Below are 72,089 nucleotides of genomic sequence, written 5' to 3'. Positions count from 1 at the left end.
TTTGTGCGCAAGAGCATGGACTTCAAAGGGCGCCTCCCCTCCACCATCGTAATATATACTTCCTAACCGTCATCGACGAGTACTCCCGCTTCCCCTTCGCAGTCCCCTGCCCCAACATGACCTCGGCCACTGTGATAAAGAAACTGCACAGCATCTTCACACTGTTCGGTTTCCCTGCTTATGTCCATAGCGACCGGGGCACATCGTTCATGAGCGATGAGCTGCGTCAGTACCTGCTCAGTAAAGGCATTGCCTCAAGCACGACTACGAGCTATAACCCGCAGGGAAATGGGCAGGTGGAGAGGGAGAATGCGACGGTATGGAAGCCGTCCTTCTGGCCCTCCGGTCAAGAAGTCTCCCAACCCCCCGCTGGCAGGAGGTCCTCCCCGTAGCCCTCCACTCCATTAGATTACTCCTCTGCACAGCCACAAACAAGACCCCTCACGACCGTTTGTTTCTCTTCCCTAGGAAGTCCACCTCCGGGGTCTCACTTCCATCTTGGCTGACATGTCTGGGACCTGTCCTTCTCCGGAGGCACATGAGGAACCATAAGACTGACCCCCTGGTCGAGAGGGTCTCGCTGCTGCACGCCAACCCCCAGTACGCCTACATCGCGCACCAGGACAGACGGCACGATACGGTCTCCCTACGAGATGCAGCGCCAGCTGGTTCCCCTGCGCCCCCCTCCCTGCTGCCTACAGCCACCCCCTGTGTCCCTTGTGCCCCCCTGGGTCTCCTGTCTTGGCCCGCGCCGGCACTGCCACCACCCGCCACCCCCTTGCCTACCCCCACCCCCCAACCACCTCCAACACGCTGGACTGAGGCTCAAGCTCCAGACACGACGCCCCTGGAGTCACCATCTGCAACGACCGTGCCTGCCGCATCGCCAGAGCTGAGGAAGTCTAAAAGATCGATCCGGCCTCCAGACGGACTGAATCTCAAAGGACCCCAAGTCACCCCCGCTGGATTTGATTTTTTTCAACAGGGGGCAAATGTGGTGAATATATTTCACCTAATGCATGAGCTGTCTGTACTGCCTGTATAATAATGTGACCCATGACCTGGAAGTGATGACACGAGTTACTTCCAGGTACTGTACTGGAACCCCGGTGGGCTCCACCTCTGGCTCCGCCCTCACCAGGGCCAGATATAGTCTGGCCACCTGTGGGTGGCACTCATTTGTTCAGCCGACTGGCAGGCGAGTTCATGGATATTAAAGCCTAATGTTCACTCGTTCTCACGGACTCACAGTGAATTAATGGTATCACACTTTAGTTCTGACTTTTTTTGTAACTTTTAGTATTATCTGTTGGTGCACTCTTAGTTTTGTACACTCTGTCCTGCTCTGATCATCATTTCACTTATTCCTACCTTGCTCATTTGCCTTGTCTTCTCTATTTAATTTCTCACATCTTCCCAAACTTGATGCCCCCAGTACTTAATATTAATTCCACTCTACTGCCCTAATTATACGATTCGCTAGAACACTTGTTCCAGTGCAGTGTAGGTGAAGACTGTCCCAACGTTACAGATTTTCCTTTCCCCAGTATTGATGTCAGTGCCCCATAAATTGAAACTATTTCTCCCACATCTTTGAGCCCACAATTAACTCTCTAATCCGATTTGCGTACCCCACACTCACCTGCGGAGAACAGTGTCTATCCCGCTGACTATGCTGTCCTCTATTATCACTACATCCCTATTAACTCCCCCGTCCCAACTTTAATAGTTCCATGTACCATGAAGCCATGGTCAGTTTGCAGATCCACCCTGCAGCCACCACTTTCATTCATACAGGCTGCAAGAAACTGCAACCTGTTGGATAATTGCAATGGCAGAGGCTCCTCCATTTCTGACTTCTTGCCCCCCCATACCAGCCTCACTCACAGTCACGCCCCCCCCCCCCCCCCCCCTCCCTGACGATTGACCAAATGAGAAGAAGACTTTCTCCAATGGGGTGTGACTGCCTCCTGGTGCAAAGTGCCTAGGTACCGTGCCCCTCCCTGATACAGTGCACTGTCTACAGCTCAGCCTCCAGCTCAACGAATCTGAGCTGAAGCTCTCCTCAAGTCGCAGACACTGCAGACGTACTTGCCTGGATCACCTGGGCATCCAGGCTTGTCCATATTCTGCACTTACAACACATCACCTGCCCTTTTCATCTTTATTATGTGTTAATTAATTTATTCCTCATTGATTTCTAATTAATAAACACTTCTACTCCCCCAGTAACATTTATTTCTCCAATAAATCTTACTATATCTAATAAAGCCTTACAATTACTTTTAAAAAAAAATTTAGAGTACCTAATTATTTTTTCCAATTAAGGGGCAATTTAGCGTGGCCAATCCACCCACCCTGCACATCTTTTGGGTTGTGGGGGTGAAACCCACGCAGACACGGTGAGAATGTGCAAACTCCACACGGACAGTGACCCAGGGCCGGGATTCGAACCCGGGTCCTCAGCGCCGTAGGCAAAAATGCTAACCACTGTGCCACCGTGTTGCCCCAAGCCCCAAAATTACTAATAAATTCCACAAGTTTTGTTTATAAACTAGAAAATATTCACCAACCAATCACTTATCTGTTTTCCTATGATGTCACACTTTGATTCTCTCAGAATGCAGCCGCTTTTCTCTGAAGCCACACATTCGACTGGATTGGTTTAGATTGGATTAGATTGGATTGGTCTGGACTGGACTGGACTGGATTGGACTGAACTGGACTGAACTGGACTGGATTGAATTGGACTGGACTGGACTGGACTGGACGAGGCTGGATTAGATTAGGATTGGATTAGATTAGGCTGCCTTGGATTGGACTGGACTAGGCTGGATTAGATTGGATTGGACTGAACTGGACTGGATTGGATTGGACTGGATTGGATTGGATTAGATTGGACTGGACTGGACTAGGCTGGATTGGATTGGATTGGATTAGATTGGACTGGATTGGACTGGACTGGACTAGGCTGGATTGGATTGGACTGAATTGGATTAGATTGGATTGGATAACTCTTCTTGGTTACTGCCTCCTGGTTCCTTTTTCACCTGCTCTTCTAGTTGATAGTTATTGCTCTGGAACCCCTTCTCGATTTTTCCCCCAAAAATATACTTTATTCACAAAGTGCTGGATTCTCCGATTCTGGGGCTATGCCCCCACGCAGGCATGGGAACAATGATGATTTATGCCAGAACAACTGACGCAAAAAGGCCACCCATTCCCTGTTTTGCTGGGGGCTAGCAGGATGGCAGCGGAGAAACACCAGCTCTAGCTACCAATTCGCCCCAGAGAATTTCCAGGTCCGTGGCCATGCATGCGCATTGTGGTGGCATGCAGTGGCCGCGTCATGCTAAATGGCGGTGGCCGCTATCGGACCCGGCTCGCACACTCCGGCCCACCTCCCCACAGTGCCCCCAGCCCCAAATAATTCCCCCCCTGCTTACGGATCGGCCATCCCCCAACTGTGGCGGTACTGGACTGAGTCCACAGCTGCGATGTCGAGTTCCCGACGGATGAGACCACATGTGTCCCACGCAGTTGGGAACTCGGCTGATAGGGGGCGGACATCGGGGGGGGGGGGGGGGGCCTCAGGCAATGTCCTGAGGTCGTCGGTATGTGACGCCGTGTACTCCTAGAGGGGGCGGAGCATCGCGCAGGCGGTGGCACCCGTGATTTGGTCGGGAACTTTGATTCCCCGACCGTTCGCCGAAAGCAATTTCGCCGTTGGCAACCGGAGAATCCAGCACAAAATATCAGAAAGAACATGACAAAAATATTACAAAATGGCTGTCATAGAAAGTACAGTGATATTAAAATTTTCAATGTAGATCATGCTGCCCCTGAGGTGCTTCAACACAATCAAAAGAACATCGAAAATATTTCAAAATGGTCCATATAGAACATGCTGCACTCTGAGGTACTCCAAAACAATTTTGATACATGTAATATTTACTGTATACATCCAATATGAGTCATACAGCCCAAGGGGTTCTATATAATTCGAGCCCCTGGGTGCACTGTGGCTGAAAGGTGATCTTTTGGCGGCATGGTGGCACAATGGTTAGCACTGCTACCTCACAGCTCCAGGGACCCGGGTTAAATTCTGGCCTCGGGTGACTGTAGAGTTTTCACTTTCTCCCCATGTCTGTGTGAGTTTCCTCCAGGTGCTTCAGTTTCCTCCCACAGTCCAAAGATGTACAGGTTAGGTGGATTGGCCATGTTCAATTGCTCCTTAATGTCCAAAAAGGTAAGGTCAGGTTATTGGGTTTACGGGGATAGGGTGGAAACATGGGCTTAAGTAGGGTGCTCTTTCCGAGGGCCGGTGCTGACTCAATGGCTTAAATGGCCTCCTTCTGCACCGTAAATTCTATGATTCTATGACAGTGATCTTTTCCCATTGCATCTCTGCAGCAGCGCCCCAAGCTTTAGTGCATCACTTGGTGCATAGTCTAGGGCTTTATGTGCCAGTCTGCAACACTCAGTCGAGGACAATTCTTTGACCTGGAAGACCAACACTTTCAGCCAGACAATGGAGCGTCTTTCACCGAGTTGCTGATCCTCCAACAACAGCTGATGTTTATCTCAGTGTGCGTTCTGCGAACAGCCCGTAGCGCACAGAGTCCTGCATCACAGAACTGCTCGCAATGAACGTTTACAAAACCACTGCACCTCTTTTCAGACCATCTTTGCAAAGGCATATTCCACAAAGAGGTGACAAGTCTCTTCCATCCACACTCACCTCGAGGGCAGTGTGCGGATGGAGTGAGACACTCAGATTATAGAAAGGACCTTACGCTGAGGGCCTTTCTCACCGCCAGCCAAGCTACGTCTTGGTGCTTGTTTAGATAGTTCTGGCTATGAGCCATTCTGCTAAATGACTTTGACAGTCTGCTCAGGGAACCAATTGCCCAGAATCCACCATCTCCTTTTCCCAAAAGGCCTGTGGGATGTTACGTGCAGACCACTGCATGATGGACTGTGGCCAATGGCGCTGCCCTGCATACATGTTTCCAAGAGGGACAGGTGGTACGTCACAGTCCAATTACGCTCTTCGAGATGGTGGTTCCTGCCTTGAGGCCCTCTTTTAGCCCTCTCTTCTCTTTGGTGATTATTGCCTCCGGGTCCTCTTTTCACTCAGTCTGAAGTGAGTGGTAAAGTCATGAACAAAAGCAGAGGGGTTGCTCTTTATTTATGCATTTCAGATCCCAGTCACATCATCGGGACCCAATTTTAAATCAGGTATGACCAAGGAAGCCACTCAGCTCAGCAGCTTGAAGCAGGATGTAAGGGATCAACCCTAGAAGCAGTTGAAAAATGTGCATGTTTTCCTCTGGTGGATACAGGAGAAGCAGAAGTACTCTTCCAGCCTCCACGAGCATCTCCATCCGGAAAACCCTCCTTTATGAACACAAAACGTCAGTGACACTGCCCGAAAACCAATCCCATCTATGTTCCCATGCAAAAAGTCAGGCAGTGGGTTAAAATAGCTTAGATCTCATTTCTCCCACAGCAGATGAGATTCCAGCACCCTATGCCCAGAATTAAACAATGAAACAAACTCAGACCAAGGAGTTTAATTTCACACTGAAATTATATTTTATTCTGCCTATGCATTGATATACTACTTGAATGTATTTTAGCAGTAGTCAATGTATGAAGCTTGAACACTGCTGGTTGCTGGAAAGAGAATTGCAGAGTTCAATGGCATTAGATTTAGACATGGAGGGCGGGATTCCCTCAGCCCTGTGCCGGGCCGGAGAATCCCCGTGACCGGGCCACGCCGCCCCGACGCTGGCACGCGATTCTCCACTCTATGTGGCCAGCCCGCCGATTCTTGGGCCGGGATGGGCCGAGCAGCCGAAGTGGAAACGCTGTGTCCCACCGGCACCGTCCACACCTGCTCTCAGCTGGCGGGAACTCGGCGTGGAAGGGTTGGATGGCGGCCTGTGTGTGTGGGGGGAGGGGGGGGGGGGGGGGCTCCAACTCCAGGGGGGCCTCCGATGTGGCCTGGCCTGCGATTGTTTTATCTAATTGGCTGGTAAAATGAACGCAGTACCATTTAAGAATTATGGTGTCCCATAATGCACTTTTGGCTCTGGTGTAATGTCAAGATTGTCGATGTTCGGTTCTATGAAGCTACCCTGTAAGTTATTATCAGCAATAATGAGGCAGCCGACAATCCCGGCTCACCGATCGGCGGGCCGGCCTCTCTGGCTGAGGGACTCATTACCTATGCGCCGGCCCTTGTAGTCCTGTGCCATGTTGCGTTGGCGCATTGAAGGAAGCCACTGTACGTGTGCGGATCCTGCACTTGCGCCGGGATCGGTGGCGGGAGCGACGTGAACCGCTCCAGCGCAGTGCTGGCCCCCTGTAGGGGCCAGAATTAGTCCTGGGAGCGGCCCGTTCACGCCGTCGTAAAATGCGACGGCATTTACAACGACGTGGACACTCTGCCACGGGATGAAATAATCCCGCCCGGAGTTTTCCTTTCCTGCCTCCAACTACCATTGAGATTTTCACTGACACTAATGACATTTAGCTCTCTTTCGTGGGTAAGAAAATGGACAAGTTGCGGAGACTTTGTTTAATTCTAAACCTTAAAGATTAGCATGATTTACATTGGTGGCATTTATACCACTGCCAGAGCAATGATATAAGCCATGCAACAAGGCTGCCTCATTATTGCTGATAATAACTTACAGGGTAGCTTCATAGAACCGAACATCGACAATCTTGACATTACACCAGAGCCAAAAGTGCATTATGGGACACCATAATTCTTAAATGGTACTGCGTTCATTTTACCAGCCAATTAGATAAAACAGAGACGCCACGCGTGTTCTAACCCATTGTATTAAAAGTAATGTGTCTTTTGTTGATTTCTGCAGACAGGATTAATCTGTCCAGCCATATCAATTACATGGTCATTAATTTGCTCAACATATGGCAAGGACTCCTCCTGCCTCTCAGTTTCCCCATCTCCATGCTTGATCTGTCCCGTTCTAAAATCCCCCTCCCCCCACTGACTGCACTTTTCCAACATTGTTCCTTGATTTACAATGGACAGCTGTTAATTGCAGACAAAACAGCACTTTACCAATTATTTTATTATAAATGAATCGCATAGTATTAGCAAACCTAGCTGGCTTCAGCAATTGTTCCTGATCTAGTTGATTTTGCAACAGAACCTTGGAAACAAAACTCAAAGTGCAGTTTCTCACTAGTCCATTAACTTGTTCCTGGGGAAATCTGCTTCAAGGATACCTGTTTCCAGAACATGCCAGAATTCTATGGTTGACAATTTTGTACAGTATTGCTCTGTGAAACGTTCCACCTCTCGGATAACATTAGTCAGCTCCCTCTACACCCTGTTTGGTGCATTTTTTGTTTACTCAGGAAATAAAATCATTTGGAACTGTACTAAATACTCCTGGGCCCCAGGGATGCATTTCATCAACAAAAACAGCTGTTTTCAGAAACGAATTCCTTGCAATAACAAATTCCTAATAAGGTCACTCCTACTCACTCCCTGAAATTGTCTCAATTAAAGGGATGTAACTAGAAATACTGTATCAGGGCATGTTTCTTCCTGCAGTAATGCTGTCTCCTTGTGCTATGATATTAACATATGATTATATTTCTGTAAATAAATTCTCAGTGCATCATTCCCATTGTAATGTTTACCCTGATATCCCAATATCTGCAGATTTGAAAGTTGAGGCTCATTAAAGAATTCTGTTTTACAGTAACAAGCCAGAGTTTGGATAAACACATTTCTGGGCAGTGAACCATGTGAGTAGGTTGTGGTGGAATTTGTGTGGTAAGTATAATAAGTACACACGTCCTTACATGTACTGTCTGCTCAGTAAAAAATGAAAGCAACAATTTTTTTTAAATCAGTAGGCTGAAAATTATACATACTTTCTTACAAAGCCTGACATTGATCTTGTAATGGTTTATTCATGTGAAGTACATGTTTTATCAAGATGGCACAGATTTTGAATCAGAATACTAGGCTTCCTGAACAACCGTTCTAATGCAATATACTCCTTTAAGTACTACTCTGTTTAGTAAGTGTTTTTTGTAGGCTCTCAACTCAATTTTCCTGGACTCGGGTAAATGTGTAACAAAAAGGAACATTCCATTTCAATAGCTTCACAGCTGATACACACTGCTCTGCTGATTACAAGATCAATCGTCTTTGCAAATGCTAAATTAATTGTCCTTCTCCCCATGAACAATAGTTTTCCAAATGTGAATATCATAGCTGGGTTAACTCCTCAACCTTTTCAAAATCCAAACATCCAAATTTCAACTGAACCTTCCCTTGTTGATGTCACTGGTGAGCAATGAGCATTGTGTAAAATTGACACTACGCCCAATCCTGTGGGTTTTCAACCTGGTGAATTAGGTCAAAGTTGCAGCGGGCAATATCTGTTCTATAGTTCTTCAAAGTGAAAGTTTTTAGTTTGCCAGGAGTCTCATAGGTTTTACTTCATTTGTGCCTTTGCCTCCTTCTATACTCGACATGTGATGGTTCTGTTGTACAGAGCAAGATCACAGGCCAAATCCTGTTTTGTTTTGAGTTAATGACTGTCATCCAGTGCAGCAGTAGGAATAGGAACATGGAGGAAAAAATAATCTAGCACAAAGCTCCTGATCAATGAGTATAAAATCGTAGCACTTCAAAATTGTTTCAGGAGAGAAAGCAACGTTAGCAAAACGTTGATTTAATGGCACAACACATTTGTGTATCAACATGCTCAGCAGTAGACCATACATTCCTTGCATTTCTTTCTTGTTTGCCTGTATAGGAGTGGGCCAGGCTTAGTTATGTTAAGCTATTACTTGATCTAATTATTCATGTTGCACAAGGGAAAATGACGAGTGTGGTTGGATTCTTCATGATGTGCAATAATGAAAATTTGAAAAACAAACACTGGAGAGAGGAAGAGAGGAGGAGCCAGAGACAGCAGCACCTAAAAGAGTGGGAGAGAGGAGGACCCAGAAGCTGAGAACAACCGAGGAGGACTGCAGGGACCGTCCTCCATTTTAAAAATAGGGATAGAATCTCCATTTTACATGTCTATGGCCAGAATCGTACCATGACATGAATCATGCCACGCTTGTGGTGGCCTGCCACTGATTTCCTTGGCCCAGGACAACTTAATCCCCGCAATCAGTGATGAGATCCATGTAAATCCATGTAGATCCATGTTAGGGCAGCACGGTAGCATGGTGGTTAGCATAAATGCTTCACAGCTCCAGGGTCCCAGGTTCGGTTCCCGGCTGGGTCACTGTCTGTGCGGAGTCTGCACGTCCTCCCCGTGTGTGCGTGGGTTTCCTCCGGGTGCTCCGGTTTCCTCCCACAGTCCAAAGATGTGCGGGTTAGGTGGATTGGCGATGCTAAATTGCCCGTAGTATTCTAAAAAGTAAGGTTAAGGGGGGGTTGTTGGGTTACGGGTATAGGGTGGATACGTGGGTTTGAGTAGGGTGATCATTGCTCGGCACAACATCGAGGGCCGAAGGGCCTGTTCTGTGCTGTACTGTTCTATTCTATTCTAAACGCCTCCCAGCACTGGTTCCAGATCCATTTGGAGGGATGGCTGCCAGGAATCCAGCGTACAGTGATTTCCCACAGAGGGATAGTTACGCAGAAGTCAGAAGAGGTTTTATTTCTTTTATTTTTTTCTCAATAGATATTAGTGTAACCCTGGCGGAACCATCCAAAGTTAGCAATTTAAATTGCTTTTTCGGATGATCCACTGTGCAGTACAAATGCCCAGAGGAATATTTGCATGTCTGGGTTATTCCCACACAAATGCTCACCGAGGAACTCCCGGGAGGGATTCCCCAGCTCATCTTTAAAGTAAAACCCAAATCCAACACTGGGGAGCCCAGACGTTATGGCCCCATGATCTAACTGCCATTATGGAAACATGGCTGCAGGGTGACCAAGGGAGTTCAACATTTAGGATTGATAGGCAAAAAGAAAAAGGAGCAGGTGTAGCGCCGTTAATAAAGGATGGGATCGGTATATTATTGAGGGAGAATCTCAAAGGAACCTCTAAGGAGGCATGAGATTATTATGAAAGAAATTTACAAGGCAGCATGGTGGCGCAGTGGTAGCACTGCAGTCTCATGGCGCCGCGGTCCCAGGTTCGATCCCGGCTCTGGATCACTGTCAGCGTAGAGTTTGCACATTCTCCCCATGTTTGCGTGGGTTTAGGCCCCACAAACCAAAGATGCACGTGGTAGGTGGATTGAAGACGCTAAATTGCCCCTTAATTGGAAAAAATGAATTGGGTAATCTAAATTTATTTTTTAAAATGAAAGAAATTCACATCGCGTTTGAAAATTATGTAGTTCAATCCAAATCTTAAATCAAAAACAAAGGAAATTACAAAGATATGAGAGGCAAATTAGCTGTGATAGATTGGGAAACAGCATTAAAAGGTATGAGAGTTGATATGTCACGTCTGAACCTTCCTTTGTCAGAGTGAACATCAAGGAAGCCGCTTATGCTACGCCAAGAGCATAACAAGACAGAGCGTAACAAGACAGACAGGAGAATCTTTAATGGGTATTAAGGAAATTTCAGAGTTGACAGGGAAATCATATTTGACAAACCTGTTGGAGCTTTTTAAGGATGTAACAGGCAGAATAGATAATGGGAAACCAGTAGATGTGGTGTATTTGGCTTTTCAGAAGGCTTTCATAAAATCCCTACAGTGCAGAAGGAGGCCATTCGGCCCATCAGGTCTGCACCGATCCAATCAAACCTGGGCCCCTGGCGGTGTGAGGCAGCAGTGCTAAACCACTGTGCTACCATGCCGCCTCGATGTTGTCCCGACAACAGGAGCCAAGTAAGCAAAATTAGAATCATGGGATTTGGGGTCAAATATTGGCATGGATTGAGAATTGGTTAACAGACAGAAAACAGAGAGTAGGAATAAACAGGTCATTCTCAAGTTGGTAGACTGTGACTAGTGTGGTATGGCACGGATCAGTGCTTGGATGCCAGCTATTTACAATCTATACCAATGATTTGGATTTGGGATCAAAAGTAATGTATCCAAGTTTGCTGATGACACAAAATTAAGTGGGAAATTGAGTTGCATGGAGCATGAAAAGAGGTTCCACGGCATTCTTTTCTCTCAGAGGGTTTTGAATTTTTGGAACTCCTTTTCTGAAAAGTTAGTGGAAGCAGAGTCTTTGAATGAACATATTTAAGGCAGCGATACCTAGATTCTCGGTAGACAAGGCAGTGATAAGTTATCAAGGGAGGTGAGATACAGATTTGAGGTTGTAATCAGAACAACCATGATCTTATAATGTGGTGGAGCAGGCTCAAGGGGCTAAATGGCGTACTCCTTCTCGTTGTTTGTCTGTTTGTATTATATACAGTTTGGGGCTTCTTACGGAAGGGAGGACATACTTGCCAGGGAGTGCAACACAGGTTCACCAGACTGATCTATGGGGTGGTAGGATTGTCCTATGAGACGGGGGGTTTCAAGGCTGGTATAGGACAGGCATTAGAAGGATGCCTTTTAGAAGGGACTTTCCCTAGCTTGAAGGCGCTGGAGGAGAAGTTTGGCATGGCCCCAGGAAATGCTTTCAGATACCTCCAGGTCCGGGACTTTCTCAAAAAACAGGTTGGGACATTTCCGTTGCTACTTCCTCAAAGGATACAGGACAGGGTAGTGTCTGGCATCTGGGTAGGAGAGGGGAAGGTGTTGGACATATATCAGGAGCTGCAGGAAGCAGAGGAAGCCTCAGTGAAGGAGTTGAAGGGCAAGTGGGAGAAGGAACTAGGCGAGGTGCTAGATGAGGGTTTGTGGGGCTTGATGCACGATCAATTACATAGAATTTACAGTGCAGAAGGAGGCCATTCAGCCCATCGAGTCTGCACCGGCTCTTGGAAAGAGCACCCTACCCCCTATCCAAGGTCAACACCTCCACCCTATCCCCATTACCCAGTAACCCCACCCAACACTAAGGGCAATTTTGGACACTAAGGGCAATTTATCATGGCCAATCCACCTAACCCGCACATCTTTGGACTGTGGGAGGAAAACGGAGCACCCGGAGGAAACCCACGCACACACGGGGAGGATGTGCAGACTCCGCACAGACAGTGACCCAAGCCGGAATCGAACCTGGGACCCTGGAGCTGTGAAGCGATTGTGCTATCCACAAGGCTACCGTGCTGCCCAATTGTATGATACAACTGTGGCTTTATTGCAGTAAGATGTGTGGCCTCCCACAGCAACTGGCGAAACCTGTAGTACAGGTCCTACCTTACATCACCTAATACAGGTGTATCAGTAGTTTACCACATTCACCCCCTGTTAAAAATGAGTCCGGCGGGGGTGGTGGAGAACTATATACAGTAGTGAATTTATGTACAGTGTTTTCTCAGGGAAAATAAATGTCCTTTGAAAGTCCGGTGCCAGTTAGAGATTCAACCGGTCTGGTCCCTTGATGTTCCGCTGGGAGCGACGTAGCGGTGGCGGTGATGTCGATGTTGGCCTGATGTTGGATGACTCCGGGACTGTGCCGAAATCATCTTCATCCTCTGGCGTGGGCAGGGGAAGGAGGGATGGTCCTGGTGGGGTTAATGTTGGGAGCGCCAGGGGAGGGGAGGGTGGCGCCGGGCTGGAGAAGTGTGTATGGGTGGAACTTGCTGGTACCAGGTCCCTGAGGGAGACAGTATCTTGGCGGCCATCAAGGTAGGCCACATAGGCATACTGGGGGTTGGCATGGACCCTAACCACCAATGGGTCCGCCTTGTGGACTCGGACGTGCTTACGGAGCAGGACCGGTCCTGGAGCTGCGAGCGAAGTCGGGAGTGACACCCCGGATGTGGACATCCGGGGAAGGCAAAAAGACGTTCATGGGGTGTGTTATTCATAGCAACGGAATGCAATCCGAAGGCCAGGGAGATTCTTTGATTGGCGGGGTGGACCGCGAGGGAGCATCGCCTTACTGTATCCGGGTGGACAAAACTTTCGGTGCTCCCGGAGTCCAGCAGGCAAGAGGTCACGTGGCCATTGTTTCTCACACTGGTCGAAGCGGTGGCCAGGTTGTGCGGACGTGACTGGTCGATCGTCACTGAGGCAATCGTCACTGCGGTTGGTCGTCGCTGACGTCAGAAGATGGGGGGGGGGGGGGGGGGGGGGCCCAGGTCGTGGAATGCTGTCGGCGTCCATGCCCCGTGGAGAAGACAAGATGGCGATGCCTGAAGATCCTGCAGGGGACAGAATGGTGGCGCCGTTGGGCCGCACGTTGCAGGGGCTGGACAAGATGGCGACGCCCACGGGCCGCACGTTGACTGAGGGGGGGAGATGACGGCGCGCACTGGCCGCGCGTGGCCCCGGGAGGTGAAGATGGCGGTGCCCACTGGCTGTGCGTGGTCCGGGGAGGTGAAGATGGCAGCGTCACTGGCCGCGCGTGGTCCGGGACGAAGATGGCGGCGCCCATTGTGTGTAGATCGGGGGGAGGAGGGCGATAGCGGCAACTGCGTGGGCCTGGCACACCGTGGTAAAGTGCCCCTTTTTGCCGCAAGCCTTGCAAATGGCAGTGCGGGCCGGGCAGCATTGGCAGGGGTGCTTCTGCTGGCCGCAGAAGTAACATCGGGGACCTCCGGGGTGCGCGGGTTAGCGTGTGGTGCAGGCATACTGGCTGGGTAAAGCCCCGCTGGGGCAGCCATCTGTGGGGTCGGCGAGGGGGGGTGGGCCGCGCGGCCGGAGGGGTAAGCCTGAGCATTACATGAGGCGACCATCATGGAGGGTGCTAGCTAGCTTTTTAGTCTCAGCTAGGTCGACCGTGGTCCCTTCCAGCTGTCTTTGGCGTATGACGTCCGACCCAATACCCATTACAAATGCATCGCGCATAAGAAGGTTGGAATGTTCAGTGGCTGTAACGGCCTGACAGTCACAATTCAGGACGAGTAGGATTAGGGCCCGCCAGAAGTCTTCTATGGACTCACCAGGGAGTTGTGAGCGAGTGGTGAGTATATGCCTGGCGAAGAGTGTGTTCGTTTTCTGTGCATAGTTTTCTTTGAGGAGCGCCATGGCTTCGGCGTAGGTCGGGGCGTCCTGGATCAGCGGAAACATGTTGGAGCTCAACCTTGAGTACAGAATCTGTATCTTCTGAGTCTCCGTTGGAGGGGTGGTCGCTGAGTTGATATAGACCTCCAAGCAAGCTAGCCAGTGATTAAAGTCCTTTTTGGCGTCGCTTGATTGCAGATCCAGCTGCAAGCGATGTGGTTTGATTCGGAGGTCCATCTTTTAGAAAATCTTACTGCAATAAATTGATGCATGAGGGGGGAAGGGGGGGGGGGGGGGAGGGGGGCTTCAGGTAGGTGAATTGTCTATTTAATGTATATTTGAGTTTTGTATAATGATGACAGCCACCTAGTTTTGTTAAATATTTTTCGTTTATTTTTCTGTTATGTAAAAATTCTGGTTGAAAAAAGCTTTAATAAAAACAATTTTTTTTTAAAAAGAAAAAAAAAGGCTGGCTAAAATGCTCCCCTAATCACAGAAGAAGAGAGTTGTGTGGTTGCATTTTGTTGCAGCAGGGTGTTTTGAGCTGGACGCTCAACCAATAAATTAGTTTTTCCAATGCAGGTGACTTTAATGGCAGCATCAGAGGATAATGAAAGTTACACATAATTATGTCTTTAAGGACTGATTAAGGTAAGCAGAAAAAAGGAAGCATGTTCAAAGTATCAGAAGAGCTAGTAATTGTGTGGTTTAGATTTTCTTGAACATCTACCAATTTCCATCAGTTGCCAGACCGAGAGGCAATACTCTGGGCGGCATTTCCTGGTCTCTGGTGCTAAAATTGTGTTCGGCCATCGGCCATAGAATTAATGTTGGCGCTGAAATCGGGGATGGACTGCTTTTACGATGCTCTGCCCCCTCCATAACGGCGTACTCCAGGAGTACGCGCATGCCGTATGGATGGCCTCAGGACATTATCTGAGGCCCCCCCCCCCCCCCCCCCCCCCCCCCAAATCCTGCGCACCGCGGTCGGCCGGAGCGCGCCTGCACACCGTGGTCGGCCGGATCGAGCCTGCGCACCGCGGTCGGCCGGAGCGCGCCTGCACACCGTGGTCGGCCGGATCGAGCCTGCGCACTGCGGTCGGCCGCAGCGCGCCTGCGCACCGCGGTCGGGTGGAGCGCGCCTGCGCACCGCGGTCGGGTGGAGCGCGCCTGCGCACCGCGGTCGGGTGGAGCGCGCCTGCGCACCGCGGTCGGGTGGAGCGCGCCTGCGCACCGCGGTCGGGTGGAGCGTGCCTGCGCACCGCGGTCGGGTGGAGCGCGCCTGCGCACCGCGGTCGGGTGGAGCGCGCCTGCGCACCACAGTCGCCGTTGGTGAAGAGGCGGCTTTGCACTCGGCGGCTGGAGAGGGAACAGAAAGGGCGCGAATTCTCCAGAATCGACGGCAATGCCACCATGGGTGAGTTTTAGAACATAGAACATAGAACAGTACAGCACAGAACAGGCCCTTCGGCCCTCGATGTTGTGCTGAGCAATGATCACCCTACTTAAACCCACGTAACCCGTATACCCGTAACCCAACAATCCCCCCATTAACCTTACACTACGGGCAATTTAGCATGGCCAATCCACCTAACCTGCACATCTTTGGACTGTGGGAGGAAACCGGAGCACCCGGAGGAAACCCACGCACACACGGGGAGGACGTGCAGACTCCACACAGACAGTGACCCAGCCGGGAATCGAACCTGGGACCCTGGAGCTGTGAAGCATTGATGCTAACCACCATGCTACCGTGAGGCCCCAAATTTATTCTTTATTTATTCTGTATCTTTATCTTTTGATCTATTTTAAAACTCTTCTCTGCACCCTCTCTGTAGCTGTCAACTTACTAAACTGTCGTGCCCAGAATTTGACATTTGGGCCAGGGGCACCCATTTGGGACAGAACCAGTATTTTATAAAGATTCATCATGGCCTCTTAACTTTTGCCCTCTTACCCTTTATACTTAAAGCCCAGGGTCCTATAAATGGGAGATTCTCAGAGACTTGACTGCAAGCTGCTGGAGCTCGGATCTTGAACAGAGCTTTTATATCTGGATTTTGGGACCCTTTATGCACTGGCATAGTGCAAAAACAGGCCCCACATGACCAGGGTTTTGTGCAGAAGAAGGGATCTGGAAATGTGTTGACTGTGAAAATTATATTTGTGGAAATTGGGTGAAGTAATGCCGGTGTTTGATGAGACTTGGTGCTAAAGCTTTAGAGAAATTAAGATGGAATTTGATTTGAAGAAGTTCAACGTTTTGAAGGATATTGTGGCTGAAATGAAAGCGATATGTGCTGAATGAGCTGACCGAAATGTGTGAGATATGTCTTTGTATCTGCTATGTGTAATTTATCGGCCATATTATTGCAATTTTCCTGTTAATTCATGTTTAATTTACGTTGATTTTGGTGTGATTGCTAATATAAAAGTGAAGTCTTGTATATTGGTCTTAGTTGGGTTGTTTGTGGTTGTTTCCACAAGGGTCATAACAGTATTTCCATGACGTTGCTGCTCTTATCCTTCTCCATGGGGGTTGCAGAGGAGGGAGGCACAACTTTTGAGACATAACATCTCACCCATTGCTGCAAAGCAAAATGACTGAAGAAGAGAACAATATCCCTAGAATCCCAGCGCTAAGGGGAAATTGACTAACTTACAGCGCAATTTAACCTCAGGCAGCTTTATTAAATTTTTGGTACTCAGTTTTATCATCAGTGGAGAAAGTCTCAAAACGTTTGCAGGATCCGAAAATGGGGTTCCATGAAGCTTCTTGTGATCTGAGAGGACTTATTCATATCTTGAATTTGAAGAATGACGAAATTATCCACAATGCAATAGATTTAGCCAATGAATATTGTCAAAATTGGGGAATACCAATTGCACGAACAAGGAGAAGAAGAATAATGCCTGGAGAGTCAGCAAGAGATAGTGGACTGACGGCACAAGAAGAAATTAATAGAGTAATGGTAGAGATTGTGAACAGATTAAAAACTGAAATTGAAGACCGCAGTGTCCGTCTTCAAAGACTCAGTGACCGATTTTCTTTTCTTCTGAACTTGAATTCAGGAATGATTGAAGATGAACAAGAAAGAAAGAAATTAAAAAAGGAATGTTCAGACTTTGCAAATTATTATGACAATGATGTGGTTGTAATTCAGTTATATGACGAAATTATTGATTTTGTGATGCTCCTTCGAGCTGGAGGGAATAGAGTTCCCCCTGATCCTAAAGATGCTCTGGAGTCTTTACTGCAGTATGGGAGGGATGTCTTTCCGACGCTGTGTGTTTCATACAGATTACTGCTTACAATCACATTTTCAGTCGCAAGCTGTGAAAGGTCATTTTCAAAACTGAAATTAATAAAAACATATCTGAGGTCTTCTATGTCACAGGAGCGACTGACCAACCTGGCTTTAATAAGCATTGAAAAGAATTTCTCACAGCTGATGTAAAAAGTGAAGTAGTTCAGGTGTTTTGTGACAGGAGGTATCATTTGGGGAAAATAACTTAATAAATTTGATTGATTTATATTAAAATCGAATAAAGCGTTTATTTCATGTTTCATCTGTGTTTATATATTCAAAATGTTTTCCTTTCTCATAATATTTCTCAGTATATTAGGCCTTATACTTGAGTCTTTGGGGCATATAATCAAGATTTGCCCCGGGCATCACCAGACCTCTGCACGCCGCTGCTGGTCGGCTGAGCTTCTGTCAGGGCCGGGGGAGTAGCGGGGGCCGGTGGGGGGGGGGGGGGGGGGGGGGGGTTTGGGGTGCCGAGGAGATGGGCTGTGGTGTCGGAGTGAACGGGCATGGGACACCATTGTCGCAGCCTGAAAGGCAACCATGCAGCTGCGCACACCACTGACCGCCGACTGTAAACTTAGGGTCGCGGGTCATATGGGTGTCCCCCAGGCCACCCCCCTAGGTTTCTTCTGGCCCCAGCCAACCCATCGGCTGTACGGACGAGCTCCAGCATAACCCGTGCCATCTTGTTGGCTGGGATGAGTGCGGATTGTAAAGTGCATATGTGGCTGCAGCTTGTCAGACTCCTGAGTGTCAATGACAGACTCGCTGAATCCCGCACCATTTTTCATTGTAATTGATTGTGTTCCATGTGTCTCCAGTGTCTGAACCGATCCAGGTTCAGTGCCAGTTTTGCGATCAATGAAAGTCCACGAATCCTGCGCCGGCGTCAACACATGGGGCGGAATTCTCCGCTCCCGCGCGGCATCGGGAATGCCATCGTGAACTCGGCCGAGTTTCGCGACGGCCTCAGAGGCCGTTCCTCGCACTCTATTCACCCCCCCCCCCCCCCACCCCCCCCCACCCCCCCAGGGGGCTAGGAGTGGAGTTCCGTAAATCTCGGGCGCCGGGCCTTGACACTTGCGTCAAGGCGGCGCGCCGAGAATGACGCGTCGGCGGCGCCTAAGTGACGTCAGCCGCGCATGCGCAGGTTGGCCGGCTCCAACCCGCGCATGCGCGGTTGATGTCTTCCCCTGCGCTGCCCCGCAAAACGTGGCAGCTTGATCATGCGGGGCGGCGGAGGGGAAAGAGTGCGTCCCTTGGAGACGCCGGCCCGACGATCGGTGGGCACCGATCACGGGCCAGTCCCCTCCTGAGCACGGCCGTGGTGCTCACTCCCCTCTCCGCCCCCCACAAGCCACAAACAAAGCTTTGGCGCCATGTTCACGACGGCAGCGACCAGGTGTGGTTGCCGCCGGCGTGAACAGGTCAGGAACGTCAGGCCGCTCGGCCCATCCGGGCTGGAGAATTGCCGGTCGCCGTGAAAAACGGCGAGCGGCGATTCTCCGTGCGGGGGGTGGGAGAATTGCGGGGGTTGCCAGGGCGGCGTGTCATGTGTCGCCCGGCCCTCCCGCGATTCTCCCACCCGGCGTGGGGAGCGGAGAATCGGGCCCATTGTCTCAGAAACAGAGAATCTCGCCCTGCATTTGGTGCAGGCCTGATAATGTTGAGGGTGAGGTGTTATATTGTCTGGAGTGAAGGTCTGGAGGATGTGGAGCTGTTTCTGTAGATGTAATGGCTTCTACTGTCAAATTGCCAGACCTTGTTTTATCAGGTGAGTTTAGTAGGTGGAACCAGGTTTACAGGGAGAAGGTTCCTTACTTATGTTCTGCAGATGCCTTTCTCATACTTTCCCTGGGTTGAAACTTCTTCAAGATGGTTCTCTGTGTTGTAGGTAGTTCCTGCGGTGAATTATAAACCTAGTAATTCACACGTGTTCTATTATATGTATTGTGTCCTTGTGGGCTCTGTATATGTGCCGTTGCGCGGCTCTGCCCATAGGGGGAGATGAGGAGTTTGTACTGGGCTCCACCCTTGGCTCCGCCCATGGCTCCTCCCACTAACCGGAAGTATAAAGCTCTGCAGTCGTGAGCCTGCTGCCAGTTCATCCCGTCGCAGGCAGGCTCTGTTGTAAGACTATTAAAACCACTGTTCACTTCCAATCACGTGTCTTGTGAATTGTTGGTCTCATCAATTTAATAGTCTTAGGAAACTTGAAGAAAACTACTATGGAATCAGCTCTCAAACCTGACCGACTAGAACTCGATCCGCAGGCTGCAGAGGCTAAATAAATCTTTCTACGCTGGCTCCGATGTTTCAAGGCCTACCTGGCTGAATCAAGCACTTCAGAAACTACGGAGGAGCAGAAACTCAGCCTACTACACTGCAAGGGTGAGCCACCGTGTCTCTACTCAACTTAACAGTACTATCTCGTATACGGAGGCCCTGGGCTCTGTATACGAGACGTTGCGCGGCTCTGCCCATAGAGGGAGATGAGGAGTTTGTACTGGGCTCCGCCCATGGCTCCTCCCACTAACCGTATAAAGCTCTGCAGTCGTGAGCCTGCTGCCAGTTCATCTCGTCGCAGGCAGGCTCTGTTGTAAGACAATTAAAACCACTGTTCACTTCCAATCACGTGTCTTGTGAATTGATGGTCTCATCAGTTCCCAGCCCTTTTTAAGACTGTGTCTGCTGCCATTGTGGTACATGCACAGTTGTACCACTAATACAGCTTCACCCTATTACACCATTGCAAATGATGGAGATCAGAATACTATCATTCCCTCAAACTCAGCACGATACTTTTTTCTTTTTTTTTAATAATCATTTTATTGAGGTATTTTTGGTATTGCAACAACAAAATAAACAATGTACATGAAACTATAAACATAATGCAAAACCGTCTCCCTTCCTTACAGGTCCCACCTTTATTAACCCCCTACTCTAAGCTAAACTAATCCCCCCCACCCCTTCTGCTGACGATTAATTTTCTGCAAAGAAGTCGACGAATGGTTGCCACCTCCGGGCGAACCCTAACAGTGACCCTCTCAAGGCAAACTTGATTTTCTCCAAACAGAGAAAGCTAGCCATGTCCGATAGTCAGGTCTCCGACTTCGGGGGATTTGAGTCCCTCCAAGCTAATAGTATCCGTCTCCGGGCTACCAGGGAAGCAAAGGCCAGAATGGCTGCCTCTTTCTCCTCCTGGATTCCCGGGTCTTCTGACACCCCGAAAATCGCCACCTCTGGACTCAGCACCACCCTTGATTTTAACACCATGGACATGATATCTGCAAACCCTTGCCAAAGTCCCCTCAGCTTTGTACATGCCCAAAACATGTGGACATGGTTCGCTGGTCCTCCCGCACATTTTGCACACCTGTCTTCCACCCCAAAGAATCTACTCATCCGGGCCACTGTCATGTAAGCCCGGAGAACGACCTTAAATTGTATCAGGCTGAGCCCGGCACATATTGCGGACGCGTTAACTCTACTCAATGCGTCCGCCCATAGACCATCTTCGATCTCTCCTCCCAGCTCCTCCTCCCACTTACGCTTTGGCACCTCGGTCTGCATCTCCTCTGACCCCAGAAGTTCTTTGTAAATGTCACAGACGCTCCCTTCTCCGACCCATCCTCTGGAAACTAACCTGTCCTGAATCCCCCTCAGCGGTAGGAAAGGGAAAGTTGACACTTGTAGGAAGTCCCGCACCTGCAGATACCTGAATTTGTTTCCCCTCGCCAAACCAAACTTCTCCTCCAGCGCCCTCATACTCAGAATGCTCCCCTCTATCAACATATCCCCCATCCTCTCGATCCCTGCTCTCCGCCATATCCGGAACCCCATCCATACTTCCCGGGGCAAACTGGTATTTATTACAGATTGGGGACCAGACCAATGCTCCCTCTGCTCCCACATGTCTCCTCCATTGCCCCCAGACTCTCAGGGCCACCCCCACCACGGGGCTGGTGGAGTACCGTGCCGGCGGGAATGGCAGAGGCGCAGTTACCAACGCCCCCAGACTGGTGCCCTTGCATGAGCACCCTCCATAAGCCCCCATGCCGACCCCTCCCCCACCACCCACTTCCTCATCATGGCGATATTCGCCACCCAGTAATAGTTACTAAAATTTGGCAGCACCAGCCCGCCCTCTCCCCAACTCCGCTCAAGCACTAACTTCCTTACTTGCCCGCCCAAACGAAGCCAGTGATCACTTTGTTGACCCGTTTAAAAAAGGATCACAGAATAAAGATGGGGAGACACTGAAATACTAACCGGAATCTCGGGAGGACCGTCATCTTCACCGTCTGCACCCTCCCAGCCAGTGACAACGGAAGTGAGTCCCATCTCCGAAAATTGTCCTTCATTGGTCTACTAGTCGGGCCAGATTTAATTTATGCAGCAGGTCCCATTCCCACGCCACTTGAATGCCTAGGTACCTAAAGCTTCCCCCTACTAATCTAAACGGCAGCTCCCCCAATCGCCTCTCCTGTCCCCTCGCCTGGACCGCAAACATCTCACTTTTCCCCATATTTAGCTTATACCCCGAAAACCGGCCAAATTCCCCTAGAATCCTCATGATTTCTTCCATCCTCTCTATTGGGTCCGATACATACAGAAGCAGGCCGTCTGCATAGAGCGAGACTCTGTGCTCCAACCCCCACCCTGGACCAGCCCCTTCCAGCCCCTTGAGGCTCTCAGAGCAATTGCCAACGGCTCTATAGCTAGCGTGAACAACAGTGGGGAGAGGGGGCATCCCTGTCTCGTCCCCCGGTGCAGTCAATAGTCCGATGTTGTCCTATTCGTCCATATGCTTGCCACAGGAGCCTGATACCGCAACCAGACCCAGTCAACAAAGCCCCGCCCAAATCCAAACCATCCCAGTACCTCCCACAGATAATCCCATTCTACCCGATCAAAAGCCTTTTCTGCATCCATTGCGATCACTACCTCCACCTCCCTACCTTCTGGAGGCATCATGATCATGTTTAACAACCTTCGTACATTGGCCACCAACTATCTACCCTTAACAAACCCCGTCTGGTCCTCCCCAATAACGTCCGGAACACAATACTCAATCCTAGAGAACAAAATTTTGGCCAGCAATTTAGCATCCACATTCAACAGGGATATCGGCCTGTAGGATCCACACAGCTCCGGGTTCCTGTCCCGCTTCAGAAGCAGCAAAATCGTGGCCTGTGACATCATCAGGGGCAGCACCCCTCTTTCCCTTGCCTCATTGAACATCTTCATCAACATCGGCCCCAATATCCCAGACAACCTTTTATAAAACTCCATTGGGTACCCATCCAGCCCCAGGGCTTTACCCGACTGCATGGCCTTCAGACCCTCCACTATCTCTTCCAACCCGATCGGGGCTCCCAGCTCTTCTGCCAGCTCCCCGTCCACCTTTGGGAAATTCAGCCCCTCCAAGAAGTGCCTCATTCCCTCCGGCCCCGTAGAAGGTTCCGACCTGTACAGCCTACTGTAAAAATCCCTAAACGCCTCAGTCACCCCTGCTGAATCTCCAACCAGGTTCCCATCTCCGTCATTTACTTTCCCTATCTCCCTGGCTGCCTCTCTCTTTATTAGCTGCTGCAAGCATTCTGCTGGCCTTCTCTCCATGTTCATAGATCACCCCCCTTGCCATTCTCAGCTGCTCCACCGCCCTCCCTGTGGTTAACCAGCCGAACTCCGCCTGTAGCCTCCGCCGTTCCCTTAAAAGCCCTGCCTCTGGGGTCTCCGCATACCTCCTATCGATCAGTAGTATCTCCTTTTTCAGTCGGTCCATCTCTGCCCTTCTCCCTATGGGCCCGTATGGAGATTTGCTCCCCTCTGACCTCCGCGTTCAGTGCTTCCCAGACCACCGCTGCTGAAATTTCCCCCGTGTCGTTGACCTGCAGGTAGTTCTGAATACATTTCCTCAGCTGCTCGCACACCCCTTCGTCAGCCAAAAGCCCCACATCTAACCTCCATTGCGGGTGCTGGTTACTGTCTTTACTAACCTGCAGGTCAACCCAGTGCAGAGCATGGTCTGAGATTGTGACCGCAGAGCACCCCGTGTCCACCACTCCTGCCGGTAAGGCCAGGCTCGGCTCAAAATAAAGCAATCAATCCGGGAGTACACTTTATGCACGTGTGAGTAGAAGGGGAACTCCTTCACCCTCGGCTGCCCAAATCTCCATGGATCCACCCCCCCCCCCCCTCCCCCCACCCCGCCCCCATCTGCTCCATGAACCCTTTTAGTTCCTTTGCCATTGCTGGCACCCTGCCCGTTTTCGAGTATGACCGGTCCAAGCCAGGGTCAATAACTGTGTTGAGGTCCCCTCCCATGACCAACCTGTGCGAGTCCAGGTCCAGTATCTTCCCCAGCATCCTCTTTATAAACTCCACATCATCCCAATTTGGCGCATACACATTTACTAATACCACCTGCACCCCCTCCAGTTTCCCACTGACCATAATGTACCGACCTCCCACATCCGAGACTATTCTACCCGCCTCAAACACCACCCGCTTAATGATCAGGATCGCCACACCTTTAGTCTTTGAATCCAGTCCCGAGTGAAAGACCTGACTGACCCAGCCTTTCCTCAATCTAATCTGGTCAGTTACTCTCAGGTGCGTCTCCTGCAGCATTACCACGTCTGCCTTCAGTCCCCTTAGAGACGCGAACACACGTGCCCTCTTGACCAGCCCATTTAACCCTCAAACATTCCAGGTGATCAGCCTAGTTGGAGGGCTCGTTGCCCCGCCCCCCTTCGCCGATCAGCCATCCCCCTTTTTGGGCCCGCCTTCAGCCCATGCTCCGCACCTCCACCGGTCCGCCCCCAGGCAGCCTCCGCCCCCAACCTCCTCTCTGCCCCTAAGCCCAAGTCCCTCCTTCATCAGCAGAACATTTACCCCCCTAGTAACAACACTATGTAACCCAACCCCTTTAATAAACCGAACATATGCGCACCCTCCACTGCTCTTCCGTGAGCTAGCCCGCCCAGCTAGCTTGGTGGCGCCCATCCATGGTGCCAGATAGTCTCCCACCTATTGTTCCCTCCCACCCTCCCCCCCCCCCCCCCGCTCATATAAACATACTCCAACATCAAACAATCCCCACACAATTGCCTGACAGAAAAACACCAAGATCTAAACAAGCATACCTCCATCCCTCAACAGTGCAAATGAAAACCACTCAGCTCTACCGTTGGTCCCAAATCAATGCAAAAGGTATTATAAATATCTTCCATAAAACAAAAAACGAGAAACTTTTTATAAAAAAAGAACAGAAAAACAAAAAAAAACAAGAACATTGCAGCAAAGTTCAAAAGTTCTCAGTCGATCACCAGTCCTTTCCTTTCGCGAAGTCCAGCGCGTCCTCAGGCAACTCAAAATAAAAGTGCTGTTCCTCGTGCGTGACCCAGAGACGGGCCGGATACAACAGTCCAAACTTCACCTTTTTCTGAAAAAGGATCGACCTAATCTGGTTGAAGCCTGCTCTTCTCCTGGCCACCTCCACACTCAGGTCTGGGTAAACCCGCAGGATACTATTGTCCCACTTACAGCTCCGTGTCTGCTTGGCCCACTGTAGAATGTGCTCGTTATCCAAGTACCTGTGGAATCTCACCACCATTGCCCTCGGGGGGTCTCCCATTTGCAACTTCCTTGCGAGCGCTCTGTGAGCCCTGTCCATCTCCAAGGGCTAGGAGAATGCCCCATCCCCAGCAGCTTCTCAAACACATCTGCAATATATGCCCCAGCGACCGCTCCTTCGGACCCCTCCAGGAGCCCAACGATTCTCAGATTCTGCCGGCGGGACCTATTCTCTAGGTCCTCCACCTTCTCCAGGAGCTTCTTCTGCTGGTAACTCAGCATGATACTTAACCTCTCCATTTAATTTCTCTTTTTTATTGAGATTTTGGAACCAGAAAGGGCTATTTTATTTAGAACAAAATACTAAGCCCCCTGAGTAATTTCCTTTAGCTTGATCTTTTCCAACGGTGTGCACCCATTTCAAACAAGCAAGCATGTACACAGAGGCTGAGACTTCAAACACCCTCTGAAATTCAAACAGCAGATTTTCATGATCCTGCTTCTCAAGCTACTGAACCACCTGGACATCACCACAAAGATTAAAAATGGGATGGGAAATTGGCTGGCTCCCTCATGGGGACATGATTCCCCCCCACCTGAGTTTTCTCAATGTTCTGTCCCTGGATGATTCAATATGCCCAAGTTAGGAACACCAAACATCTGCACCTGATTTAAAAATTCAGTCAGAATACCAAATATATAAATCATTGTTTATCTAACCTCAAATTCTGAAATTTGTGCATCTGTTATCCATAGTGGGCACAAATCAGCTTTAGATTTTCTGTGCATGTACAGACAAATGAACACGCAGAGAAGGATGCAGGTGCATTGGGAGGAGACATAGAGCCTTTTTAATGCTTTTTGTCGGTAGGCCAAAATGGCCGCTGTTACCTGTACAAGAACAATTAGTCACTTTCCATATAAAACAGCTTTCTCTCATCTGTGGTTTGGCCAAGGCAACATTTGCATTCTCATAATGTCTCAAGAAAAAAATCCTTATCTCCAGGCTGAGGCCACAGTGAACCACAATTAGGTTAAGGATTTTGGTGATCCTGGAAGGCAAAAGACAAGACACATGGTGAGATCTTGGGAAGGAATGGTCTGTGGGAAAGGGGTGACTCACTTGCTATAGGGACATTATTTTGCATTAGGAACTCACTTGGTTGTCACATGCCAACCACCACCTCAGAGATCGCCCTTTCCTGTACCTCCCCGGATAATATCATCGCCTTCTGATCAGTGGGGGTGAGATCCCCCTCCAATCTCCTCTCGCTCCCTTCTTCAATGGGCCATCTTTTCCAAGGGGACACATAAATGACATGGTGAGACTCATGGATCTATAACAGAGATCTATAAATGGTGCGAAAGGCACCTGGCCAGAGAGGGTAGTGCAGGTGTTTTGGTTTGGTGCAGGGTGGGATGTAAGGGAGATGCAGGCAGATGGGTTTTGATTCGCCACTGGGGGACTGGAGTGCGGGACGGGAGTGATACCAGGGAAATAGAGGTGGTGACTCACCCGAGCTGCCCTAAGGAGATTGTTCTTTTTGTGGCACTGCGTGCCAGTCTGCCTGGTGAGACTCGCAGCACTCACTGCCCCTGCCACTCTGCCCAGGCCCGGTTGTTGACGATGAGCGTAGCTTCCTGCCTACCATGGGGAAGAGGGTGCCCCGACACTGCTCCACCGCATGCAACATTTGGTAAATTAAGAGTGTGTGGGGAAAGGAGTGCTGATAAGCAGCTCCAGCTTGTCAAGCTCTCCAGTGCCCATTCCAGCCACAACAAATCTGATGCCAGAGGGAATGGGAATTGCTCTCGAATCACGTAGGTAGAGTGTTGGCCCATTATCATGTCCTAAATTGTTCCATAAATAGCACCCCCAATGGGAACACGGACCGCATGTCTGGAATTCAGTTCTGGCATCATGACTCAGCGTGTGATTCTCCGTTGGCTAACGCCAAAATTGTGAAACGCAATTCAGCCAAAATCGCGGTGGGTGTTGATTTGACGCCAAATCGCAATTCTCCGTCACCTCGACAGCGGCATCACTGCAGTCCAGAATGCACATACAGTAAGCACCGTTTACATGTCATTAGAGGGCCTGACCTGGTATTCTCCAGGGCTTTTGCGATGCTCTGCCTCCGATGGGCCAGGTTCCCGATGGCACGGTTCACTTCTGCTTTTAAAAATCGTGAAACTGGCATTGTGGCTGCTGAGGGAAAGAGAGGGGATTACGGAAAGTGTCCAACATCGCCATAGTTTGCTGACAGTTGTACCACTGGCAGGGGACTTCTGCCAGGACAGGGGTGAGTAGCAGTGTTAGCCGGGAGGTGGGCTGTTAGGTCAGGGTGGATGGGCACAGAAAACCATTGCCACGCAGCCTGCAAGGCAGCCATGCAGCTGTGCACTCCGCTAAGAGCCTATTGTGAACCTAGGGCTACGGGTGGGAGAGGTGTCCCCCAGGCCACCCTCCTAGGTGCCCTCTGGCCCCAGCCAATCCATCAGCTGCATTGGCGTGCTCCAGCGCAACCAGTGCCATCTTGTTGGCTGGGATGAGTTTGTGTGTGGAGTGTAAGATGTATGTACGGCTGCAGCTTGTCAGCCTCCCGAGTGTCAATGATGGACCTGACAAATCCCCCACCACTTCTCATTGGAATCGATTGTGTTCTACGTGCTGCCGGTGCCAGCCCCTCCACAGCGCTGAATCGATCCAGGTTCAGTGCCAGTTTTGCTGTCATGAAGGTCCACAAATTCTGCCTTAGTCAACCCTTTGTCTCAGGAATGGAGAAACCAGCCCACAATCTTTGAAGAGTTTCTGGCGGTCTAATGGTGGGAGAGGATCTGCATTCACCACTTTGACCTCTCAACCGCAAGTCACACTCCTGGATCAAGGTTATTAAATATGTGGGATGAATTTCATAAACAATCCCGACCGCTCGAATTGTGGCGTTTTCTGGCAGTGCGACAGAGAAACCACTTCCACAGCATTGGAAAGGCCCTGCAAGGAGAAATGAATTTTTTTTTTAACTCTTCGCCCTAAACCAAGATCTACAAAGCTAGGTATTTAAGATAGAGGGAGAGGATGTTACTTCTCGGCCCTCTTCCTCCATCCAGCAATTTAAGGGGCTTACTGCAAACCCAAGGACTACCTCTACCCTTCAGCTGTCAGTCTGCAAGGTTGGCTAAGACTGTGTCGATAAGGAGGAAAATGTATGTTGCTAAACCCAACTTCCCTGTCTGTATTTACAAGGAGCAGGCAGGGGAAAGACAGACTCCAGCTGTCCTGACATTGGCACAGAAAATAAATAGAGTTTGGGGCAAGGACCTTATTATTACCTTCTTGCCAGATTTTCCCTTTGTTTCTGTCATTGTCCCAATATTGGATAGTGACTGCAGAGGAAAATCCAGCCCATGATTGAAGCAGTCCATGTCTATTATGCAACATGATCTGGATAACATTCAGGCTTAGGCTGGTAAGTGACACAAAATGTTTGTGCCATGCAAGTGTCCAGCAAAAACCATCTCCAACAAGGAAGAATCTAACCCTCCATTGACATTCAATAGCATTACCATCGCTGAATGCCCCATCATCGATTTCCTGTGGGTCCAGAAACTGAACTTGCCCAGCCATATAAATACTGTGCTACAAGAGCAGGTCAGAGGCTGGGAATTATGTGGCTTACCTCGTGACTCTTCGAAGTTTGTCGACAAGGCACAAGGCAGGAATTTGATGGAATAGTCCTCACTTGTCTGGATGAGTGAAGCTCCAATAAAACTCAAGACGCTCAACACCATCCATGACAGAGCAGCCCAATTGGTTGGCACCCCATCCACACCTTAAATATTCACTCCATCCACCACCGTTGTACAATGGCAGCCATGCGTACCATCCACAGCTACACTGCAGAAACACACCAAGCCGCTATCGACGGCAAACCTTCCAATTCCGTGTCCTTTAGAAGGGCAAGGGCAGCAAATGGATAGGAACATTATAATCTGCAAGTTCTCTTCCAAGCCACACCATCCTAATTTAATATTGCCTGTTCCTTCACTGCCACTGGATCAAAAACCTGGAAGTTCCTTAGTACTGTGAGTGTACTTACACTAGATGGCCTGAAGCATTCAAGAAAGAAGTTCACCACCTTCTCAAGGGAAATTAGGAATGAATGACAAATGCAGTCCTTGCCAGTCACACTCACATACCATGAAAGAATATAAATGATTCTTGTTATTTTGTTGAAAGTAATGAAGACATCCAAAATCTAATGATTCACCCAATGCACTGTGACAGAACTGGAAGATGTGAACACTGAGCGTATATATAATCTGAAGGAAATTGAAGAATGGTCAATGCAATTATCAGCTAAAGGCTGATAAGTGAAGTCATTGATATAAAGAAAACTCATTTGAGAAATCTGTGTGTCAGTGGAAAAAGAGTCAGACAATAAACTATCAGCAGAGTTAAATGGCAGAGTTAGAAGTGATTTCAGAGAAAAATGCACATCGTTTTGGAATTAGTATATTTATTGTAATTTATTGAGGGATATTCTGTGCCAAAGTGTTTGGAGATGTCCAAAACATTGTCAGATGATTTACCAGATTACTTGGAGCACAATTCCAGAAGAATATAAGGAGGCTCAATATGTATTTACAGGTGTAGGTAGAATATTAAGAACCAAATAAAATGGTAAGGACTACAGATAATTATCATGATAGTTGATTGGCAGTCATTTAAATTCCCCCCAAAAGATTAGTTCTGATCTGTATATGTTACCACAGAAGTTTTACTCTGCATATTAAGTGGAAACATTATCATTTCTCTGCTGTATCCAGAATGCCTGGCTCAGATCTATTCAAGTTCCTGAAAATGGCACTGTTGTTTTTCTTGACTGTTGTACCATTAGAAAGTTCTCAGGCACATTATAACAACAAATTGATAGCAGAATTCAGTTACATCAACAGATCAAAAGGATTATATTTTCTGATGGGCATGCATAGATACAAAATTGGGAGGCCACTATTGTGTAAATGGGGTTGGTGTTGTAAGCTGCACAGATCATATTGGGTAGCGACAATTGGTTACCCCATGAATCTTGGGGAATATGAGCTCCCTCGATAAAGGGGCGGAGCAATCGTTAAGCTTTTCTCTTGTATAAATAGAGCCCGGCCAGTTAGGTACCGGCTAGAGAGAAGATCGTAGACAACCATTGGTGCTGTGTAAATATTAATGTAAATTTACATTTCATTTGACTCACAAACTCATGTTGGACTCTGCGGCTCTCACAAAAGTTAGAACTACATGTTGGTTTGATGTGGGTTTTTCACTACTTTCATGCCACATCAACCTGGTATCACGCTTGGACAGCGTGACAGCGTGAAGGCAACGTTAATGCAGAAGCATTTTCAATAGGAAAAGTAGCATTTCATCATGAAAGTTGAGATCTTGAAATCTTTACTCCTATATTTGTTTACCTGTTAAGAGAGCTATCCTATATCGTAAACAATACTCATTTTATTACAGTAACTGACCCATTAATGAGTTTACAATCAAAGTCATGTTTCAGTAAATATATAATCATTGATATGCTGTTGGATAAGCATCTAATATTGCATTAAATGGAATCATGGAATTGTACAGTGCAATTATGGACTGTGTAATCATCCTACAATGCAAAATGCCCTTGATAAATAGGATCATGACCATTTAGTGCAGAAAAAGACTCCAGACCATTTTTTTGAAATATTAGAGTTGAAAGGTTGTATATCACTACAACAATATTGTTATATTTCCTTCATTTGTTTCCATGGGACCATTACTGAAGGTACATAGCTGAATGAGCAAACATTTAGTTTGGTAATCTTTAGTTCAGTAATATTTACTGAAAGCAATAATAGTTCATTTTTCCACAAAATGGTCAATGGCCATTTTAATGTTATCAACTGGTTAGTTTAACTGAATTAGGGATTGCTGAATACATGTGCACTGAAAATATCACAGGGAATATTTATTTATTTGTTCATTTATTTTTTAAAATTTAGACTACCCTATTATTTTTCCCCCCAATTAAGGGGCAATTTAGCATGGCCAGTCCACCTTACCTGCACATCTTTGGGGTGTGGGGGTGAAACCCACTCAGACTTGGGGAGAATGTGTAAACTCCACACGGACAGTGACCCAGGGCCAGGATTCGAACCCGGGTCCTCAGTGCCGCAGTCCCAGTATTAACCACCGCGCCACATTTTTTTTTTACATGCCGTCCCTGCAGGAAATATTTATAATCAGACGAAAGCAAAAATTAAAATTATCTGAAAGTGAAAAGGGGAAATAATTCAATGCTTAAATGTGCCATATAGTGTGGTATACATCATGCAGATTAGGAAGGTGCCAGGACTGTGTGACTGGGAGAGAAAGACATGTGGGTTTCCCCAGGGGTCAGTATTAGAATCACTGCCGTACTTGATCTATATTAATGACCTAATCTTGGGTGTGCAGAGCACAATTTCAAAATTTGTGGATGAGACAAAACTTCCTATTGTGAGCTATAAGGAGAGAGTGATAGATTTCAAGCTAACATAGACAGGCCAGTGGCATTGGTGGCAAATTAAATTAATGCAGAGAAATGTGAAGTCATACATTTGATACAACGAACAAGGAGAACCAATATAAAATAAAGTAAAAATAAAGGCTACAATTCTAAAAGGTATGCAGGGGCAAAGAGGCCTGCGGGTATATGAACACAAATCAAGAGTATACTTGTTTAGGTTGAACAGTAAAAGAACCAAAATTGACATGAAGAAAAAAAACGTTCTTAAACATTGAGTCATTAGGATCAGGAATGCACTACCTGAGATTATGGGAGAAGCAGATTTGTTATGATCTCCGTGGAGATCAAAAATTTTGAATATAGAAATTCAAAATTCCCATCAATAGCTGAAAGCATAACCCAGACAGATTTCACATCTTGAGACTTTTCCTGCAACACAAGATTACAACTCTATGACTAAGCACTACTTTAGAATGCAACAAACCACAGAAAATAACTTTTCCTTTTTTACCTTGAGCAAAGCCAGAAAAACACATTTCATTGGTATACTTTACACAGTCCTTTAGGTAGATATTCAATTCCTCCTAAACCAGTCCAAGGGGATCCTAAGCCCACAGGAGTTTACTTGTGTCAGCCTAAGAACCTTTAATCCCAGAATCATCAGAGATCCTTCCTCTTGCCTGAGTTAGTTGAATCTTCTAATCTGATTTTAACTTTTTTCAAACAGATTGTGAGCTCCCACCTGCATTGCATGTGTAGTGAACCTATAAACTGCTCTCCCTTGTCCAGATCTTGGAAGATTAACTTTGTCTTGAGTTTTCTGGGGTTTTTTAAACCCGTTGCCTCTCCATGGCAACATGAATCACATGGGCCTTGTATCCAAGTAGATATGTTGATTACATTTCCGTGTGACCCCACCTCCCTCTCATCGTGGAACTAAATGGACAGTTTAAAGCACAACTGTTTGCAGCCTGACATATCCATCAACTTTCTCGGACTCTAGAGATTCACCATCTATCTACTCTTACCTAGGGCAGCATGGTGTCACAGTGGTTAGCACTGCTGCCTCACGGCACCGAGGTCCCAGGTTTGATGCCGGCTCTGGGTCACTGTCTGTGTAGAGTTTGCACATTCTCCCTGCGTTTGTGTGGGTTTCGCCCCACAACCCAAAGATGCGCAGGGTAGGTGGATGGGCCACGCTAAATTGCCCCTTAATTGGAAAAAATTAATTGGGTACTCTAAAGTTATTTTAAAAATATATCTACTGTTACCCTGCAAGCTGCTGCCATTGGCTCAAAGTGTAAATACTTTGCACCTTCTTCCCAGCAGAACAATCTGGGCCCTCTTTAATCTCTAACAATCATACTACCCAGACTTGCTGTCAGACAAATTTCATAACAAGTCACATGACTCTCTTCATTTCACCTAAAAGATGCAGTCCGAAAACATAATTTTATAAACTCCATAACTGTACTATTCAATTATGACTTTCAAAAAGTACTGTATAATGATCTAAATAGAGAAAATTTGCAAGACTCTGCATTGGGCGGCAGGGTAGCACAGTGGTTAGCACTGTTGCTTCACAGCTCCAGAGTTCCAGGTTCGATTCCTGGCTTCAGTCACTGTCTGTGTGCAGTCTGCACGTTCTCCCTGTCCGTGAGTGGGTTTCCTCTGGATGCTCGGTTTCCTCCTGCAAGTCCCGAAAGACGTGCTCTTAGGTAATTTGGACATTGTGAATTCTCCCTCTGTGTACCCGAACAGGCGTCGGAATGTGGTGACGAGGGGCATTTCACAGTCACTTCATTGTAAGTAAGCCGTTGTTAATGTAAGCCGACTTGTGACAATACAGATTATTATTATTATTAAAAGGTGGAAGTGTGGCACTCGTTAATTTGCTCTTGCAGAAAGCTGGCACAGACACAATGGACTCTTTCTCTGCTACAATCAGCATATTATTTTCTTAATTTTGAGCAAATGGAGCTATGATGGAATAAAGGGATTAAGGTGTCTGGACATAAATCACCAAAACCTAGCACACAGACACAAAACGTAATCAGAAAGGTTATTGGGAAGTTGGTCCTTACCTCAAAAGTGAAGCAATGATGTTTAGTTGTACAGAGTTAAACAAATTTTCAACACTGAGATCGCTAGATTTTTGTCGAGCAGCAGTTTCTAAGGATTTGGAGTTCATGTTCCTATGATTCTCAAGTAAGATGCACCTGCCCAGAGCCAACATTGATATTCTTGTTAACTATTATTGCATGCTCATCAGCTACAAAGGAATCCAATCATTTCAGAAGGACTATTAATCATCTCAGCCCCCGACATCACTGCAGGAGTTCTTCAGGGCAGTGTCCGAGGCTCAACCACCTTCAGCTGCTTCATCAATGACCTCCCTTCTATCATAAGGTCAGAAGTTGGGATGTTTGTGGATGACAGCACAATGTTTAGCACCATTCGTGACTCCTCAGATAATGAAGCAGTCCATTAATGATCTGGAGGAAGGAACTGAAGACACTGTTGCTAAGTTTGGAGATGATACAAAGATCTGTAAAGGGGCAGGTAGTATTGAGGAAGCAGCCAGGTTGCAGACAGGCTAGGAGAGTGGGCAAAGAAGTGGCTGATGGAATACAATGTGGAAAAGTGTGAGGTCATGCACTTTGAAAGGAGAAATAGAGACATAGGCTAGTTTCTAAATGGGAAGATGCTTTGGAAATCTGAAGCACAAAGGGACTTGGGAGTCCTTGTTCACGATTCTCTTCAGGTTAATGTGCAGGTTCAGTCGGCAGTTAAGAATGTTAGCATTCATGTTGAGAGAGCTAGAAGACAAGGGATGTACTTCTGAGGCTATATAAGACTCTGGTCAGACCGCATTTGGAGTATTGTGAGTAGTGTTGGGCCCCGTATCTAAGGAAAGATGTGCAGGCCTTGGAAAGGGTCCAGAGGAGGTTTACAAGAATGATCTCTGGAATTAAGAGCTTGTCGTATGAGGAACGGTTGAGGACTCTGCGTCTGTACTCGTTAAGAGTTTAGAAGGATGAGGGGGGATCTTATTGAAACTTACAGGATACTGCATGGCCTGGATAGAGTGGACGTGGGGAGGATGTTTCCACTTGGAGGAAAAACAAGAAGCAGAGGACACAATCTCAGACCTAAGGGACGATCCTTTAAAACAGGGAATAGGAGGAATTTCTTCAGCCAGAAGGTGGTGAATCTGTGGAACTCTTTGCCACAGAAGGCTGCGGAGGCCAAATCACTGAGTGTCTTTAAGTCAGAGACAGATAGGTTTTTGATCAATAAGGGGATCAGGGGTTATGGGAGAAGGCAGGAGAGTGGGGATGAGAAAATATCAACCATGATTGAATGGTGGAGCAGACTCGATGGGCCAAGTGGCCTAATTCTGCTCCTATGTCTTATGGTCTTATGTCCAAATGCAGCAAGATCTGGACAATATCCAGGCTTGGGCTGACAAATGCAAGTTACATTCGTGCCACACAAGTGCCAGGCAATGACCATCTCCTACAAGAGAGGATCAAACCATTGCCTCGTAACATTCAATGACATTATCATCGCTGAATCCCCCACAATCAACATCCTGGGGGTTACCATTAACCAGAAACTGAACTGGACTAGCCACATTAATGATGTGACTGCCAGGGCAGATCAAAAATTAGGAATCCTACGGTGAGTAACTCTCCTCATGACCCCCCCACCCAAAAAAAAAGCCTGCCAACTTTCTACAAGGCACACATGAAAAATGAAAATCGCTTATTGTCACGAGTAGGCTTCAATGAAGTTACTGTGAAAAGCCCCTAGTCGCCACATTCCGGCGCCTGTCCGGGGAGGCTGGTACGGGAATTGAACCGTGCTGCTGGCCTGCTTGGTCTGCTTTAAAAGCCAGCGATTTAGCCCAGTGAGCTAAACCAGCCCCTGCATCAGGATTGTAATGGAATACTCTCCACTTGCCTAGATGAGTGCAGCTCCAACAACACTCACAAAGCTTGACACCATTAAGGTCAAAGCAGTCTGCTTGATTGCTCCCCCTTACACAAACATTCAAACCTTCTACCACAGTGGCAGCTGTCTGTACCATCTACAAGATGTACTGCAGTAACACACCAAGGTTCCTTAGAGAACACCTTCCAAACACACAACCACTGCCATCCAGAAGGACAAGAGCAGCAGATACCTGGGAATACCACCACTTTGAGGTTCCCCTCCAAGTCACTCACCAGCCTAACTTGGAAATAGATTGCCGCCATTCCTTCACTGTCACTGGGGCAACATCCTGGAAAGCCCTCTGTAACAGCACAGTGGGTGTACCTACACCTCAAGGACTGCAGCGGTCCAAGAAGGCAACTCACCACCACCTTCTGAAAGGCAAGTAGGGATAGACAATAAATGCTGGCCTAACCAGCGACGCCCACATTCCGTAAATGAATAATAAAACAAAACTATCAATTAACTGGTTTACAGAAGTTATCACCCTGTCATACGTGGTCTCTTATCTATTTAATTATGTGTAAAAGACACTTTCCCACTTTCTGCAGCATGGGAACTGGAATTTTGCCTAAGCTCAGTCAAGACTCCGGAGATGCTCATCACCAGCAACCTCTACAAGGTCAGACTTGAGGGCCCAAGGCATCTGGCCCAGTTAACTTTCTTGAACCAGGACATTTCAGGGGATTACAGCATCCAAAAATCCTGCCATTGTTAATTGTATCAATTTAGGTTATTTACATCCATGTGGAGGGCATAGATTGGGTGGTTAGGTGGTTACCTGAGTACATATAAAGAAACACTTACATGAGTGGAGTCAGGTATACCTGCAATGTTTCATTCTGTAATAGATCTACTGGAGTAAAGAGTGGTTCTAGTTTTGTCCTTCATCAACTGGCTGTCAGTAGTACAACAGCCATCATGTGTTAGCAATATTTTCCATTAGGGTACACTGCTCCTACTATTTTAAAAAAAAATTTAGAGTACCCAATTAATTTTTTCCAATTAAGGGGCAATTTAGCGTGTTCAATCCACCTACCTTGCACATCTTTGGGTTGTGGGGGCGAAACCCACGCAAGCACGGGGAGAATGTGCAAACTCCACACGGACAGTGACCCAGAGCCGGGATCGAACCTGGGACCTCAGCGCCGTGAGACTGCAGTGCTAATCCACTGAGCCACCGTGCTGTCGACTGCTCCTATTATAAAGCTACATATGAGGACTGCAGCGGCTCAGTCATTATGTATATTCAAGACAAAGATCGATAGATTTATAGATTTTCAAATTATCAAGCAAAAGGGGGATAGAGTGGAGAAATCACATTGTGGTTGATCAGAGCTGATTGGCTGGGCAGGCTCAAGGGGCCAAGTGGCCTATTCCTGCTCCTATGTTCCTAAGTTGAAGGGCAATTAGTGATGGCAGCAAATGCTGGCCTCACGAGTGATACCCACATCTCACTAAAAATAATTTTAAAACCTGCACTCACCACCACCCACTGCTAGACTTCCTTCCTATTGTTTGCATGTTCAACGTCCACTCAAAGTCATTTGGATTGCTGCTAGACTTCCTTTCTGTTCAGTGGAGGTTGAACATGTGAGCAGCCATTTTGCCTGTTCTGCTGCTACGTGATCTTGTTGGTTGCTCTCCACCTCAATGTTATGAAAGGGTTTAGTAGGGTGGACATGGAGATGTTTGCACTTGCAGGGAGACCAAAACCACAGGACATAGATACAAGATAATCCAATAGGAAATTCAGGAGGAATTTATTTAACCAGATAGTGATTTGAATGTGGAACTTTCTTCCATCAGTAGTTGAGGCAGGTAGGATAGATTCATTTAAGGAGAAGCAAGAGGGAGAATGAAGACTATCCTCATGTGCTCAAATGAAGATGAGAGGTGGTGCTTGTGGAACACAAATACCATCACTGAGTTGGGCTAAACACCCTGTTTCCATGTTATTTATTCTTTGTGATCATCAGGTATACTGAAGGAAGACCTGTCTTTCAAACAATAAAGATGAAACTTCTATGTGGACACTGTTGTGAGGTTAAGTGGGCATAATTGAAACTGATTCTTGTCGACCAATTAAATGTGTCTTTGGAAATTAAACCGTAAATTCTCAGGCCAGTGTCAATTTTAAATCATTACATCATATGAACTCAGAATTGGCAGTGATATTGTGCAGCCCATTTTTGAAAGCACGCGATAGTAATTATGATAATATTGCAAAGAATAACACTCATGCAATAGCTCCTAAATTCTGTGACTAAGATTCACTGGTCAGTGAAGAATAATTTGGTCAATGATGCTCATTTGCGGGGCAGCACGGTGGCGCAGTGGGTTAGCCCTGCTGCCTCACGGCGCCGAGATCCCAGGTTCATCCCGGCTCTGGGTCACTGTCGTGTGGCGTTTGCACATTCTCCCCATGTTTGCATGGGTTTCGCCCCCACAACCCAAAGATGTGCAGGCTAGGTGGATTGGCCACACTAAATTGCTCCTTAATTGGAAAAAATGAATTGGGTACTCTAAACTTATTTTTTTAAATGATGCTCATTTGCCATCATCCCTAAAGCAGTTGCTGACAAATGTCAACTGTACGTTAAGAACTTGCGAGTCCCAAGCTCAAAGAGCCCCCTTTTCCCCAATGTTGGTTCACCTAAGACAAATGCTAATGATGAGACCAAAAGTAAGTATTGGATACAATACCTACCAACACATTGAAAAAGAACACAGAATTGCACCAGGTAAAACTCATTCAAGCTCCTGGTGCAGAGGAACGACTCTCAAAGTTTCCTCTGACTGAACATACATTTGTTCATCCCTCGACTGTTCCCAAGGGCGGGGGTGGAGGCACAGATCGCACAGTATTCATGCATGCGATTTTACTCCCAAAATTATTTCACAAATCAGGTCAAGTGGTTGCTAACTCGGCATTGAAGACGGGGTTTACAAGGACTTGAGAAAAAAATTCACCTTGTAGCTATATGCCTTCATATTCATTCAGTCGTGTAACCTCGGCGCTGCAACGTTAACGTTTGAAAGGTTTTAAGAGATCAATGGGGGTCTACAACGGTCATATGTCTTGTCAGTGTTAATACTGAATTGACTTTGTGCATTCAAGTGGCCGCCTTCGTGCCTTGCAACTTTGGTGAATTTCTTACCTCGCTTGACGTTTAAAGAAAGGTTAAATTACTGCTGTGGTTTCCCTATAATGGTGTTTACTGTCTGGCTGCAATATATATAGATACACAAGAGACATAAGGGTTTAATAACCGGAAGGTTTTTACATTATTGATCGTGGGTGGGTGCTGGGGGAATCGTCACGTTTTACAACACGCGGCAACTTTAGTAAATTATTAAACCACGCAGATTTATATAAAACAATTATTTTAATCCCGACAATGTAAAGCACCGTATTTTTAAAACCTCTGGCACTATCTTTCGCCTACAACATTCTAAGAAATTGCTGACTTCGAAAACGTATGAAAATATCACATTTTAACAAATTCCTGTGAATCTACTAACGATCGTCCCAGGTTATTTGGAAAACATGTAATCACTGAGTGAGAAAAAATCCGTCAACGTACATGTTATTCTGCAATTTACCAAGATTTTCAAAATGAGCAGCAACCATTTAACCCAGCCGCTATTAATCCAGTTCCAAACTGGTTTATGGAGCCCTGAACAAACAAACAAAAAATACATGTTTTTCCCCCATAATTCTCGTGCATTATCCTCAAGCTGATGTAGGAAGGCTTTTTAGTGCCTTTTTGACTCGCAGGTTTATTTTGAAATAACAAAGGGTTGCTTTCGTGTGTTGCAAAATATAATCGACCTTCTCGAATGTTCTCTCAAGCTGCCAGCTCACGCAGGCAGGAAATAAATCGCCAGTAAGTGTTCGCGTCTGGCTGCTATTTGCACAGAGAAAGGCTTCTCCGGATTCCGGAAAAGATCTGCGCAAGCAGCTCTTCAAAAAGCAGCTTGGGCTCTACCACTAGAAAAAGGGGCATCAGGAGGGAAAGGGACATATTACTAGTTCATCGTTAACCATTCGCCTTTTATATTTAAAAAAATCAGACGTTACACCCGGATCAGAGTACGAACAAAGTGCCTTAACACGGGGAGGGGGAGGGGGGAAGTGCATTTTTCCCTGGTGTTGATATTCACCATTTATTGATAACTATAACATCTGCAGCTGGTGACATTGTTCAGGATGCTCTCCTCGCGCGAACGAAGAGCCGTCGCCCCAGTAATCGCCTGCAGTGCAGCTGCTAACAGTCAGAGAACCCACCCATGAAGATAATCCGTATTATCTAAAAGCACCAGCAGGAGCCATCTTTGGTCCATCTATTGCGCACAGCACAATCTGCAGCTTGGTTCTTTATTCATCAATAAGTAATGAAATAAGATGGTTTGCTGAGATCCGACACTTGGAGGTTAGGAATACAGGGCACTGCGGGCTGCTCAGCTCCTTCACTGCGGAATAAAGAGATTTTATCGAGAGCTGTAACAGTGCAGTGGCCTGAATTGTGTGTGAAGGAATAATGAATGTTATGCCAAGGGGGCTGTGTTAAAGCGATTTATAACTTGGAACAAAATTGGTTCAAACTTGAACCTTTTAAGGCTGCTTCAGCAAGTTGCACTTCCCCTTCACCCATCCATAACATATGCCCCCATTTTATGTTCGCTGTTGATAGTCTTGGCCGTCCTAAAATCGTTTAATCTCATAACCTCGCGAGAAACCAGCAGCAATTAATTCCGCGCCTTGCACCGAACGTAACCAAGTCTCCTTTGTGGAAATATATTGGAACCTTTTTAAACACAATTGGAACATATGTTTAATAGAAAATTTTATTTCTGAAGCTACTTTGACGCCCACTGAACAGGACAAGATGTACTTTACCCCACCCACCCCCACGCACACAAGGAATTAGAAAAACAGAAGTCCGATCACATCTCTGCCCCCACGCCGAACACTCCACTGCGTGTGTGCACAAAATAAGAGGAACACTGGTGCAATGGAGGCAGCATTTCAGCACTCACTGCCATTGGCTGCCATCAGGCATCATTTATACCGGCTCTTCATATGGACGTTGCGGCCGGTTTACGCCCTGCTTTGTCGAGGCTACAATGTGGAAGGACTAGACAAGGAGAACAAGCCGCTCCCACATTGCCCCGGGACGCTGTAGCGTCAGTCTAAGCTGCGGGGTGTGTTGCTATGGGGGTGGGGTGTAACTGTTGTAAGTGGGGGGTCTGGGTGAGGTGTATTGCTGTAAGGGGAGGGGTTGGGATGTATTGCTGTAAGTGGGGGCGGGGGGTGTATTGCTGTAGGGGGAGCTGGGTGGGGTGCCTTTAAGGGGGTCGGTGGGATGTGTATTCCTTTGGGGTGGGGGGCAGTGTGTATTGCTGTAATGGGGGGTCGGGTGTATTACTGTAATGGGGGGTCAGTGGGTGTATTGCTGTAATGGGGGGTCAGTGGGTGTATTGCTGTAATAGGGGGTCAGTGGGTGTATTGCTGTAATGGGGGGTCGGGTGTATTACTGTAATGGGGGGTCAGTGGGTGTATTGCTGTAATGGGGGGTCAGTGGGTGTATTGCTGTAATGGGGGGTCGGGTGTATTACTGTAATGGGGGGTCAGTGGGTGTATTGCTGTAATGGGGGGGTCAGTGGGTGTATTGCTGTAATAGGGGGTCAGTGGGTGTATTGCTGTAATGGGAGGGTCAGTGGGTGTATTGCTGTAATGGGGGGTCAGTGGGTGTATTGCTGTAATGGGGGTCAGGTGTATTACTGTAATGGGGGGGGTCAGTGGGTGTATTGCTGTAATGGGGGGTCGGGTGTATTGCTGTAATGGGGGGTCGGGTGTATTGCTGTAATGGGGGTCAGTGGGTGTATTGCTGTAATGGGGGACAGTGGGTGTATTGCTGTAATAGGGGGTCAGTGGGTGTATTGCTGTAATGGGGGGTCAGTGGGTGTATTGCTGTAATGGGTCAGTGGGTGTATTGCTGTAATGGGGGTCAGTGAGTGTATTGCTGTATGGTGGGTTGGGTGTATTGCTGTAATGGGGGTCAGTGAGTGTATTGCTGTATGGTGGGTTGGGTGTATTGCTGTAATGGGGGTCAGTGAGTGTATTGCTGTATGGTGGGTTGGGTGTATTGCTGTAATGGGGGTCGGGTGTATTGCTGTATGGTGGGTTGGGTGTATTGCTGTAATGGGGGTCAGTGAGTGTATTGCTGTATGGTGGGTTGGGTGTATTGCTGTAATGGGGGTCGGGTGTATTGCTGTAATGGGAGGTCGGGTGTATTGCTCTAATGGGTCGGTGGGATGTATTGCTGTAAGGGGGGTCGGTGAGATGTATTTCTGTAAGTGGGTGGTCGGTGAGGTGTATTGTCAGTGGGGTGTATTGTAAGTGGTGGGTCGGTGGGGTGTATTGTATTGTAAGTGGGGGTCGGTGGGGTGTATTGCTGTAAGGGGGTGGGTGGGGTGTATTGCTGTAAGGGGGTGGGTGGGGTGTATTGCTGTAAGGGGAGTCGGTGGGGTGTATTGCTGTAAGGGGAGTCGGTGGGGTGTATTGCTGTAAGGGGAGTCGGTGGGGTGTATTGCTGTAAGGGGGAGTTGGTGGGGTGTATTGCTGTAAGGGGGGGTCGGTGGGGTGTATTGCTGTAAGGGGGGTGGGTTGGGTGTATTGCTGTAAGGGGAGTCGGGGTGTATTGCTGTAAGGGGAGTCGGTGGGGTGTATTGAAAGGGGAGTGGGTGGGGTGTATTGCTGTAAGGGGGATGGGTGGGGTGTATTGCTGTAAGCGGGGTGGGTGGGGTGTATTGCTGTAAGCGGGGTGGGTGGGGTGTATTGCTGTGGGGTGGGGGCCGTCTGGTATATTGTAACAGGGGAGGGTCAGTGGCTGTATTGCTGTAAGAGGCGGTCGGTGGTGTGTATTGTGTAAGTGGGGGAGGGTCGGTGGGGTGTATTGCTGTAAGGGGGAGGGATCAGTGGGGTGTATTGCTGCAAGGGGGTTGGTGGGGTGTATTGCTGTAAGGGGGAGGGATCGGTGGGGTGTGTGGCTGTAACGGGAAGGGGTCGGTGGGGTGTATTGTAAGGGGGAGTGGTCAGTTGGGTGTATTGCTGTAAGGGGGAGGGGTCGATGGGGTGTCTTGCTGTAAGGGGGATGGAGTTGTTGGGTTGTACCGCTGTAAGGGGGGCTGGGCAGGATGCATTGCTGTGGGGGAGTCAGTGGGGTGTACTTCTGTGGGGGGGATTGTTCGGGTGTATTGCTGTGGGGGGGGTGTCATTGGGGTGTTTGCTGTGGGGCGATTGTTGGGGTGGGGGTATTTGGGTTGTATTGCTGTGGAGGTTCAGTGGATTGGATTGTTGGGGTGGATTGCTGTGGGGCGTATTTGGGTTGTATTGCTGTAAGGGGTCGGTGGGGTGTTTTGCTGAGGGGGGTTGTTGGGGTGTATAGCTGTAAGGGGGGTGGGTGGGGTGTATTGCGGTAAGGGGGGTCAGTGGGATGTATTGCTCGGGGGATTGTTTGGGTGTATTGCTGTGGGGGAGGTATTTAGGGTGTATTGCTGTAAGGGGGGTTGGTGGGGTGCATTGCTGTATGGGGGATATTTGGGGCGTATTGCTGTTGGGGGGGATATTTGAGATGTATTGCTGTTTGGGGTGGTATTTGGAGGGTGTTGCTGTAAGTGGGTCTGTGGGGTGTATTGCTGTGTGGGAGGGTTCGGTGGGGTGTGTTGCTGTGTGGGGGGGGTGGTAATTGGGGTGTATTGTAAGGGAGGGGTCGGTGGGGTGTATTGCTGTAAGGGAGGGGTCGGTGGCGTGTATTGCTGTAAGGGAGGCGTCGGGGTGTATAGCTGTAAGGGGGGTATTTGGAGGGTGTTGCTGTAAGGGTGGGGTGTTTTGCTGTGGGGAGGGGGTAATTGGCGTGTATTGCTGTAAGGGAGGGGTCGGTGGGGTTTATTGCTGTGAGGAGGGGGTAATTGGGGTGTATTGCTGTAAGGGAGGGGTCGGTGGGGTTTATTGCTGTAGGAGGGGGGGTAATTGGGGTGTATTGCCGTGGTGGGGGGGGCGGTGTATTGCTGTAAGGGAGGGGTCGGTGGGGTTTATTGCTGTAGGAGGGGGGGTAATTGGGGTGTATTGCCGTGGTGGGGGGGGGGGGGCGGTGTATTGCTGTAAGGGAGGGGTCGGGGGGGTTTATTGCTGTAGGAGGGGGGGGGGGTAATTGGGGTGCATTGCCGTGGGGGGGGGGGGCGGTGTATTGCTCTAAGGAGATGTGGTGCGGGGCGCGCCCGCCTATTGTGTCTCTGGCTGCGCGCGGTGGCTGGCTCGGGCTGGCGGACGGGTGGGGTCGACAGCCTCTCTTGTGTCGGGTGCTGACTTGGCGCAGAGACATTGAAGAGCTGCGAAGTCAGTAGGTGGCTGCCATGGTAACCGCCTGCAGCCTTTGATGTCACGGAGAGTTTCCATAGCAATGAGCCTGGATTTCATGTCACCGCATTGAGGTCAATGTTTCCATGGAGACGTGTTGGGTGTGCGCTCGTCCCGCTCTTTATGGATTGTGTGCATTTTGCGCAGGGGAGGGCGGGAGAATGATGCATAATTAATATTTTTGAAAAAAAACACGTCCCGCCCTTTTTTTTTCTCTGTGCGAAATTGTTTTTTGTTTTAATGGGAAGGGGAGTCGAGCTGCGTCAATTCTTTGCCCTTGTGTGTGGAAGAGCTCTGTTTTTAGTGCAGAGAGACGGGTTTGTTAAAGGGTTCGCCAACCCTGAATCACCGCTTGCACACGATGCCGGGCTTCCTCGCCACAAAGAGAAATAAAGCCCCTCAACAGCGTCGACCCTTTTTATATCTGTTTACCCTCCAAATAATGCCGCTCACATCAAAACATTTATTTTTAGTATTGAGGCTTTATTGATATATATATGCACACATTTATGCATTGAAACAGCGAGGAGTCAGTCGTCAGAGCGGATGTTTGTGTGATTCTGTAAGCTCGTTGAAAGCCAAACCTCTGCACACAAGTCTTTCTTTGATTCTAAATGTATTCTGCGGAATGCAGATAATTTAACTTATCGGAAAACGCCAGCAACCCGTACAAAACTACTGCTCTTTGTTTCGCTAACAGAAGCTTCCAGTATGTTTTTACAAATTGCCTGTGTTTGCTGCCACCTGGTGTCTTGGACACGATGAGTTTAATTAAGTGCATTCTGAATGGGCGGGTTCCGGGGTTGCTGCACAGAGTGAATTTACCAAAGGGCATTGCAGTCAACTAATTACTCTTGAAGTGCACTCACTTTTTCCGAGGCAAAAATAGAAACATGCACACAGCAACAAGATAATTGGAATCAGATCCTTTTTCTTTTTTTAAATGAATTTAGAGTACCCAATTATTATTTTTTTCCAATTGAGGGGCAATTTAGCGTGCCGAATCCACCTACCTTGCACATCTTTGGGTTGTGGGGGTGAAACCCACGCAGACACGGGGAGAATGTGCAAACTCCACACGGACAGTGACCCAGAGCCGGATTCGAACCCGGGTCCTCAGCGCCCTAGGCCCAGTGCTTGCCACGTGCCGCCCTAGAATCAGATCCTTTTTCAAATCTACATTCTGGGCATGTCTGTCAAGGGCAGAATTTTTTCCCCTTCCAAACTGGCCATTGAGAAGGTAATGGTGAGAAGCCTTCTTGAACTGCTGCAGTACATGTGGTATAGTTACCCACACAGCAATGCTGTTAAGGGGCGAATTATAGATTGTTGTCCCAGGGACAATGAAGGAATGGTGATCTATTTTGTCCTAAATAGCAGAGGTCCCATATTTTGATGGTTCTGTCAAAGACACTAGGTCAAGGTTTTTCAGATTGCAGGTCGCGACTCATGGGTCGGTATCGGGGGTCGCAGAGCGATCGGTCATGGCGTTCACAATCGCGGGAGAAGAGCCCAATGGGCAAGACTGGCTTTTAAGTACGCTGATCCGGCAGTGCGTAGGCCTGAGATCTGAGGCCCTCTTCCTCCTGTCTCTATTCACCCACTCAGCCATTGCGCTGCCGTTCCCCAGCAGTCTGTCCTGTTCCATGCCCTTCCCAGCCCACTCGGTTTTCAGAGCCGCAACTCCGCTCACCCTATTCAGCACGGCTTCTGTGTAGTCCTCCATAACCCGGAGAGCGGCGTGGAGCCCAATGTAGTCAGTCATCTTCACATATAGAAATAATATCAATCTTTATTATTGTCACAAGTAGGCTTACATTAACACTACAATGAAGTTACTGTGAAAATCCCCTAGGCACCACACTATGGCGCCTGTTCGGGTACACTGAGGGATAATTCAGAATGTCCAATTCAGCTAACAAGCCCGTCTTCAGGATTTGTGGGAGGAAATCGGAGGACCCGGAGGAAACTCACGCAGACCCAGGGAGAACGTGCAGACTCCGCACAGACAGTGACCCAAGCCAGGAATCAAACCGGGGTCCCAGGTGCTGTGAAGCAACAGTGCTAACCACTGCACATTAGAAAAAAGAATGACGGTCCTAATCAGCTTTTAAATTGAGAATGCCTGCTGCGACCGGCCTTTAAATACAAATGGTGGAGTCTTCCTGACAGAAAAGGGGCGAGCCGTTGAGGGTGGGGCAAGCGTGTGTGGAAGGCAGAGAGGGAGGGGAACATGTGAGGGACAGAAGGGGGGGGGGGGGAGCCTGTGAGGGAGGGAAGAGCAGGGCGAGTGTGTGAGGAAGACAGAGTGGGAGCGAGCATGTGAGGGAGGGATAGGGACGGCGGTGGGAGAGGGAGCGGCGAGAAGGTGAGGGAGGGAGAGTTGGTCGAGCGTGTGAGGGAGGGATGGGGCGAGAGTGTGCGAGGTGGGGGGGGGTGAGAGTGTGTGGGAGGTGGGGGGTTGAGCGTGTGAGGGAGGCAGAAGGGGGCGAGCGTGTGAGGGAGCGAGAGGGGCAGCGAATGTGTGAGGGAGGGAGAGGGGGTGTCGAGCATATGTGAGGGGGGACGCATGTGAGAGAGGAGGGGGGATGGAAGCGTGAGAATGAGAGGGGGTGAGTGTCTGACATGAGAATCAGATATTCAGCATTGCTCCTCCCATTAAAAATGACAAACGCCAAGAATTAAGTATATTTTATAATAAGTTAACTTTTTAATTATTCCCAGATTTCCCACTCCTAAAGTGGCTACGTCTTCCAGAGGTTAATGTGAAGAGGCCATGTAGGTGGTGAATATATCAGTGACTGTGCCTTTTTCTAATTGCTAATATATGCACAGATATGGCTAGAAAATAATTGTTTACATTTTATTTCTGTGATCGCACCTATTTCGCTGCAAAAATTGGGAGTCGACATTATGAGAATGTTTGGGGTTCCCTGATTCTTTTTGGAGGTCAGCAGTTGTAATGTTTGGGAACCCCTGTGCTAGCTAAAGCCGCATATCAGCCAGTCTGGGAAATGATGACAAATTTATTTTCCTGAAGGTGAACCAGGTTGGCCTTCATAACAATTTCTAATAGCTGCCATGGTCACCATTATTGAGACCAGTTTTATATTTCCAGGTTTATTAACTGCATTTAAATTCCACCAACTCGGAGGTGGCATGTGTCGCAGTGGTTAGTGATGTGTTGGGTACTCTGGATCTGTGGAGACTGCGTTTACCTTAGCAGTAACATATACAGGCTACCAACACTTGAAATAGTACAACACTATTTTATTAAGCTAGGAACTGTTGAACATACTTTCACTGTGGGTCGACACTATGTTAGATTAAACTGAAGACCTATGCCTATCCTGACCAGTCTAAACTGTTAGCACATGGTGAAGATCTGTGCTACAAGCTGTGAGCTCTGTCCTTCTTAGAGGCTGCATCCCGAATGAGCGGGAAAACTAGTGCCCTCTGGCTTTATAGTGAGTGTGCTCTAACTGGTGATTGGCTGCTGTGTTGTGTGTGTTGATTGGTCTTGCAGTGTGTCAGTCAGTGTGTGTCTGCACCATTATATACTGATGTGTATATTACGACATCCCCCTTTTATAAAATAATTGTGTGGTTGTGGTAATAAATAATGTGTGGTAAGAGTGTTCCTAACCACGTGTGGTATGTGACGGCATATTTACAAGACTATGTACATAAAGACTAATCAATCTATTTACATTGGAAGGTGTTTCGTGCAGATGGACAGTATGCAACAAAAGGGCTGGACTGTGTCAGAGTCAGAGGGTGGCAGAGCGACAGGGAGCTCTGCAAGGTCCATGGCGGGGTCGTCATGATGGCGAGGCAGGACCTGAAGATCACGTGGCAAGCGCGGGATGAGACGCAGTGCACGCCGATAGCGTCGCAGAAGAGAGCCATCCAGTAGATGAACCAGGAACGAATGGGAGGGGCCACTTGTCGGAGCACGACAGAGGTGACGGACCAGCCACAATCTGGAAGATGGACGCGGACGTTGTCATTGGGAGCCAGAACAGGGAGATCATTTGCACGGGAGTCGTAGGCCGCTTTGTGCTGGGCATGAGTTAGCTGCAACCGGCGAAGGACCGGAACGTGGTCGAGGTCCAGGACATAGATGGACGGCACCGTCGTCCGCAGCGTGCGATTCATGAGTAGTTGAGCCGGTGACAGGCCAGTGGACAAGGAGGCAGATAGGCAAGCAAGGCAAGGTAAAAATCAGAACCAGCATCGGCTGCCTTGCATAGGAGCCGTTTGACGATATGTACTCCTTTCTCTGCTTTGCCATTGGATTGGGGGTACAGGGGACTGGACGTGACGTGCAAAGTTGTACCGTCTGGCAAAGTTGGACCACTCTTGACTGGCGAAGCAGGGGCCATTGTCGGACATGACCGTGAGCGGGATGCCACACAAATGACTGCAGCTGAGGTGAGGTCGTGCAACCTTACCACCTCCGGGTAGTTCAAGAAGTAGTCCTCAATGAGGACATAGTCTCGGGCAAGCGCATGGAACAGGTCAATGCCCACCTTGGTCCAGGGCGACGTGACCAACTCATGGGGTTGCAAAGTTTCCCGTGGTTGCGCAGGCTGGAATCGCTGACATGTTGGGCAGTTGAGCACGGTGTTAGCTATGTCCTCGTTGATCCCAGGCCAGTACACTGCCTCACGGGCCCGTCGGCGGCATTTCTCCACTCCCAGGTGGCCCTCATAGAGCTGTTCGAGGACAAGCTGGCGCATCCTGTGCGGGATGACAATGCGGTCCAGTTTGAGAAGAACCCAGTCTACTACCGCCAGATCATCTCTGGCATTATAGAATTGAGGGCATTGGCCTTTGAGCCACATGTCCGTTAGGTGGCACATGACACACTGGACCAAGGGGTCGGCAGCCGTTTTGCGACGAATTTGGAGGAGGCGTTCATCTGTGGTAGGCAGATTGGAGGCAGCGAATGCCACATGGGCATCAATCTGGCAAACAAATCCCGCTGGGTCACATGGTGTGGTGACAGACCGGGAGAGGGCGTCAGCGATGGTGAGCTCCTTGCCCGGGGTGTATACCAGCTAGAAGTCGTAGCGCCTGAGCTTGAGAAGAATACGCTGCAGGCGAGGCGTCATGTCATCAAGGTCTTTTTGAATGATATTGACCAACGGTCTATGGTCTGTTTCGACGGTGAACTGAGGGAGTCCGTAGACATAGTCATGGAATTTAACGACTCCGGTAAGAAGGCCCAGACACTCCTTTTCAATCTGCGCATAGCGCTGTTCGGTGGGGGTCATCGCACGCGACGCCTATGCAACGGGTGCCCATGGTGAGGCCTCATCACGTTGAAGGAGCACTGCTCCAATGCCGGATTATAGAATCATAGAATTTACAGTGCAGAAGGAGGCCATTCGGCCCATCGAGTCTGTACCGGCTCCTGGAAAGAGCACCCTACCCAAGGTTAACACCTCCACCTTATCCCCATAACCCAGTAACCCCACCCAACACTAAGGGCAATTTTGGATACTACGGGCAATTTATCATGGCCAATCCACCTAACCTGCACATCTTTGGACTGTGGGAGGAAACTAGAGCACCCGGAGGAAACCCACGCACACACGGGGAGGATGTACAGACTCCGCACAGACAGTGACCCAAGCCGGAATCGAACCTGGGACCCTGGAGCTGTGAAGCGATTGTGCTATCCACAATGCTACCGTGCTGGCATCTGTAGAAATTTTGGTCTCTTTGGCCGGGTCAAAAAATGCCAAGCGCGTGGTCAGCTTCGCCCTGAGTTCCCGCCATTCGTGTTCGTGGGCAGGGAACCATTGGAACTCTGTCGTCTTCTTGACCAGGTTCCTGAGAGCCGTGGTGTGAGAGGTGAGGTTAGGGATGAATTTCCCCAAGAAGTTGACCATGCCCAAGAAGCAGAGGACCGCCTTCTTGTCCTCCGGTGCCTTCATGGTCTTAATGGCAGTTACCTTGTCCGCATCCGGCTGCACGCAAACTGTGAGATGTGGTCTCCGAGGAACTTAATTTCTGTTTGACCAAAGGAGCATTTGGCCCTGTTGAGGTGGAGGCCATGCTCATGTATCCGTCTGAAGACACGCTGGAGGCGTGTCTGTACCATTATATATTGATGTGTATATTATGACAGTTAGCACTGGGACTGTGGCGCTGAGGACCCGGGTTCGAATCCCTGGGTCATTGTCTGTGTGGAGTTTGCACATTCTCCCCATGTCTGCGTGGGTTTCACCCCCACAACCCAAAGAAGTGCAAGTTAGGTGGATTGGCCGCACTAAATTGCCCCTAAAAAAATTGGGGAAAAAATAATTGAGTACTCTAAATGTATATTTAAAAAATTCCACCAACTCCTGTGGTGAGATTTGAACCCATGTTCCCAGGCCGCGAGCCTGAGTTTCATGATGATTGTTCAGTGATTGTACCAACATGCATGGAAGGACTTCTCATTTGCGTTGTGTGTAGAAAGGTTGAGTGATTGATTGGATTGGATTGGTTTATTGTCACTTGTACCGAGGTACAGTGAAAAGTATGGTTCTGCGTGCAGCTCATTCAGATCATTCCGTACATGAAAATAAAAATACATTGGGTGGCACGGTGGCGCAGTGGTTAGCACTGCTGCCTCATGACGCTGAGGTCCCAGGTTCGATCTGGCCCCGGGTCACTGTCCGTGCGGAGTTTGCACATTTTCCCCATGTTTGAGTGGGTCTCACCCCCACAGCCCAAAAGATGTGCAGGCTAAGTGGATTGGCCGTGCTAAATTGCCCCTTAATTGGAAAAAATCTAATTGGGTACTCTAAAATAAAAAAAATTATAAAAACAATAAAAAAGAAAAGAAAATACATAATAGGGCAAACATAAAATACACAATGTAAATACATAGATACAGGCATTGGGTGAAGCATACAGCAGTGTAGTGCTACTCAGTAGAGAAGATGTGCGAAGAGATCAGATCAGTCCATAAGTCCATCAGTCCATAAGAGGGTCATTTAGGAGTCTGGTAAAGGCAGGGAAAAAGCTGTTTTTGAATCTGTTAGTGTGTGTTCTCAGACTTTTGCATCTGCTGCCCGATGGAAGAAATTGGAAGTGTGAGAATGCCGATTGGGAAGGGTCTTTAATTATGCTGCCCGCTTTACCAAGGCAGTGAGAGGTGTAGACAGAGCCAATGAATGGGAGACGGGTTCGTGTGATGGACTGGACAGACTGAATTGTTTCTGCTGGAGTTTAGAAGAGCGAGGGTGACTTAATTATGGAGTAATTTTAGCAAGGCCAAGCTACCTACCCCACACATCTTTGGGTTGTGGGGTGAGATCCATGCAGATACGGGGTGAACGTGCCAACTCCGTACGGATAGTGACCTGGGGCGGGATTGAACCCGGGTCCTTGGTGCCGTGAGGCAGCAGTGCTAACCACTGTGCCACTCTGCCTCAGAGTGAGGGTGATTTGATTGGTGTGTATAAGATACTGAACGGTCTTGATTATTTCTTTCAAAAATGGTGAGAGTGCATGATGACTCTCTGCGAGCTCTCCCCTAGAGATTTTCTTCTTACATCTTTCATTTTTAATTTAAATTTAGAGTGTCCAATCATTTTTTCCAATTAAGGGGCAATTTAGCGTGGCCAGTCCACCTACCCTGCACATCTTTGGGGGCGAAACCCACGCATACATGGGGAGAATGTGCAAACTCCACACAGACAGTGACCCAGAGCCGGGATCGAACCAGGGACCGCAGCGGCGTGAGGCAGCAGTGTTAACCACAGCGCCACCGTGCTGCCCTCTTACATCTTTTATAACCATTATTTATAGTAGATTATAGAATTTACTGTGCAGAAGGAGGCCATTTGGCCCATCGAGTCTGTACCGGCCCTTGGAAAGAGCACCCTATCTAAGCCCACATCTCCACCCCATCCCTGTAACCCACATAACCTTTTTGGACATCAAGGGCAATTTAGCATGGCCAATCCACCTAACCTACACATCTGTGGACTGTGTTTTTCATGTATGGAGCAATCTACCTGGACCATAAGCAGATAATTTTCACTGTACCTTGATACACGTGACAATAAATAAATCAAATCAGAAGCAGCAGCAGAGAGCAAGTCACAAGCCCGGCATGTACACTGACATCATGTGCTCTGAACATCCACACATTTGGCACAAATCATGGAGGAATGCAAGCAAGGCAAGGCAAGCAAGGCAACAGAACTGAAGATGGATTGTTTAAAAAAAGATAAAAGTGAAATTGGGAACAAAGCAGTATAAAGATGATTTCTTGAGGTATGGCTTTGTTAATTGTGCCAATGCAAATCAGAATGCAAAGCCCATGTATGTTATATGCAGGAAAAAACTGGCAAATGAGAATTTTAAACCTACAAAACTTGAACTGTGGGCCAAACAGGCTCCCCTATTGCATTTAAAGTGAGTAAAAACGATGTGCAGTGAAGGGCGGCTGGCGTGGGTCGCGAAGGTTGGCTGCTGTGGGTCCCAAAGGTCAGCCGGTTAGTAAAAGTGGGTCCTGGGAGAAAAAGTTTGAAAAACACTGCACTAGATGGTTCTGATGCAAGCTCATCAAGCTGAAGAATTAACTTTGTTATCTCTCCACAGATGCTTCCTGACTATTTCCAACATTTTCTGTTTTTATTTCCTCCAACATTCACAGTATTTTGCTTTTGTTTGGTAGAATGCACACACAGGTAGCTTGTAGATGGTCAATACTGGACCCATATTTTGCCATAAGTGAATGTTTAAGGTGGTGGATGGTGTGCCAATGAGGTAGACTATTTTGACTTAAAGGGTCAGGGGGCTGAGTTGAGTATGGTTGCCATTACAAAAGAGATGGTGCTAAAAAAGCTAAAAGGTCTTAAAATTGACAAATCTCCTGGCCCCAATGGGCTACATCCTAGAGTTCTGAGGGAGGTGGCTGAAGAAATAGCGGAAGCGTTGGTTGAGATCTTTCAAAAATCACTGGAGTCAGGGAAAGTCCCGGACGATTGGAAGATCGCTGTTGTAACCCCCTTGTTCAAGAAAGGATCAAGACAAAAGATGGAAAATTATAGGCCAATTAGCCTAACCTCGGTTGTTGGTAAAATTCTAGAATCGATCGTTAAGGATGAGATTTCTAAATTCTTGGAAGAGCAGGGTCGGATTAGAACAAGTCAACATGGATTTAGTAAGGGGAGGTCGTGCCTGACGAACCTGTTAGAATTCTTTGAGGAGGTGACAAGTAGGTTAGACCAGGGAAACCCAGTGGATGTGGTCTATCTGGATTTCCAAAAGGCCTTTGATAAGGTGCCACACAGGAGGCTGCTGAGTAAGGTGAGGGCCCATGGTGTTCGAGGTGAGCTACTGGCATGGGTTGAGGATTGGCTGTCTGACAGAAGGCAGAGAGTTGGGATAAAAGGTTCTTTTTCGGAATGGCAGCCGGTGACCAGCGGTGTCCCACAGGGTTCAGTGTTGGGGCCGCAGCTGTTCACCATATATATTAATGATCTGGATGAAGGGACTGGGGGCATTCTAGCGAAGTTTGCCGATGATACGAAGTTAGGTGGTCAGGCAGGTAGTGCTGAGGAAGTGGGGAGGCTGCAGAAGGATCTAGACAGTTTGGGAGAGTGGTGCAGGAAATGGCTGATGCAATTCAACGTGAGAAAATGTGAGGTCTTGCACTTTGGAAAAAAGAATCCAAGCATAGATTACTTTCTAAACGGTGAGAAAATTCATAATGCCAAAGTACAAAGGGATCTGGGAGTGCTAGTCGAGGACTCCCTAAAGGTAAACATGCAGGTTGAATCCGTGATTAAGAAAGCGAATGCAATGTTGTCGTTTATCTCAAGAGGGTTGGAATATAAAAGCAGCGATGTGCTACTGAGCCTTTATAAGGCTTTGGTTAGGCCCCATTTGGAGTACTGTGTCCAGTTTTGGGCCCCACATCTCAGGAAGGACATACTGGCACTGGAGCGTGTCCAGCGGAGATTCACACGGATGATCCCTGGAATGGCGGGTCTAACATATGAAGAACGGCTGAGGATCCTGGGATTGTATTCATTGGAGTTTAGAAGGTTAAGGTGAGATCTAATAGAAACTTACAAGATAATACATGGCTTAGAAAGGGTGGACGCAAAGAAACTGTTTCCGTTAGGCGAGGAGACGAGGACCCATGGGCACAGCCTTAGAATTAGAGGGGGTAAATTCAGAACAGAAATGCGGAGACATTTCTTCAGCCAGAGAGTGGTGGGCCTGTGGAATTCATTGCCGCGGAGTGCAGTGGAGGCCGGGACGCTAAATGGCTTCAAGGCAGAGATAGATAAATTCTTGATGTCGCGAGGAATTAAGGGCTACGGGGAGAATGCTGGTAGGTGGAGTTGAAATGCCCATCAGCCATGATTGAATGGCGGAGTGGACTCGATGGGCCGAATGGCCTTACTTCCATTCCTATGTCTTATGGTCTTATGGACTTGAATGGTATCAAGCTACTTGAGTGTTGTTGGAACTCATTCAGGCAACTGAAGAGCATTTCATCACATTCCTGACTTGTGCCTTGTAGATGATGGGCAGGCTTTGGGGAGTCAGGAAGTGAGCAGCTCACTGCAGAATATGTAGCCCACCTCTTTGATACTATTTTACACATAGCCAATAGTCCTGAAGATTTGTGCTCCAGAATTTGCCGCGTCCCTACCAAAGCTTTTCCAGTACAGCTACAACACTATCATCTGTCCGGCAATGTGAAATATTGCCCAGGTATGTTCAGTATACAAAAAGCAGGACAAATCCAACCCGGTCAATTATTGCCCTACCAGCTTATCTCAATCATCATTAAAGTGATGGAATGGATCACCAACAGTGCCATCAAGCGACACTTAGCAATAACCTGCCTACTGACGCTCAGTTCGGGTTCCGCCAGGGTCACTCAGCTTCTGACCTCATTGCAGTCTTAGTTCAAAAATGGACAAAAGAGATGAACTCCAGAGGTGAGGTGAGAGTGACTGCCTTTGACATCAAGGCAGAATTTGATCGTGTATGGCATCATGGAGCCCGAGCAAAACTGGAGTCAATGAGAATATGGGAATAGGGGCTGGTTTAGCTCACTGGGCTAAATCGCTGGCTTTCAAGCAGGCCAGCAGCACGGTTCGATTCCCGTACCAGCCTCCCTGGGCAGGCGCCGGAATGTGGCGACTAGGGGCTTTTCACAGTAACTTCATTGAAAATAAGCGATTTTCATTTTCATTTCAATCGGAAAAATCTCCACTGGTTGGGAGTTATACCATGCACAAAGGAAGATGGTTGTGGTTGTTGGAGGTCAATCATCTCAGTCCCAGGAAATCACTGCAGGAGTTCCTCAGGGTCGTGTCCGAGGCCCAACCACCTTCAGCTGCTTCATCAATGACCTTCCTTCCAACATAAGATCAGATGTGGGGCTGGTTTAGCACACTGGGCTAAATCACTGGCTTTGAAAGCAGACCAAGGCAGGCCAGTAGCACGGTTCAATTCCCATACCAGCCTCCCTGAACAGGTGCCGGAATGTGGCGACTAGGGGCTTTTCACAGTAGCTTCATTGAAGCCTACTCGTGACAATAAGCGATTTTCATTCATTCACTGGTGATTGTACAATGTTCAGCACCATTTGTGACTCCACAGACACTGAAGCAGTCCACTTTCTAATGCAGCAAGAACTGGACAATATCCAAGCTTGGGCTGAAAAGTGGCAAGTAACATTTGCGCTAAACAAGTGCTCGACCATGACGATCTCCAATAAGACAGTATCAAACCATCACCCCTTAACATTCAATGGTCTTACCATCACTGAATCTCACACTATCAACATCCTGGAACTTACCATTGAGCAGAAACTGAACTGGACTAGCTATGTAAATACTGTGGCTGCAAGAGCAAATATGGGGTGAGAACTCCTGCAGTGAGTAACCCACCTTCTAATTCCCCAAAGCCTGTCCACCACCTACAAGGCACAAGTCAGGTTTGTGATGGAATACTCCTCACTTGTCTGAATGAGTGCAGCTGCAACAACAATCAAGAAGCTCAACACCATCCAGGACAAAGCAGACCACTAGATTGTCACCCCTTCCACAAACATTCACTCCCTCCACCACCGGAGAAGAGTGGCAACTCTGTGTACCATCTACAAGATGGAGAACTGTGATGTTCCAGTGGTGTTCCACAGGGATCCATGCTGGGACCACTGTTGTTTGTGATATACATAAATGATCTGGTGGAAGGTATAGGTGGTCTGATTCGCAAGTTTGCAGATGACACTAAGATTGGTGGAGTAGCAGATAGTGAAGGGGACTGTCAGAGAATACAGCAGAATATAGATAGATTGGAGAGTTGGGCGGAGAAATGGCAGATGGAGTTCAATTTGGGCAAATGCGAGGTGATGCATTTTGGAAGATCCAATTCAAGAGCGAACTATACGGGAAATGAAAAAGCCCTGGGGAAAATTGATGTACAGAGATCTGGGTGTTCAGGTCCTTTGTACCCTGAAGGTGGCTGCGCAGGTCGATAGAGTGGTCAAGAAGACATATGGCATGCTTTCCTTCATCGGAAAGGGTATTGAGTACAGCAAATTCCTAGAGCTGAGATAATTGGCTTCCAATAACCATAACAATCTCCCTTTGTATTAACTATGATTCCAGCCATACTCATGAAAGTTTTCTCACGTTTATCCAATTCTCCTTTGAAAGTTATAACTGAGTTTACTTCCACCACCTTTTCAAGCACGAATTCCAGATCACCAATAACAATTTCCTCATCTCGCCTCTGGTTCATTTGTCAATAATCTGAAACCTGTGTCCTTTGGTTATTCACCCTTGTGTCACTGGAAACAGTTCGTACTTGTTTACTCGAATAAAACCGTTCTTGAGTTTGAACACCTCTATTAAAACGTCCCATAAACATCTCTCAAGATGCCTGGTGTCTTTATTTACTCGTTCTTGGGATGTGGGCATCGCTGGCTGGGCCAGCATTTGTTGCCCATCCTTAATTGTCCTTGAACTGAATGACTTGCTTGGCCATTTCAGATGGGGGGCAGTTAAGAGTCAACAGCATCGGGGCAGCACAGTGGCACAGTAGTGAGCACTGCTGCCTCACGGCGCCGAGGTGCCATGTTCGATCCCAGCCCTGGGTCATTGTCCGTGTGGAATTTGCATATTCTCCTTGTGTCTGTGTGGGTCTCACCCCCACAACTGAAAGACGTTCAGGATAGGTGGATTGGCCACGCTAAATTGCCCCTTAATCGGAAAAAAGAATTGGATACTCTAAATTTTAAAAAAAGAGTCAACTGCATTGCTTTGTGGGTCTGGAGTCAAATGTAGGCCAGACTGGGTAAGGACGGCAGATTTCCTTCCCTGAAGGACAGTATTAATGAGCCAGATTGATTTTCCTTATGACAATCGGCAATGACTTCACGGTCATCATTAGAATTTTAAGTCCAGATTTTATTTAATTAAAATTTCACCGACTGCTGTGGTGGGTCTCTGGATTACTAGTCTAATGACAATACCACTACGCCACTGTCTCCCCGTCTCATCCACATAACCAAAATCCAGCATCTCTTGTACCATTCTAGTAAATCTCCTTTGCAACTCCTCTAAGCTCTTGGAATTCTTTCCTGAAATGTGCTTTCATATTCCAGTTAGGGCCTATAAAGATTTAGCCTTTCTGCCGAATTCCTCCAGCCCCTGATCAAACTTGCCTGCTCCAGCAGGCTCTATTAAAATCCATTCTATTTCTCTTTATAAAGTCAAGTCAGCTATTTAACAACCTTTTAATCTCATTCTGCCACCTTCAAAGATTTGTGTAGGGGAAGCAGGGTGGCACAGTGGGTTAGCACTGCAGTCTCACGGCGCTGAGGTCCCAGGTTCAATCCCGGCTCTGAGTCACTGTCCATGTGGAGTTTGCACATTCTCCCCGTGTTTGCGTGGGTTTTGCCCCCACAACCCAAAGATGTGCAGGGTAGGTGGATTGGCCACGCTAAATTGCCCCTTAATTGGAAAAAATTAATTGGGTACTCTAAATTAAAAAAAAAAGATTTGTGTAGTACTGTTGTTTCTTGTTGCCGCTCCCCTGTGAAATTGTGCCCTCGAGTCAGTCATTTTCAAACCCAGGGTTGTGACTCACGGGGTGGATCGCGGGCAGGTGTTGGTAGGGTAATGGAGCCATGAGTTGCGGCGTTCCCGATCATGGGAACTAGTGCCCAATGATGCAACCAGCTTTTAAAAATGCCGGCCACGACCATCTTTCAGAATGCCGGCCATTTGCGCATGCGCGCCCCCTCAGCAGTGCGCAGGCCTGGAGTCCAGCGGGGCAGACCGTCTCCTCCTGATGCCAGCGCGCTGACCCAGGAGCAGATTGTTTTTAAATCGCAGAAATCAAGGCACGCGCCCCATACGCTGACGTCAAGTGTTCTGGGCATGAACAAGATGGCTCCATTTTGCAGCTGAATCAGCAATGCTGCTGAGAACTCCATCAGTCCATAAGAGGGTCCTTTAGGAGTCTGGGAAGTGAATGGCCCGACGAGCAGAGGTCCTGAGGGGCGGTCCAAAATGGCGCCAAAGATGGCGGCACCCGTGGGGCTCGCATAACGGGCCGCACGTGGCTTGTGGTGGGCAGTGCCCCTGGATCACAAGTGGGGGCGTAGCAATGCCGGGCCTGGAAAGAGTGGCGACCGACCGGGCCTGGCAAACGGAAACAAAGTGGCTCTTCTTCCCACACCCGTTGCAGGTCGCACTCCGCGCCGGGCAGCGCCGCCTGGGATGTTTGCTCTGGCCACAAAAATAACATTTGGGCCCTCGGAGTTGGCTGACTGCCGTGCGGCGCAGGCTTGCGGTGTACTCGAGTCGGCAGCTGGTGGGGCCCACGATGCCCACAAGGGTGCCACGCAGTCGGAGGTGTAGGCCTCCAGATTGCGGGAGGCCACTTCCAGGGAATTGGCAAGCTGCACAGTCTCTGCAAGATCGAGCGTACCCCCTTCCAATAGCCACTGGCGAACGTACTTAATGCCCGTGACATAAGCGTCTCTGATTAGTAGTTCGGTGTGTTGGACTGCCGAAACTGCCTGGCAGTCACAGCTCCTACCGAGAATCTGTCGAGCCCGCAAGAAATCATCCAGAGTTTCCCCCGGGAATTGCCGTTTCGTGGCCAGGAGGTGCCTTGCGTACACTTGATTCACCAACTTAATGTAGTGTCCCTTTCGTAGCGTCATCGCTTCTGTGAAGGTAGGCGCATCCCGGATGAGGGGAGAAATTTGATGGCTCACCCTTGAGTAGAGGACGTGGAGCTTCTGTGGGTCCAAGAATTCTTCAGTGGCTGCTCTGAGGTAGCCTTCAAAGCAGGCTAGCCACTGCTCGAAGGCGGATGTGGCATTGGCTGCGTGAGGGCTCAGTTGCAGGCAATCAGGATTGATTCGGAAGTCCATCTTTTAAAATCTTGTGCAATAAATTGATGTACCGTCAATTGCCATGAGACGAGAATGGTGAACCAATCGAGGCTTTATTGCACAAGTTGTTGTGCCTCCTGTAGCTAGAACCAGAATGGGAGCAGCGCAGGAGAGCATACACATTTATACGCTGCCTGCTGGGAGGAGCCAGCAGACTGTGATTTACTGTGGTACCTGTAATACAGGGGCAGTACCGTAATACATGCAATGTGTTACTAGTGGTGTTTACCACATTGTGCAAACTCATGAATGGGCCTAAGGCCGCCACTTTCATCTCTGAAATGTGTCCAGTTTACCTCAGAACTACCTCAGTGTCAAACATCTGAGCAACAGGTGAAGCTAGTTCTTTCATGCTGCTCCTATGAAGTAGCAACAAGGGGGGTGCTTGTCCACTAACAGGGTGCTGTCATCGAGCCAAAAGGATATTCCGCTTAGCACACAAATTAGTTATGTGGTACAGGCAGTCCTCAGGCCTATGACACAATTGGTTCCTGTAAACCATGTCTTGTGTCGAAATGTCCTAAGTTGGAACCAATTTCCGCATAGGAACAATGTTAAAAATGGGGATTGGTTCCATCAGTGGGGCAGGGAAGCATTTTTACTGACAAATTGCGGATTTCAAAAGCAAGTTTCTGGGCTCATGCTCAATGATAGTAGAATCCATGAGTGAACCAACATTAATGGGAGAGCTGCAGTCAGCCATCAAACAGTTGAAAAACAACAAAGCCGTGTCCTTAATGGCATTCCTGCTGAGGTCTGCAAAGCTGGTAAGGCTTTGCTCATATCAAGATTCCATTCTCTCATCCTCTGGATTTTGAAAAAGAACTACCTCCCCTGACCTCAGGAATGAGACAATTGCAACTATATTGAAGAAGGAAGCTAAATCATGCTGTGGAATCTATTGAGGTATTTCCCTCTTGTCCATAGCAGGGAAAATTCTGACACACATTCTCCTGATATGCCCACTTCCTTTGACTGACGAAATCCACCCAGACATACAGTGTGGTTTTAGAATTCCCAGAAGTGAGCAGCACAGTGGCACAGTGGTTAGAACTGCTGCCTCATGGTGCTGAGGATCCGGGTTTGATCCCGGCCCCGGGTCACTGTCCTTGTGGAGTTTGCACATTCTCCCCTTGTCTGCGTGGTCTCACACCCACAACCCAAAAAGATACGCAGGGCAGGTGAATTGGCCAATTGCTCCTTAATTGGGAAAAAAAATTGGATCCTCTAAATTTATAAAAAAAAGAATTCCCAGAAGAACCGTGGGCAGCATGGTAGTATCGTGGTTAGCATTATAGCTTCACAGCGCCAGGGTCCCAGGTTCGATTCCCAGCTTGGGTCACTGTGCAGAATCTGCATGTTCTCCCTGTGTCTACGTGGGTTTCTTCTAGGTGCTCCGGTTTCCTCCCACAAGTCCCAAACGACATGCTATTTGGTAATTTGGACATTCTGAATTCTCCCTCTGTGTTTCCGAACAAGCGCCGGAATGTGGCGGCTAGGGGTTTTTCACAGTAACTTCATTGAAGTGTTAATGTGGTGTGACAATAAAGATTATTATTATTATTATTGAGAACCTGTAAGAAGGACATGGTCTTAGTTGCCAGGAAAATCCATGAAAAATGTTGAGAACAACATCAGGAACTCTTCATTGCATCAACCAGACCAAACCATTTGACTCAGTAAATTGCAAGGCTCTGTGAATTATGCACCAAAGATTTGGATCTTCACACTTCTGCAATTGTTTCATGATGATATGACTCCAGCTATCTTGAGCGGGAGATCTGAAAAAGTTGTCAAAATCTGGGTCAGGGTCATGCAAGGCTGCGTGATAGCTGTATACTATCAGCAATATATGTGAGAGTGGCTATTCATTTCTTCAAATACCAAATGCCCTCTGGTATGAGTATTAACAAACTCCTCAACAGAAAACTCTTTAACCTTAGTTGCCTCCATGCTGAAACTAAACTGACCACCATTGACATACATGAGGCACAATTTGCAGATGACTGCAGTGGCGTTGCTCACTTTGCGGCAGATTTTCAAAACACTCTTTATCTCTCAAATACTACATACAAGAAACTCGGCCTGTCTTTGAAATTTTAAAAATAAATTTAGAGTACCTAATTAATTTTTTCCAATTAAGGGGCAAATTAGCATGACCAATCCATCTAGCCTGCACATCTTTGGGTTGTGAGGGCAAAACCCACGCAAACACAGGAAGAACGTACACATTGAAAAATCAATTTTTGCTAGGTCTCTCGCTGGTAGAAAAATATCCAGCAAAATACTTTTGACAAAAAGCCAAATTGATTGCAAACAAAATAATCCTCCTCTAGAGGTGGGAAATTACCCAAGCAGTTTGATATTAACTCTTTGAATACAGTGACTGTTGCAGATTTCACTTAAAAAAGAATTAATTTAGAGTACCCAATTATTTTTTCTCCAATTAAGGGGCAATTTAGCATGGCCAATCCAACTAACCTGCACATCTTTGGGTTGTGGGGGTGAAACCCACGCAGACACGGGGAGAATGTGCAAACTCCACACGGACAGTGACCCAGGGCCGGGATTCAAACCCGGGTCCACAGTGCCGCAGTCCAGTGCTAACCACTGCGGCACATGCCGCCCTTGCAAATTTCACTTCAACAGTAAATGTATTATGTAGTACACAGTCCTAGGGTAGGATTTCAGTCAGGCCTTAAAGGCCTTAAAGGGAGGTTGCATTCACTCATCGAATATTTCTGTTGTACTACCCAAAAGAGGTGATTGTGAGAAATGGGCCAAAAGCAAGCAGCAAGTTCTCTGACACCTCCCTACAGACCTCACTGATGAGGGGGAAAAGGCTTATTCTCTTTCCAGTGAATGGAAAGAAGGTAGTAAAGGCTTATATCTGAACAGGTTTGGAGAGATGTGGAAGAAGTAGGCATTTCAAAGATCAGCTGCACAGTTGAATATTGAAATCTAGAAATTGCTGTCAGTGATTCCGTGCTTCTCCAATGGGTGTGACGTCTCCACAGGTTGCAATCAATTAGAAATCACCAAACTTAAAAGAACACTATAATATCACTGTTAACATCCCTTGCAAAGGTTATGCCTTGTTAATGAGTAATAACTAGGTTTTAATGGTATACTTTTGGCTTTGGGATTTTGACTAGGATTCCTTTTGTGGATTCTTCTCATGAAGCTTCCTTTGGAATTTAGCCTGCTGGTAGGATCATTAGCTTCCCCAGGCAAGCCTGGGTACTGGTGTGGGGCACGACGTGAATACTGATCCATTGCGTATCATTATTGGGACACCACGCCCTTGGCTCCCTGTCCTGGCAAACATCAGTCCTTCACTTATCACTAACTTGCAACAACCCACAAAATGATAGGAAAAGTTTGCAATGACCCCCCCACCTGCCACTTCATGCTGACCTATTCAGCCCATCCAAGGTACAACTCCCATCAAGAAGGTCGATCTGGAAAAACCCTCCTACCTAGGAATTCAACACTAATTCCACCTGAACGAATGAATGGGAATGATTGGGCATGACAAACAAGTACCTGGTCTCAAATCCAATCCAAGAGTTACCTGGTTTGAACCTTTCAAGGAAAGATTGGTCAACCCTTAAGAAGTTCAGGACCTGCCATGGGCCCTGCTTGCCCAACTTCCATTAGTGGAGCATTGGTGCCAGCGCCCTATGTGCCTGTGGGAGACAGCAATCTATGCACCACATCATAGAAGAATGTCCAACCCACAGACTCAGCGGAGGCCTATCCATACTCAACACAGAAGGAATGGAAGAAACTGCTTTATTAAAAAAAAACATTTTATTCAGGCATTTATGATTTTATAACAATAAACAATACAAATACATCCACCATTGTTTGGGGGCAGCATGGTAGCATAGTGGTTAGCATCAATGCTTCACAGCTCCAGGGTCCCAGGTTCGGTTCCCGGCTGGGTCACTGTCTGTGCGGAGTCTGCACGTCCTCCCCGTGTGTGCGTGGGTTTCCTCCGGGTGCTCCGGTTTCCTCCCACAGTCCAAAGATGTGCGGGGTTAGGTGGATTGGCCATGCTAAATTGCCCGTAGTGTCCTAAAAAGTAAGGTTAAGGGGGAGTTGTTGGGTTACGGGTATAGGGTAGATACGTGAGTTTGAGTAGGGTGATCATTGCTCGGCACAACATCGAGGGCTGAAGGGCCTGTTCTGTGCTGTACTGTTCTAAAAAAATTGTTCCCACCTACTCTAAACACAAAATAATCTAACTCCCCCCACCCCCTAACCACCTCCCCCTCCCCCCCTCTTATTGAATCTGCTGACAGTTTAGTTTTCTCCGAGGAAGTCGATAAACGGCTGCCACCTCAGGGCGAACTTAATTTTCTCAAGTCTCCAGCCATGTCGCTAACCCAAACCCCTGATTTTGGCGGCTTCCAGTCCTTCACGCTAATAAGATCGGTCTCCGGGCTACCAAGGAGGCAAAGGCCAAAACGTCAGCCTCTTTCGCCCCCTGGACTCCTGGATCTTTCAACACTCTGAAACTCTGGACTCGGCGCCACCCTTGTTTTTAGTACCATGGACATGACATCCGCAAATCCCTGCCATTATCTCCTAAGCTTCGGGCATGCCCAAAACAAATGGACATGGTTTGCTGGCCCTCCCGCACAACTCACACACTTGTCCTCTATCCCAAAAAACTTGCTCATCCATGCCACCATCATGTGTGCCCGATGAACCACCTTGAATTGTATCAGGCTGAGCCTGGCACATGATGAGGACGTGTTGACTCTGCTCAAAGCATCCTCCCACAGACCCGCCTCTATCTCCCCTCCCAGCTCATCTACCCATTTACGCTTTAGCTCATCTATCTGAGTTTCCTCCCACTCCATGAGTTCTTTTTAAAAATAAATTTAGAGTACCCAATTATTTTTTCCAATTAAGGGGCAATTTAGCGTGGCCAATCCACCTACTCTGCACATTTTTGGGTTGTGGGGGTGAAACCCACGCAGACACTCCATGAGTTCTTTATAGATATGCGAAACCATCCCCTCCCCTACCCCCATTTTAGAAACTACCTTGTCCTGTATCCCCTGTGGCGGTAGAAGCGGAAAGGTCGTAACCTGCCTTTGCACAAAATCCCTTATCTGCAGATATCGAAACACATTCCCTCCCGGCAATTCAAACTCCTCCTCTAAATCCTCTAAACATGGAAAGCTCCCATCAATAAATAGATCTCCCAGACTCTCAATCCCTGCTGGAGGAAACTGCTTGACTTTGAAATTTATCATTCGCGAAATAAATAGTACATTAAGTCATAACTCCTGATGAAGAACCTCTCTGACTCTGGAGAACTATTTTCATATTTGTGTAATGTCAAATGTTTGCATGCAGTGGTTAGCACTGCTGTCTCACGGTGCCAAGGACCCAGGTTTGATTCCGGCTCCGGGTCTCTATCTGTCTGGAGTTTGCACATTGCCCCCCATGTCTGCATGGGTCTCACCCCCACAACCCAAAGATGTGCAGGATACGTTGATTTTCCATGCTAAATTGCCCCTTATTTGGAGAAAATAAGAGTGGGGTACCTTAAAATGTTTTAAAATGTGACTTCCAGTGGCGGCAAGTAGGTGGAAGTCACACGTTGGGTGGCTCCTGCTTGAGGCTCGGTTTTTTGGAATCTAATGCCCGATCCCAGGGGCAATATTTGGATGAGCAGGTGCAAGAAGACATAATGAAGGAGGGGGCTGTCTAAAGAAAGTTGTTGGGAAGAAGGGTCCAAGTGAAGGTTCATCGTTGAGTGAATGGTCAAACCGGCGGCAGGAAAGGTGGTGGAGGCTGGGTCGCTGGGTGGGGCTGCGAAGATGGCCGAGGTGATGCTAGTGAAGGTGGAGGTGCCAAAGACATTGGCCGAAGTGCAGGAGCAAGGATAGATGCTGAAGGGGGTGGAGGAGGCTTTGTCACAACATTGAGACCAGCTCACTTCGATGGGTGAGGAGCTGTGAAGGGTGGTGGAGGCCAACAAAGGACTGAGAGCGAAGGTGGAGAACAAGTCTAGGCGGCAGAACCTAAGAATTGTGGGTCTGCCCGAAGGGGTGGACGGCCCGAGGCTGACTGAGTACTTTGCCAAGATGATGGCGAAGTTGCTAGCAGAGGGGGATGATCTCTCCCAGTATGAACTGGATAGGTCTCATCGGTCATTGAGGCCTAAACCGAAGACAAATTAACCGTAATAGTTTGTTTTCATAGGTACCATGTGAAGAGAAGGTCCTGAGTTGGGCAAAACAGAAGTAGGAAGGGCAATGGGCAGGAGCTGATATACGTATATACCAGGACTTAACCATGGAGCTGGCGAGAAGGCAGGCGGTCTTTGGTTAAGCGAAGGTTCGGCATGGTGTATCCAGCGAAGTTGAGGGTGACCTACAAGTCAAAGGATTTTTATTTCAAGACGGTGGAGGCGGCGGAGGCTTTTGTGAAGGTTGAAGGACTGGGGCAGAAATGAGAAATGGGACTGGCGTCTGGTCTTGGACCAAGGGTAATGTGGTGGAAGATATGGTTTTGTTTCTTGTTTTTAATTAGTAGTTTAAGGGTGTTATGTTGCCTGTTTGGGAAGGGTAGGAGTTGGGATTATTTGCAATGGTGGTTTTCTAGGATTTGTGTGTTTGCACTGGGCTTGTTTAGATGTTTATCTGATGGGAATTTTCTCTGGGTCTGGGCATGGGGGAGGCGATTGGGAGGAGAGAGGCCTGGGCAGGGGCCTCCACAATAGCAAGCGTAGGTTGGCTAATGAATGGGAGTGTGGTGGGGGGAGGAGCTGCTGTCACTGGAACCTGGTTGAACAGGTCTCAATGAGCCTGGGGGGTGTGAAAGTAGGGCGGATGGAATCGATACTAGGAGAGGTGTTTTCGAGAGGAAGTGGATGGGGGTTTCTGGGAGGAGGACGGAGGGGATTTGGTGGCAACAAAGGGACGGGACTGGCCAGGTCCAGTGGACAGGGACTGGAGTTATGATGATGGCAGATAGGAGGGGCAGGGGGTGAGAGACTCCTGGTCAGAATAGTAGCGTGGAACGTGAGAAGTCTGGGGGGGCCGGTGACGAGGTTGAGGGTGTTTACGCACCTAAAGTCTTAAGAGGCCGATATAGTGATGTTGCAGGAGACCTACCCTAGGGTGAAGGACCGAGTGAAGGACTAGATGAGCCAGGTATTCCATTCCGTGTCCGATAGTCGGGCTCAGGGAGTAGCGGTGTTGGTAGGCCGAGGGTGAAGTTTCAGATGGAGAAGATGGTAGCGGACCAGGGGGTAGCTTTATGATTGTAACAGGGGCATTGGAGGGGAGGTTGGTGGCACTGGCGACTATATGGCACCAACTGGGACGAGGCAGGGTTTGCTAAGAGGGTGCTGAAACCATCCTAGACTTGGACACACATGAGCTAATAGTAGGAGGGTATTGGAATATGGTGCAAGGACCGAGGATGGACAGGTCACAGCCATGTTCGAGGATAGACTATTTTGTGGTAGGGAAGGTGTTACTGGCTGGAGTTAGGGGATCGGCGTACTCGGTGATAGCGATCTCGGACCATGCGCTGTATTGGGTGGATGGGATCCTGGAGAGGGGGGCTAGCCCAGAGGCTGGGATGGAGAATGGATGCGGGGTTATTGGGGGACCAAAGCTTTTGTGATAAGATCAGGAAGGTGATTGAGGAGTCTGTAGGATTTAACTGTAAAGGGAAGTATCGCAGGTGATATGGGAGGCCCTGAAGGCTAGTGAGGGGGTAGGTGATATCATTTAAGGCCAAGTTGGATAAAGAGGGAGGAGCATCAAAGGCTGGTAGAGGCGATGTTGGAGGTGGACAGGAGGTATGCGGGAGATGCAGATCCGACCCTTCTGGACAAGAGGAAGGAGCTTCAGGCTAAATTTGACAGGTTGTCGACGGGAAAGGCTGTGAGCCAACTGAGGCGGGCGAGGGGAGCAGTTTATGAACATGGGGAGAAGAGAGAAATATGCTAGCAGGCCAGCTTCAGAGGGAGGCGGAGGTGAGGGAGATAGTCCAGGTGCGGAATAGGTCAGGGAAATTGGTGGCTCCGGAGGTCAATATAGTTTTTGAGGAGTTTTACGAGAAGCTGTATAGGTCGGAGCCACTGGGAGAGGAACGAGGGATGAGGGAGTTCCTGGACGGAATGGAGTACCCAACGTTGGGGGAGACGCATAGGGCTAGGCGGGAGGGGTCGGTGGGGGAACAGAAGGTAAAGGAGACAATTGGGAAGATGCAATCAGGGAAGGCGGCTGGGCCGGATGGATTCCCAATGGAGTATTATAAGAAGTTCAAAGACAAGTTAGCGCAACTGATGGTGGGGATGTTTGAGGAGACGATAGGGAGGTGGTTCTACCACAAACTTCGGGACAGATTTCAATCTCCCTGTTATTAAAGAAGGACAAGGACCCGATAGTGTGGGTCGTCTAGGCCCATATCTTTATTGAATGTGGATGCCAAGATACCGGCGAAGGTGCTGGCGACTAGGCTGGAGGGGTGCCTCCCGAAGATGACAGGGTGTGTGAAAGGAAGGCAGCTATTCTCAAATGTCAGAAGATTATTAAATGTGATCATGACACTGGCCGAGGGAAGGGAGACGGAGATGGTGGTGGCGCTAGATGCAGAAAAAGCGTTTGATCGGGGTAGAGCAGGGATACTTGATGGTGGTCCGAGAGAGATTTGGGATTGGGCTGAGGTTTACGAAGTGGGTACAGTTACTGTATAGGGAACCGATGGCACGTGCCTGCACAAATAATATGAGTTTAGGGTAATTTGCTCAGCACCGGCAGGATTGTCCTATATCCCACCTGCTATTTGCATTAGCAATAGAGCCATTGGCCATCGCTTTAAGGAGTTTGGGACTGTGGAAGGGGGTAGTGTGAGGGGGGATGGAACATAGGGTATGCTTGTACACGGGCGATTTATTGCTGTATATTTCAGAACCGAGTATGTCACCATAAGGGGAGTGCAGCAAATGTTTACCAGGCTGATTCCTGGGATGGGGGGACTGCCATAGAGATTAAGTTAGTTATAATTATATTCACTGGAGTTCAGAAGACTGAGAGGGTATCTCATAGAAACCTAGAAAATTCTAACAGGATTAGACAGGGGTGCAGGAGGGATGTTCCCGATGGTGGGGGAGTCCAGAATCAGTGGTCAAAGTCTGAAGGATACTGGGTAGGTCATTTAGGACAGAGATGAGGAGAAATGTCTTCACCCAGAGAGTGGTGAGCCTGTGGAATTCACTGCAACAGAAAATAGTTGAAGCCAAATTGTATGTTTTCAAGGAGTTACATATAGCTCTTGTGTCTAAAGAGAGCAAAGGATATGGGGGGAAAGTGGGAACATATTGCTGAGTTGGTTGATCAGCCATGATCGTAATGAATAGTGGTGCAGACTCGATGGGCCGAATGGCCTACTCCTGTTCCTATTTTCTACATTTCTTTGTTCTCTTCTATATTCTTACCTTGCCGGGGGTGCAAAGAAGGTTTACTGGGTTGATTATTTGGATTGAGCAGAATAGGCCTTTAGTCTCAAAAACCGAATAGTATGAGAGGTAATCTCATTGAGATATATACAATTCTTAGAGGCTTGACATTGTAAATTCTGAGAGACTGTTTCCCATGACTGAAGATTCCAGAACTTGATGCCATTTTGTCAGGATAAAGGGGTCAACCGTTTAACACGGAGATGAGCAGGATTTCTTTCAATCCGCACTTTGTAATTCTCTGCGCTTAGATGACTGTGGACTGCAGCTGATGAGTACATTCGAGACTTAGATTTTAGGGAAATAAAGCAATCAAGGAGTATTGTGTAGTGATAGGGTGGGAAAGTGAAGTTGATGTAAAAGATCAACCATGGTGCTATTGAATGGGAGATCAGGCTAGAGGAACCATATGGCCCACTCCTACGCCTATTATGCATTTCTGAACCAAAAATCAGAAGGAACACTGCGACACCTTTTTTATTCATTCCCAACACTCAGCTTTTGTTTGCTGTCTTCACAACAGGTATTAACAGCTTTCTGTTCTCACAATTGCAACTGCAAAACAAGGAAGTCTTCTGATAACTCGTTTCTCCTTTCACACTCCAGCCACTTGAACATCACCTCACATACTTGCAACGTACAGCATCTCACTTTCATCATGTGCATTATGTGAAGGAACCTGATATGTACCAATCCTTCATAGCAGGAGGATTCGAGTAAACAAGTAGGAATATCTTTTTTTTACAAATTTAGAGTACCCAATTACTTTTTTTCCAATTAAGGGGCAATTTAGCGTGGCCAATCCACCCACGCAGCACATCTTTGGGTTGTGGGGATGAGACCCACACAGACACGGGTAGCATGCGCAAACTCCACATGGACAGTGACCTGGGCCCAGTATCGAACCCGGGTCCTTGGTGCCGTGAGGCAGCAGTGCTAACTGTGGTGAATGTGATTCACACTATATATAGTTGCCAATATCACTCCATGTATATATGTTCGTTATCTACCCATTGTAAGTGTAGTTGCACTAACCGACCACCAGGGGGAGTCGCTCTGGGAGTACGCGAGAGTTTGCACTGGGCTCCTCCCTTGGCTCCGCCCAGGACTCCTCCCCCTGGGACCGATGTATAAAGATCAGTGCCTTAGAGCCAGCCTGCCATTTCACCTGAAGTTCAACGACAAATAGGCTGGCTCTATTGTAAGTGTATTAAAGCCTCTGTTCAGATCCAACTACACGTGTTCGCTGAATTGATGGTTCCATCACTAACCACTGCACCACCGTGTCACCCAGGAGCAGGGATGTCTTGCTGCAGTTATACAGGGCTTTGGTCAGACCACGGCTGGAATAGTTTGTGCAGTTTTTGCCTCCTTATCTGAGGGAGGGTGTTCCTGCTATAGAGGGACTGTGCAGCAAAGGTTTACCAGGTTGATTCCTGGGATGGCGGGACTGACATATGAGGAGAGATTGAGTCAGTTAGGATTATATTCGCTGGTGTTCAGAAGAATGACTGGGGAATCTCATAGAAAACCTATAATATTCCACCAGGACTAGACAGATGTGATGTCACAAGGGGTTAGGTACTGGTGGGGCGATATTTACAATGCTCACTCCTCTACATTATTATTACTTTCTAGATCACATCCGTCCTTCACTCAACATGGCTGCTGAGTACAGACAGGCCTTACAGAAGATGGCCGTCTGTGATCCCAGAAGGTACTGGCGATGCCCAACCCACAAGTGTGTGTCAATCTTGGAGATGAGGTTCAGCTGCAAACTTATACGGATGGAATATAAGTAGTTCACCGAGCAATAATAAAATGTGGAAGGGTATTAGGTGGAAGCGAGGAGGATGTTTGATTCCTGTGAGAAATTACTTGCTGTGTGCTTTATGTGTTACAAGCCTGCTTTGAAACCTGACTACGGACTGTATGAGAACCGCTCTTCGTAACTTGAGCGCTTTCGTATGACCATGAACTTGGCTACGTGTCTTCACTTGTGTCCAATAATAAATTGTTTATTGATTTGACTTGGTCTTCTGGTTGCTTACTTTGTGTCTCTAAACCCTACCTATATCGTCACCCAACCCCTTGCAATGGTGGAGAATGTGGGCATAGGTTGTGGGTTGGTAACAGAAACCAAAGAAACAAGGATGCTCTTATCCAGCAGCTCGCCCAGACAATGCTGACTCATCAGCAGGTAATCATGGTACAACAATAAGCGGAGTGGTGATACACTGGTTAGCATTGCTGCCTCACAGCTCCAGGGACCCGGGTTCAATTCCGGCCTCGGGTGCCTGTCTGTGCGGAGTTTGCACTTCCTCCCCATGTCTGCGTTGGTTTCCTACAGGTGCTCCGGTTTCCTCCCACAGTCCAAAGTTGTGCAGGTTAGTTGGATTGGACATGCAAAATTGCCCCTTAGTGTCCAAAAAGTTTAGATCGGGTTATTGGGTTTATGGGGATAGGGTGGAGGTGTGAGCTTAAGTAGGGTATTCTTTCCAAGGACTAGTGCAGACTCGATGGGCTGAATGGCCTTCTTCTGCACTGTAAATTCTATGATTCTATGAACTCAGATACAAGACACTGCCAACCAGTTGCTTTGGAAGAGCAAAGACGGGGTGAAGAGCAGCTCTGGGTGGAGCTCCAGGGACTCATCGGAATGCTCTCCAACCCATCTCCACAAACTCCACCTGGCTTGTCTGGGGATGTCAGGTTACAGAAGATGACAGACACACAGATGATGTGGAGGCATACTTGAGAATCTTTGAGAGAACTGCTAACTGGAAAACCTGGACTAAAACACAGTGGGCTGGTATCATTTCTCCTTATATAACCGGCGAAGCACAGAAGGCCAACAATGATTTGGGAGAGGCAGAGGGCGGTTCCCCCCACGGCTGAGGGGCCCCTGGAAGATGGGACAAATAGGGAGGAGGAAGGATATAGCCGACCACAGATTGAACTGCCAGAACTGGAGGTAAGGGAACAGCAGGGTGAATTTGGAATCGCCCAGTTGGAGGACCCAAAACGTAACTGGGCCTGGGTACAAGTGCAAATGCTTCACGGGGAATGGAAGGAACCAATGCCACCTCAGAAGCTGGAGAAGCAATTTAAAACTTGGAAGATTGAAAAGAGCAGCATTCTGACCTTGCTCAGGCACCAGAGGAGAAAGCACAGAGAGGAGTTTGCCAGAGAGAAGCTCCGAAGCAAGATTGGAAGCTGAAGGCAAAAATAAA

The 72,089-nt window shown here is 48.0% G+C and overlaps 1 long non-coding RNA gene across 1 annotated transcript; it reads left to right on the top strand.

Annotated features, from left to right (window-relative positions):
- Positions 1-53,890: 53,890 nt before the first annotated feature.
- LOC119976088 lies at positions 53,891-70,886 on the top strand. The gene is made up of 2 exons (XR_005462867.1): positions 53,891-53,976; positions 70,495-70,886. It is a non-coding gene; the product is annotated as an uncharacterized LOC119976088 (long non-coding RNA).
- The last annotated feature ends 1,203 nt before the right edge of the window (positions 70,887-72,089 follow it).

The sequence above is a fragment of the Scyliorhinus canicula genome, chromosome 13, assembly GCF_902713615.1.
Source record: "Scyliorhinus canicula chromosome 13, sScyCan1.1, whole genome shotgun sequence".
In the NCBI taxonomy this organism is placed as follows: domain Eukaryota; kingdom Metazoa; phylum Chordata; class Chondrichthyes; order Carcharhiniformes; family Scyliorhinidae; genus Scyliorhinus; species Scyliorhinus canicula.
Note: the sequence above shows the minus strand (reverse complement) of the source record. Positions and strands in the feature narration are given on the sequence as shown.